The following is a 72,089-nucleotide window of genomic DNA, read 5'->3' on the forward strand; positions in this document are numbered from 1 at the left end:
CTAGCGCTTCGTGTTAATGTCTATATTCTACAGGGGGAATGAATCATAGAGATATATGCCCAGATCCACGTCAATGGCACTTTTATTTCTTCTTTAAGCCTTGGTAAAGATAAAAGGGAGAGTCGATAGGAGAGCTAGAGCACTGCTTGACTAATTAAATTCAAGCTTTGGTTACCTCAGGTGACCTAACTGGAAAAGAGTCCTCAAAGAAAAGAACCTGCTTTGTGTAGCGTGTATTTTCTTTTTAAAGCAATGTTTTCTTAAACTCTGAATGGATGTAACAATATCTCCCCAACAACAATTTTCTAGGAGGTGATATTTATACTAACTAATTATGCAAGACCCTTGTAGCAAAATGCCATAACAGCACTGATTCACCCACACTTCTCACACTTCATCAATGTAATACCCCATATTAATAAAGGACAAAAATCATATTATGACCTCAACAGATGCATAAAAAGCATTTGACAAAATCCAACATCCCTTCATGATAAAAACTCTCAAGAAACTGGAAGTAGAAGGGAATTTTCTCAACCTGATAAAGGACATCTACAAAAAATCCACAGCTATAATCATACTTAACGGTGTTATGTTAGAAAATGACATTACAGTAAAAAGACTAAATACTTTCTCCCAAAGAACAAGAAAAGGATCTCCACTTTCGCCCCTTCTTTTCAACATTGTATTAGAATTTCTAGCCAGGGAAATTGGGCAAGAAAATTATATAAAAGGCATCCAGATTGAAAAGGAAAAAGTAAAACTTTCTCTATGTGCAGATGACATGATCTTATATATAGCAAATCTTAAGAAATCTATAAAACTATTAGAACTAATAAATGAGTTTAGCAAAGTTACAGGATGTAAGAACCATATACAAAAATCAATTGTGTTTCTATATAGTAACAGTAAACAAACTGAAATGATATTAAGAAAACAATGCTATTTACAATAACATCAAAAATAATAAAATACCTAGGAATAAGTTTAACAAAAGAAGTACAATAAGTTTAACAAAAGAAGATTTATACTCTGAAAACTACAAAACATTCTTAAAAAAATGAAAGACCCAAATAAGCAGAAGGACATCCCATGTAAGATAATATGTAAAGCTGGCAATATACCCCAAATTGATCTGCAAATTCAGCTCAACCCCCATTAAAATCTCAGTTGGCTTCTTTGAAGAAATTGATAAGCTCTTTCTAAAATTCCTATTGAAATGAGAGAATAGCCAAAACAATCTTGCAGAAGAAGAACAAAGTTGGAGTACTCACACTTTTTTATTTCAAAAGTTACTACAAAGCTACAATAGTCAGAACAGTGTAGTACTGGCGTAAGGACAGGCTTACAGGTGAATGGAATAGAATTGAGAGTTTAGAAATAAACCCATAAATCTATAGTCAACTGGTTTTCAACAAGGGTGCCAAGACCATTCAATGGAGAAAAGGAGAAAGAATAGTCTTTTCAACAAATAGTACTGAGAACTATATATCCATATGCAAAGAACAAAAAAAACCAAAAACAAACAAAAAATTGAACCCCTACCTCATATCACATTGAAAAATCAACTCAAAATGTATCAGAGGCCACTGTAACAATTAAAACTATAAAAGTCTTAGAAGAAAACATAGGTGTAAATTTCATGACCTTGGGTTAGGCAATATTTTCTCCGATATGAACCTCAAAGCACAAACAGCAAAAGAACAAGTAGATAAACTGGATTTTATAAAAATTAAAACATTTGCACTTCAGAGGACACCATGAAAAAAAATGAAAGGACAACCCACAAAATGGGGGAAACTATTTTCAAACCATATATCTGATAACAAATTGTATCCAGAATACATAAACAGACTCATAACTCAATGATAAAAGACAAAATTACTCAAATAAAATATGCACAGAAGATTTGAATAGACATCTCCCAAGAAAATGTACAACAGGGCTATAAGTACATGAAAAGATGCTCGACGTCACTAACATTAAGAAAATGCAAAAGGCAGACTCAAAAGGCCACATATCACATGATTCCACTTATATGAAGTGTCCAGAATAGGCAAATTTATAGAAACAGAAAGTAGATTCATAGTTGCTTGGGGTGTGGGTGAGGGGTTGTTGGAGGGAGATAGGAATAACTTGTAATTGGTACAGTTTTTCTTTCTGGAGTGATGAATATGTTCTGGAATTAGTGGTGATGTCGGCACAATTTTGTGAATACACTAAAAAATCACTAAATTTTAGTCTTTCAATAAGTGAACTGTGTGGTATTTAAATTATATTTCAATAATGCTTGTTGTGGGGTGGTTGGGTTTTTTCTGTTTGTTTGTTTTATGAAAGACAGACAAGCCTGTTTCTTCCATGGAGAGCTTATTGACTAAAACAAGTTAAAAGCCGTACAGATAAAATCAATCGTATGAGGCAGTCACCATGGTTTGGATGTTAGGGGCTTTTGGTTTCACAGCTAAAAGCCACCATTTGAGAAAAGCCCAGCCAGTGGAGTGTTTGTTGCAATTTTCAGTAGCAAGAATTGATTTGGACTTGTACGTGCAAACTTCAGCCCCAATTCAGAAATCCTGTCTCTTTCCATTTTTATACCCAAATTCTTGATTTTTATTCAGCCTGAAATACTGCACTCTTCACCAGGGTGTCTCAGCCTTGCAGCCTCCCCACCGACACACACAGCAGGGCTGCCCTGTCTGCTGTCCTTGATCTCCTCCTCGTTCCTTATCTGCCACCCTCCCTGCCCAGCCTGTCCTGGGTCCCGGCCAGCTCCCTACCTGGCCCACCTGCCTCTCTAGGGAAAGCCACCTTCTAGTTCTTCCAAGTTCTGTCTCTAAAACCCACAGTCACCTGTTTAGCTTCCTTCCTGCACAGTAATTATACTGTATTCATAGCCTGATTTGACATTTCCATAGAAAAATGCAATTATAGCAACCCGAAAGGCGGAAATAACCTGCTGATGATATTTGAGGGGAAAAAAAATCAGTTTTGAGATGTGCTTCAGCTAAATCTCTCAGAACAGTGTTCCCAAATGCTGTTGGGTGCCTATTTTCTTCACCTAAACATTAAACCTTGCACAATTTTGAGCATTAAGTTTTTAAAACTCTTTTTAGGAGAACTCACACTGATCCACTTAGAACCTTACAAAGAAGAGTGTTTCATTGGAGGTAAAAGATGAGAAGACGCCTATGAAAGCTCTTATAAACTCATTCATGCAAAAAAAAACACGAAGTGCTGATTAGTAGACTATGATTTACATTTTCCACATTTTAAATTAGTAACAGAGGGAACAGAATGTCCTGTTGATTCATTTCCATTTGCCATCCCCTGCTGGCTAGAAACTTTTCAGAATTTCAATAATGATCTTCTACTATACCTACCTACCAACAGATACTATTTTTTGAGTATTTAATAAGTGTCAGCATTGTGCTAAGTGCTTAATACCCATTTTCAAGTCATACGGGCCTGGGTTCAAATTGTGATTTCACAACCTGCTAGTTGTATGACTTTGATCTTCAAGCCCAGGTTCTTCATCATTTCTAAACAACAAAATGCTCTATGAATTTGAAATATTATTATAACTTTGCTTTACCATGAGGCTTTCGCATCTGCTTTGCTTGACAGATATGAAATCTTCCTGTGTTTACAAGAGACCGTTAGACAACAGGGTGTTATCCTTAAAGGTTTTACGTGAACTTGAGGTTCTGAGTCCTTGGGTGCCAGACTGGGGCCCCAGAATCTTCAACGGACTAGATGCACCAATGCTATTTCCCCTAGAAGCCCTTCCAAACATTCTTCTTCCTCACCAGGACTTTTGTTTTTCTCTAGCCAATCATCACTTTGGATGCAGCTCAGTCCAAGGACAGCTTTAATTAATGAGCCAGGTTTCTGGCGTTGATAAGAATTTCTAGGTGACAGTCGAGTGTGGAGGGCAGTTTTCATTAAATACACTAAATATAGTTGCAATTTAAAATGATATTGTCTATCTCTTGCTGAGCTGCCATTTTATTGCAAGAGAAGTGACGGCCTTCCAAATTCAGAAGCAACAGTAAAAAGTCTACATGGGGAGAGATGTTTACTTGTATCCCAACTGTTAAAATTGAACAATGCCTCTGCTTGTTTACCAAGGTAAAACCAAGTGACATCCCTGTGGGTGCTCTGCTAAAGGACCCCTCTAAACCTCCGTGTCCCTGATGCTCATTCTGGGACTCCTGATCTGTCCTCATGACAACTGGGTATCAGACATTTTGGGTGATGCTCCACAATCTATAAAAACCTAAAATAGAATCATAACAGCATTAAAAATTTTCTTTACTATTATTTCTAGTTCCATGTATTTATGTTTATTATGTTTATTATTTGAATTATTTATATTATTTTCACAGCATTTTTAGTGTTACATAGAGCTTCTATTGTCTTACAAAGGTTAATATTTTAGAGCTTTTATAGGTTTTTTGTTTTTTTTTCTCGCCTATCAACATCTCACACCAGAGTGGTATGTTTGTTATAATCTACATTACACATCATCACCACCCAGAGTCTGTAGTTTACATCAGGGCTCACTGTTGATGTTGTACATCCTATGGGCTATGGACAAATGTATAATGACACATATCTACCATTATAAAATCATACAGCATAGTTTCTCTGACCTAAGAATCCTTTGTCCTCTGTCCATTTATCCCTCCCACCTCCACCCCGTCAACTCCTGGCAACCACACTGATCTTTTTACTGTCACCATAGTTTTGCCTTTTCAAGAACGTCATATAGTTGGAATCATACAGTATGTAGCTTTTCAGATTGGTTTCTTTCTCTTAGTAATATGCATTTAAGGTTCCTCTGTGTCTTTTTATGGCTTGAAAGCTCATTCCTTTTTAGTGCTGAATAATAAACTGTGGATGGACCACAGTTTACTTATACATTCACCAACTGAAGGACACCTTTGGTTGCTTCCAATTTTGGCAATTATGAATAAAGCTGCTATAAACATCTGTGTGGAGGTTTTTGTGTGGACATACATTTACAACCCCTTTGGGTAAATACCAAGGAGCACAACTGCTGTATTGTGTGGTAAAAATGTGTTTAGTTTTGTGAGAAATTTCCAAACTGTCTTCCAAAGTGGCTGTGTCATTTTGCATTCCCACCAGCAATGAATGAGAGCTCCTGTCGTCCCAAATCCTCACCAGCATTTAGTGTTATCACTGTTCTGGATGTGTTCATTCTAACAGGCGTGTAGTGATATCTCACTGTTACCTTAATTTGCAATTCCTTAATGATATATGATGTGGAGCATCTTTTTGTGTGTGTGTGTGGTACACAGGCCTCTCACTGTTGTGGCCTCTCCTGTTGCAGAGCAACAGGCTCCGGACGCGCAGGCTTAGTGTCCATGGCTCACGGGCCCAGCCGCTCTGTGGCACGTGGGATCTTCCCGGACTGGGGCACGAACCTATGTCCCCTGCAACGGCAGGCAGACTCTCAACCACTGCGCCACAAGGGAAGCCCAGCATCTTTTCATATACTTCTTTATCATCTATATATCTTCTTTGGAAGGAGCATATTCTTTTCTATTTCTATTTATTTAATTACAATATTTGACAAGTGATTTATTTACACATATTTAAATATTTACAACTTAAAATCCCAAGGAGTGAAACCATAGGCACCAAATGAGTGAATTGCTGGAGAGATTATCATATCTTTTAACAGAAGGACGAGCAGTCCATAAACACGGGAACCAAACTTCAACATTAGCACTAAATACTGGTACTCCTGAGTCAGTTATAAGATACTGAATTTAAAAAGCAATAGACAGAACGAAAGCAGAATTGTGATTGTGACAAGACACTCTTCGTTACAGCAAAAATACTTAGGGTTTGCTCCCCCCAGACTTGCCACAATACGCAAGCAAAGAATCTCAGTGCACCAGCATGAAACCACAGCATGCCTCGGGCATGTGGAGGAGAAAGGCAGTTATGATGGGGGCTTTTGACCAGGTGGTCTCAGTGCTGAAGGTCACCGTTTTGGTCCAGTCCTAAGCCAAAGGATGGCTTAGTGAGAGCAGGTCTTGTATCTAAGGGGATGCAGCTATCCCTGCCAGGTCTGACTTGAAGGGAAAACCTTGTTGTCCCCTTCCGGCCCAGCCAGAGGCACATGGCATTCCTACTCCTATTTGTTAAAAGCAGAAGTTTTCAAAGGAGTAGTGCAGCCACCAACTCCATCACCAGCTACAGGTGAGGGAGGTCCTAACCTTCCTGATCCTTCAGCTTTTTTTTTTTTTTTTTTTTTTTTTTGCGGTACGCGGGCCTCTCACTGTTGTGGCCTCTCCCGTTGCGGAGCACAGGCTCCGGACGCGCAGGCTCAGCGGCCATGGCTCACAGGCGAACCTGATCCTTCATCTTTGAATAACCTACTCAAGTCTCAAAGTCCCATCAGGAGCACCCCGTTGGCTGGATGGCCCTAAGCCCTATGCTCAGCGCTGGCTGCTAAGATGATGAGAGAGCCAATATCACCCACATTTTTTTTCTTTCTTAGTGAAAAATGGGCTCTGCCTCTTGTTGATGGGAGGTTCCCCCCAAATTAAGAAATAGGCTCAGAGCAAGGCAGACTACAAATGACAAACATATTGACCCTACCTTCCTTTCCTTCCTTGAAAAATGCCAGTTCTATCCCCTTTCCAGGATCTTTGCTCTTGGAATCCCCTCTGCCAGCTGCTCTTCCCCATTTTAATGTGGCTGGTTTCTTCCCATGCTTCGGGTTGCAGCTCCTCTGACCACATCGAACACTCATTCTCCCTGAAGCCACTGTGAAGTACTTCTCCCTTTCCTTCCTAACTCTCACCACGCTGTGAGGATTATCCTGGACACCATGTTTCCCTGTGTATCGTGTTCTTTTTGCTCCACTAGGATGTCATCCATGAGAACAGAGATGCTGGCTGTCCACTGCTCAGTCCTTTCCCCAGTTGTAGGCCCACCATGACCACAACTGAATAGATGTTCGGGAAGCGCGAATAGACTTAAGGGCCTCCAGATTCTACCCTAATATTCTTTTGCCCCCGTTTAGTACACATACCTCTGCTTCCATTTTTCAGCACCTGCATTCCAGTTTAACAGCCTGACTTAAACTGGATCTGGCTCCAGCCACCAGCTGGATATTCCAGCTGTTTTCTTGGTCTTCTCCATCCATCATTCCTTTTGCGTGATTCCCCACTCCAGCCACCAGCCCTGAGACACCAGCCCCAACTCTTTCAAGCACTTCTCCTGTCCATTTTCATCTCAGTTTTGAGAGGTGGGGCGGGGTGGGGGGGGTGGAGGTGAGGAGGGAGGCAAGAGGGTCATTTGGACATAAGACGTGATACCGAGGAGGCGGAAAATTTCCCCTCTACCCCCGACTTCTTGTGGCTGGTTTAACAACGAAATTGACGCAAGATGATGAACAGGAGAAAAAGAAACCAATTTGATTCGTGTACACGGAGGTCTCAGAGAAATGGGACCTAAGAGGTGGCCAAAGTACTCAGCTTTTATACTTTGTAGACAAAGAAACAGTAAATTTGTGAAGGATCGACAGGACAAAGAAACGTGGGCTTTGAGTGCTTAATTAGTGAACAATCTAAACAGAGTTTGGGCTTGGGGTAGTCAATTAAAGAAGAATTCTCTGCCCGAATTCCCTGTCTCCAGATGCCTGAGGGCACCTTTGACAAAGAGGAGGGTCAGAGTGTCCGTCTTGCATCAGCCATTTCTTAAGGAACTTTAACTCAGAAGAATCAATATGCCATTGAGGCCAATTTTGGGGTGGCGTGCCCTGGGCCCCAACAGAGACTAGCTTCGAGAAAAGGACAAATTTGTGAGTAGGACAATTTAGTTGATTCACTAGGGAATGGAGATATAGAAGAGCATTGGACATTTCATGGGGATTGGAGCAGGGCCCTCCAAGAAGCAGAACAGGAGGAGAACCGTAAATGGGGGATCAAGAGATTCTGGAAATTACTCTTGCCTTCTGGAGTTTGATCCCAGGGCAGATAGGTGGGATTTGGAATTCAAAATACAATGCAGTAAATATTTTTAAACTTCTGTTTACCTAACACCAGCATTGTGCTAGGCCCGTGAGCCACAACTACTGAGCCGCGCGTCTGGAGCTTGTGCTCCGCAACAGGAGAGGCCGCGATAGTGAGAGGCCCACACACCTGTGCTGGCCACCGCAGGGGTCTGAACGTAAAGACAACAGCTCCCTCCTCCAGAGTCCACTCAAGACTCCTGATTACAGCATCTCCCGCGGCACTCAGGGCAAGCAGCTCTGTGCGTTCTGCGGTGCACCAAGGTGTTCCATACATTTGGGCTAAAGTTAATGTAACGGGAAAAAAGCAACACAACATGACATGCCCTTTCTTGCCTGTGGCTGAAATGATAATAGCTCAGATTCACTGAGCCCTTAAAGAGCATTGATCTAAACACTTTTCATGCATCATTTCATCGAATTCTCATAAACCATTTGAAGTTATTGTTATTAGCAGCATTTACAGATGAGGAGACTAAACTTTGGGCATGTTCCAAAGGTCGCACAGCTGGCAAGGGGTGAAGCGGGGGTAGTTCCTCTTCAGTGCCCTCGTGTCCAATACCTGCCCGTCTTTCTCCACCTCCCTTTCTCTTTTTATCAAAATCGTGCTGATTCTTCGAGGCTCTGCTCATAAAAGACTGCCCTTCTATACCAACTCCCTTCTACCACAGTTTAGCCTATAGCTAATGCTGCTTTTTATAATTAGTTAGTTCATTGAGTAGTTAGTTACATGCAGGAGCCATGCAATCATGGGTTCAAGTCCCACTCCATCCCTTACAAACTATGTGGCCATTACTTACAAGGTGTCCTGGGAAAACACACCAACATGCAATACCCCAGAAGATGCACATCTCCCCATGATACCTAGATCTGTTTTCTAAGTTTCCACGTGCTGCCACGGTCAGGAGTGTCTCCAAATGAGTGAACATGGAGAAAATTGGGGAGGTGGGGACTGGAAAAGCCAGGTTTGCCCTTGACCCCCCTTGGAAGTTATACAACCTCACTTAGTGAGCAGACGCTTCACACAAGCTGGCTGGAAATACATTTTAAGCCAAACCCCTTGTTATACGTACTTAGATGAAAAGAAAGCTTTAATTACAAGATTTAAAGCCAATTTTTAAAAATATCAAGCCATATGCTAACCTGCAGGAAAAGCAATTCGGCATAGAGAGAAGCAGAATGAACACAGGAAATAAGGAAGGAATCAGATCATTGTGAATGGGATGCAAGGCACATGTTTATAAAAGAAAGATGAACAGCACGTGTAAACAGTCCCAGCCTGGAGGGAATGGTCTTCACACTTATCTTCTCTCAAAACCAAGACCAAGTTTGCTAGTTTGTGTTTTCTTTCCTACTAGCTCTGAAGTCTTAAAAGAATTGGGCCGCCGGGCTTCCCTGGTGGCGCAGTGGTTGAGAATCTGCCTGCTAATGCAGGGGACACAGGTTTGAGCCCTGGTCCGGGAGGATCCCACATGCCGTGGAGCAACTAGGCCCGTGAGCCACAACTACTGAGCCTGCGCGTCTGGAGCTTGTGCTCCGCAACAAGAGAGGCCGCGGTAATGAGAGGCCCGCGCACTGCGATGAAGAGTGGCCCCTGCTTGCCACAACTAGAGAAAGCCCTCACACAGAAACGAAGACCCAACACAGCAAAAATAAATAAATAAATTACTAAAACTCCTACCCCCAACATCTAAAAAAAAAAAAGCGCTGTATATTTATAAAAAAAAAAAAGAATTGGGCCGTGTTCTTGTGTTGCAACAACTTTCCTATCTATCCCAACTGAAGGAGAAGAGGATCGTGTTTCCAGCTTATATGGAATTTATGCATTTCAAAAACCGTGCTTACGTTCTGCTCCCGTTCTTTAGCTTTATTTTTTTAAGCTAATTTTTTTTGGCAGGAATCCAGGCTGAGCTGTATTCTTGCCTCCACTCCTTTATACCTTCTGCCCAAAATGCAAGGTCAAGAGGCAGCCTTTAAAGACGCCATCCCACACAGTCTATTTTGGGGCTCTCTTCCCTGATGATATATAGTTTCAGCCAACACAACTTGGAGATATTCACCTGGTACCCTTGATAAGGTGGCAAATGTCACGAGAACTGAGAAACTGTCTCTTCTATGTGATCCCAAGATCTCCAGCTATTCTTTATCTCCCAGAAGAGTGCCAAGAACCAGCTTCTTCAAATGCAAATAAGAACTTCCGTTGGTCAGTCTGGAAAGATGAGTTTTTGTAAACACTCCGACCTCACTGCCAAGGACAACACAAAGAAGGAAGAACTTCAGCTGGGATTATTGCGGGATTTAGGCTATAGGCTGGGCAAAGCTTCAGTGAGTAAATTCCATTGGCCAGCTGAAGACTGAACCAAAGCAAAGGTCAGACCAGGGTCTCTGGCAGAAAGAGAGAATGGTACCCACCAAATTCAGTTGAGACAAAGTCAGTGTCGGTTGCCAAGAGCCTTCTGCTTGGTAGCCAAAGTCAAGAGTATCAGTGACAAAGGGGCTGAAGGAGAAAACACGGGGAGCAGAGGGTGGGCGGGTGGGAGGAGACACTCTAGCTCGCCCTCCACAGGGCCCCCATACTTTTCTGACACTTCCTCCATCACTTTTCATCTTCCCTCCACACCCATCACTCCTAGAAACACCAATTCAAGATGAGAACATTTTGATATTCCCAAGGGAAAATCCTAGGGAGGAAAACAGATCAAAACCACAACCCTACAATGCTCCAGCTAAAGGGAAGTCTTGGAGAATAGAAATGTCCATGAAGATTTTAAGTCCTTTGCCTTGGAGTGTGGAACAGAACCCCACTCACAACCCAATTCTCGTATTAATTATTTAGTAAAATCTATTAGGCCACTGCTGCTTTTGTGAGAATAGATCTTCCAGGGAGATTCAAAGGTGTAATGAGATATGGACCCAGAGAATATATTGATACAAACAGCACCGTGGACAGCCAACCTCAGGGTGCGCACCGCTAAGGCGATTAAGAGAGTTACTCTCATTAAAGGCAGCTCACAAAGTAAAAATAGAAGCCACCTGCTTCTCCTGCGGGCCGACACCTCCTTCCAAGGCTCCTCTTTCTCTCTTTTCCTCTTTCCCTCCCTCCCTCCCTCTCTCCTGCTTCCAGGCTCATAATACCAAGAGGCAAAAGAACAGATTCTTGAAATCAATCACACAGGTGAATTGCCCATCGGGGCAGCCATCCAAATCAGAGGGCTTGATTTTCTAACTCAAAGTTAAATCACCTCGCACATCCCTTAGGGTTGAAGTCGCTATAGAGACAGAACGTTGCTGAAGTTGAGCCTGACAGTGTCAGAGGGTCAGACTCATTGCTTCATCCTCTGAGCCCCTGCGAGAGAAGGCAGGCAGCTGGAAGAAACTGGCAGGATGATCTCACTGAGCGATGTAATAAAAGCTGAAGGGGCAGGGTTGCTTTATAAGCCTTTTGATTAAATTCAGTGGTGCTAAACGGACTGAGGCACTTTCATAGGCAAAGCCATTTATGAGTAAGAACTGCCTTTCCTGAATTTGGTTCCTAAAAACCCAAAATCCCCGTCTTGGACTAAGCCTGTATATTAAAGCAGACTCACATCACATCTATTGTGGCATTTGATCCTCATGAGATCCTGCCCTTTTTCTCTGTCTTGCACCAGAAAGTGATTCTTCCACACCAAGAAATTGCAGGAGAGTGGAGGGGAAAACAGCCCAAGTTATCAGTGGGATCGTCTACAGTGATAGAACTTCTGAGTCAATGTTCAGTTCCCTGCTACAAGTTACCAGTGAGACCCAGTCTGTCTTTAAACAGTTTTTAGATCAATTTTATTTTGTTATGGTCTTATTTTCAACCATCAGCGATGGTTGCAATGGAAGAGACTACTTGTACAGTTGATTTCATTTGGTTATTTGCAGTGGTTTTGAAGTAATCGTTCTCCCTTTGTTCACACTGGAATCGTATAGAGAGATTTAAAAAATACTGATGCTTGGCTCTCACTTCTAGAGATTTTGATTTAATTGGTCTGGGGTATGTCTTGGGCATGGGGAGTTTTTAAATCTCTCCGGGTGGTTCTAATGTGCAGCGAAGGTTAAAATCCCCTGGGGTAAAGCAATAGCAATGGTTCTCGAATTCAGCACGCCTCAGACTCATCTATAGCAGGATTGATAAAGCACAGACTGCAGGGCTGCACCCCAGGGCTTCTGATTCAAAGGGGCAGGTGAGGCCTCTGTTCTAACTAGTTCCTCGGCAGTATTGATGCTCTGACCTGATGACCATCCTTTGTGAACCACTGGCTTAAAGCATTAGTACAAACACTTTTCCCATCACATTGATCTGGCCCCGAGGAGATGCCCCAGGAAGCCACCATCCAATAGCGACAACATCCACTGGAAAGAGAAGCTTTCTGTTGCTTAGACCCCATGGAAGTTCCTGGGTTCTGAGCCTCGTTCTTATATAATCCAAGAGAATAGACGAGACTTTGGCAACGAGTATCTAGTAGAGTGGAACTAGGTATAGCGTCTGCTGTAGTTTCTGGCCTTGCTTCTCTCATTTAAGTGTCCTGCTAACTCCTGGAAGGCACCTGAATAAGTGTACCTGTTCTCCAAGCTCATGGGGAAGCCTGACTCTGGCTTAAGCAAGACCCAGGCTGAAAGCCCCTCTAGACTCTGCAACCTGGTAGTTTGAGCGAGCGAGCGAGTGAGAGAGAGAGAGAGAGAGAGAGAGAGAGAGAGAGAGAGAGAGAGAGAGTGTGTGTGTGTGTGTGTGTGTGTGTGTGTGTGTGTGTGTGTGTGTGTGTGTATGAAAGTACAGTGTCTTTGGGGCCCAAGAAGAGGACAACTCTAGAACCTGTCAAGACTGGCAAAAACATCACCAAGTAAAGAGTGTCCCCTGGGCTGCCCAGATCCACCCGCGTAGTAGAAGAGGCAGGATGAGCCACAGTCCCCACTGATCACCTTAAAGATGCTCTGAGCATCAGCACCTGGAAGCAGGTCTGATGCTTTAAGTTCCCGAGGAATAAACCCTAGGAGATTTACAACTCCTAGGGAAACTGGGGGTGGCAGAGGCCCAGTGAGGAATTCCTATATTCCTATATATTCCTTGCTACTGTGGGCATGCCAGGGCTTCAAACAATTAATTTATACAATCAAAAGGATGTGATTATTAACTTGCCTTTTTCCCGAGCTGAGGAAGGTAGCCCTGCCAGCTGCGTGTACATGAGACAAGAGCAAGTCTTTCATTAACATTCTTCCTCCTGAATGATCATTAAACACTAGCAAACCACACCTGTGAAATCTCATTGACCAACTTAGAACAGCAAGGTAGCTGATTGAGTTGATGCAAATCCTGTCGTACATTTAGAATAAGGAAGAAAAGACTCAGAGAGGTCACACGATTAACTTAGTGCTGGAGCTAGGGCAGAAGTTCCTGGTTCCCACTCCATGTTGAGGGGTAGAGGGGGTTGGGGGGGGATCTCAAGGGGCTGCCTTGGAGGCCAGAGCCAGGTGGATGTACAAAGCCCTTCCCCCACTCTAGCCTAAGAATTCTCTTTAGGTCTGTCTATACTCCACGTTTCTAAGATTTTATTTCAAAGATTTCTGACGGAACAACCCAAACCCCATACCTTGCAAACTGCATGTCACCTCTCCAGAGCTCATCCTCTGAAGATGGGGCTCGTATTCTGAAGTTGGTATTAAAGCGGCTCCTCCAAGATGGTGTCTCACAGGCCCCGTTTCATTTGACAAATCTGGTGAATCAAACGTCAGTGTGTATCAGACTCCCCTGCAGGGCTTGTTAAAACACAGGCTGTGGGGTCTCATCTCCAGGGTTTCTGATTCAGTAGGTCTGGGGCAGAGCCTGGGAATGTGCATTTCTAACAAGTTCCTAGGTGAGGCTGCTACTGCTGTGGGTCCGAGGACCACTCTCTGAGAACCGCTACAATAAGACGGTGGTTCTCAGCCCTGCTTGTGTATCAGAATCACCTGAGAGTCTTTTAACTATAGATACCAGGATCACCCAGACCAATGAAATCAGCCTCTCTGCAGGGGAAGCCTGAATATTCTTGTTTTTGAAGTTGTCCCCAGGAGCAGCTAGGGTTGAGAACCTCTGCAGTAAAGGAAACCCTATGTTAAAGGACAAGGTATCCAAGCTCTAGGTTAGGAGGTCTTAAAACGTGGTCCTGAATCAGCAGTATCAGCATCGCCGTCAGCACCACCTGGCAACTTGTTAGCACGACATATACTTAGACCCATCCCAGACCTACAGAATCAGAAACCCTGGGGGTGGGGGGCCCAGAGATCTGTTTTAACAAACTCTCCAGGGAAATCTGGGGTTCGCTCAAGTTTGAGAACTACTACTCTAAGCCCTTGGCTTCCCCCCAGATGACCCCCTGGAAGCTGGACTCGAGAGCAGTAACTGAGGCAGGGTCCACAGCCAGCCGCAGGCACTGCTGCTCAGATAGTAGCTGGGCTGGTGGAGGGACAAGGAAGGAGACCATTGATCAGGCTGTCAGTGAGGTGCCCTGGCGTGCTGTTAACATCCTTTCAGGGACATCTGGCTTCTAAGCTCAGTGAGATAAGTTCTGCAAGTGACTTTGTAATGGGTCCCACCCTTGAACGCACAGATGCAGGCCCAGCTTTAGGCAGAACTGGGAGGTAGCTAAAGCCAAGCTTGGATCTTCCCTTTTTGCATTCCTGCCCCCTTCTCCCACGTTTCATCCACTACCCCCACTTCTCCGATGAGGTTGCTGCCATGGCCTTCATTGCTATTAAGTGACAACTCAAAGTGACTAATTACTCTTGAAAGTGTCACAGCCTTCCAAGGGTATACTCATTTCAACAGGGACAACTGGGATGGGCAATGCTTAACACAGCAGAATGTGTCTTCAAGGGTGGAATATTGGGAACTTGACTCCTAGTAGGGAAATAGATCGTATTATTCAGACGTTTACCTCTAGAGGTCATTATCTCTGCCCGCTCTTGTTCTCCGTATCCTAAGTAGAAGCAATATGGTATACTAGTGGAGGCTACTTTGCACCTCGAATCTGGGCTGGGCTTGTGACTTGCTTTAGCTAATGGGACGTGAGAAACCATGATGCAGAGACTTGAATAGCGCTTGAGCATGGGGGCTTGCTTTCTTGCTGAGACAACTGTGTAAATGAGCCCAAGATGGTGGCTTGAGAACGAGAGGCCGTGTGGAGGGGAACCAATGTACTCCAGCCGTGAGTGAGGCCATCCTAGATCATCCAACCAGCCGATTTGCCAAATGACCGCAGAGGAGCAAAGCCCAGCAGAAATCAGCCAAGTGGATCCAGAGAGAAGAATCACCCACCTGACCCCCGAATGGTGAACTAAGTAAACTGTTGTTCAGAACCACTAATATTTCGGTTGTTGGTTTTTTGTGTTTTTTTTGCGGTACGCAGGCCTTTCACTGTTGTGGCCTCTCCCGTTGCAGAGCACAGGCTCCGGACGCGCAGGCTCAGCGGCCATGGCTCACGGGCCCAGCCGCTCCGCGGCATGTGGGATCTTCCCGGACCGGGGCATGAACCCGTGTCCCCTGCAGGCGGACTCTCAACCACTGTGCCACCGGGGAAGCCCTGGGTTGTTTTTTATGCAGCAAAAAACCTCACTGATACTCCTGATTACACTAAAGACTGTCTTCATCACATCTAAAGATTACCTGGAAAGAGAAATCACCTCAGAAGTGTTTCCTCTTCTGCAATGCCTTCCCTGACCATCTCTCCCCACATACCCTCAATTGCTAAGTTGCTAACCCCTCGTATGTTTTCCTACAGAATCGGTATTTATGTCTGCATAATACTTGCCCCTATAATTTCTACTTATGCTTCTCTGCCTGCCCTTGACCCTCGATCTTAGGGGCAGAAACCTTGTCCCAATTGTCTTTGTCTTTCAAGCCCCTAACTCATTTCTTTGTGTTATGCTGAGCTGAACAAAATGAGATACTTGATTAAGAGGGAGCGGGGAGTGAGGTAGAGAAATCTGCCAGGGATGGTTTGCTTTACTCACAGGCTGCAGCCTAGACTCTTCCCCTTGGACAATCCATTCCTACCAGGCTCACAAGATCCAAAAGAACTAATGTTTATCTGGCCCAAGACCCATCAGAACATGGAAGTCTTCGTCGTGTGAGCCAGGGAATATCCACCCCCTTCACTTCATAAGAGTTTACAGGTAAAAAAAGTTTTATTCAAATATTCCAAAGACATCTAGTTTGCATTATTTTCCTCATGTTACCATCCATAATGGGACAGGAAGAGGCCCATAACGATAGCACAAATCCAAGACAACTAATTCGACTCCTTTATCCAAACACCTGTTTCCCTCAGTCACAGGAAAATCTGGACATAACTAATGATAAAAGAAAAAAAGCTTGTTTATCCAACTGCCATTAGGACCCAGCATTATGCTCTGAGCTCTCCATGCATCACTTACAGCTCTTGAAGAAGTTATTATGATATGCATTTAACAGATGAGGCCTCAGAGACTCAGAGATGAAAAGATTGACGCCCAGGTAGAGGACCCAGATTTTCCTGATTCTGAAACGATATTCTTAAAATTATGGTGATGCTGAAATGCATGCTATGAATGCTGTCTAGCTATCATTTGGTATCTTGTTTCCCTCACCCACCCATGTTGCTGACTTGCTTTGCAAAGGAGAAATCATCTCCGGAGTGTTGCTTTGCCAAAGGTCACTCAGCAAGGGATGGTGAGAGTCCCTGGCCAGGCAAGCCTGCATCGTTGTTTGGACCGTTACGAAGATGGGCTGCCTGAAATGGCTTCAGCAAAGCTGCCACCTGAGTACATCATTAGCATAAAGGGTCGATGGGCAGTGGCAGGCAGTCAGACGGGGATGGCAAGGAGGAAGATTAAAATAATTACAGCTCAAAGTGATCAGCTGTGCTCAAGAGGAGATTAAAAGGGAAAAGGCATACTGAAGAAGGCACTCGACATCCGCCCTGGGCCAGATTCCATCTGCCGCTGTAGCCAGACCTCCTCCCCGCCCTCCTGGCCCTCGCTCAGTCCAGCAGCCCACGACGCAGAGCCCGCGCCACAGCCCTGATGAAAGTCACTCTTTGTGGAAGGCATCAGGTCGTGCTCCCATGAAGAACTGCTTTCACGAACAGCAGGGAGGAAGCAGCTCCGAGCAGTAGGTGGTGGCCTCCTGTTGGCAACCCCCCAGCACTGGGCTGCCAACAGCATGTGGAGAATGGGGAAGCAGATGCCAAGAGCCAGGCCGGCCCGGGGCAGGAGACGGGAGCAACAAAGACAAGCCTGTGCCTTGTCATCCGATAACCTCACACCCGCAGACACAGCCTGGGCTCCAAGAGCACCAGCCCTGCTTTCAGCTCGGCACACTTCCTGAATCAGCTTTTGGTTTCTTGTCATTTGGGAGCAGGGCCAGGGAGCAGTTTTGGCTTGTCCCTGGCACTCTTCCGGAGGATCTGGAGAAGAAGGGCAGCAGCAGGGACTGAGGTCAGGGAGGAAATGAGAAGGCACCTTAGCAGCGGCCCCGGCACTTGCCAAGTGCATCTGTTTCCATGGGGCCTGAGTAAGATCAAGAGCAGGAGATGGAAACAGGGGACATGAAGAAACCTCCGGGGTGCCTTTCCCGTGCGCACGGCAGGCAATCACACCTACAGGAAGGAGAGCTGGATGGAATCCTCATACCTTATGTTTGGGCTCACTTCTGACTTGTGACGTGATGCAAAGGAGGACAAGCATCACCAGAGACCTGAGACCTCAAGGTTCACCTTCTATTATAGGAGCTGCTGCAGGAATCTGTGCACGGTTCAAAAGAGGGAATGATGGGTCAGGAGGTCAGGGCAGGGTGGTCATTCACCCACCGTGAGGACTGTGAAAACCGAGGAAAACCAAATCACTCTGTCTCCTCACTGCCAAGGCCAAGCCAGTGCTTCTCAAACTGAAATGTTCATACCAACCACTTGGATTTGAAAGTGTGGACGATGATGCAGACGGCCTGGGGTGGGGCCTGAGCTCCTGTATTTCAGCAAGCTCTCAGGTGATGCTGACACTGCTGGTCCATGGGTCACAGTTTGAATAGCAAAACTCCAAGCTATTTTAGAAACAGAAAACCTTGTGGGATGGAAGCCCTTTTTTTTTTTGATATGATGTGATGAAGATTCTGCTGGCTTCGAAGATGGAATGCAGCTATGAGCCAAGGAATGTGGGCAGCATCTGAAACCTGGAAAAGCAAAGCCCTCTTACTGATGCTAATGTGGGATTGGAGATCACGGCTAGACGTAAGGCTACAGTGGCCTTCATGGCTCTTTCTCCCTTCTCCCCCAACAGCTGAGCTGAGGATAGCTGCACCTTTAGAGCAGAGGCATTCTGACTTGTCTAGGGCCACAGAAGGAGAAAGTGCAAACCACAGAGCTGAGAACTGGCTGGGTCTACCAGAAGCTGACCTTGTGATCAGCTATAGCCATTAGGATAAGGATAGGATAGGATAGGCTGCAGTAACAAAAAATCCACAAGTCTCAGTGGCTTCAGAAATAAATGTTGCTTTCTTACTCACATAAAACCTGCTGTGCATATGAGTGACTCTCCAGGTACCTTCAGGCACCCCCCCACACACACACATCAACCTGAGCTCCCGTGGTCTCCGTGACAAGGGGGAATGCGCTGGAGAGCCAAGCACTGGCCATGAAATGCTCTCATCTGGAAGTGACACAGGTCACTTCTGCCCACATTTCATTGGCCAAAGCAAGTCACATAGGGAAGAGCAGATGAGGAAGAGGAAAGAAGGACGACTGAACTCATTTCCTTCCGGTGGGGAGTGCAGGAGCAACCTTCACTTGCAACCTCCACAGCAGTTTGTTTTGAGGATGAATCATGGTTTTCCAAGAGGCACTCTTTAAAAACGGATGTTATATTTTTACATTTTGCATATTCTAACATGATAGTCTCCTTTGGGGCGACTTAGGAGAGCTTTTGTATTGGGGATTTTTCATATGATTTTATGTTCTAATCAGAGGCGTCCAGGCCAGGAAGCCAGGAGACCTGATTCTTGCTTCCAGCTCATCCTCTTCTCATTCTATGATGTTAGATGATTGATTCATCTTTTTTTTTTTTTCCTGTAAAATTGTACTATATTGAAACCAGGGTTGCTATAAAGATGCACTGACATAACAGATGGGATGTTAAAAATGCAAATGTGCCAGGCTTTCGTTACATGCACAAGTCTGTCACAAGACATCTCTTTGGTCGGTCTCTCACCCTTTCTGTGAGAACACCAGACTGTCCTCGATTATTTTAAAAATAATTCTGGGTTTCCCAGGGATTATCTCCCAAATCTCCTATAGTATCTCCCAAATCTCCTATAGTCTTCAGGCTTCAGCTCTACCATCTTTTTCCTCTCTCCTTCCAGCTCAGGGGTGGAGTAAGAGATGGGTTGCAGGTCACAGGCTGAATGCAACAGGCTGTGCTCATAACCCTGCCACAGCTGAAACTTTGATAACTGATTTTAGGTCCTTTAAAAATGCCCAGGGTTAAAAACGACATGGCAAAATGTCAAAGCGTCATGTTTTCATGCCTTAACCTGATAAAGGATATTTCATAGCAAAATGAAACCATACCCAAAAGCCATCCAACATCATCCTTGATGGTAAAATGATAAATGATTTCCCTTTGAGATGGGAACTCCTCAGAATAAATCTAATAAAAGATGTCTACCCATAAAAGTATGAAATTTTACTGAGAGAAATTAAAGAATACACAAATAGATGGGTTTGTAAGATGATACTGTATAGATGTAAATTCTAAGTTTGAGAAATTAAAGAATACCCAAATCGATGGGTTTATAAGACAATATTGTATAGATGTAAATTCTAAGTTTATGTATGGATTTAATGCAATACCAAACAACATCCCAACTGTCTGTGTTTGTGTCAAAATTTATAAGCTGATTTTAAAACTATTAATATAAACAAATGCAAAGAGCCAAAAACCCAGAACAGTCTTGAACAAAAAGAATAAAGTTGGATGATTTACTTTCCCAGACATAAAAATGTACTATGAGCCTACTGTAAATAAGTACACAAGAACAGATAATACAGCAATGGAGCGTAATAGAGGTGGGGCGCTAACTCATGCATAGATGGACACTTGATTCATGACGAAATTTGAAGAACAGAGCAGGGGAAAAAGAATGGATTTTCCATTAGATGGGGCTGGATAAACTGAATATCCACATGGAAGAAAATGAGGCCTTTAAACAAGTATTAAGGAAACAGTGAAAAATGATGTACAAAAATCAATTCATCAATTGCACAGACTGTAAATCTCAATGAGAAAAGCAAAGTAATAAAGCTGTTCAAAAACCCATAAAAGAATATCTTCCTCAACTTAGAGTAAGCCAAGATTGTTTTAAGAGTGTACAAAAAACACTAATCATAAGGAAGAAATTGTTAAATTGACTATATTAAAATTAGGAACTTTGTTCATCAAAAGACACCATTAAGAAAATGAATTGACAAGTCACAGAGTGGGAGAAGATATTTTCAACACACTCAACTGATCAGGGGTTCACATTCAAGCTATGTAAAGAGCTCCTACAAATCACTAAGTAAAAGACAGATAACGCAATAGAAAAATGGAAAAAATATTTGAGTAGTCACTTAAGGAGGATATTCACACAATTAGTAAATACACGAAGAAGTAGATACCATATTCAATCTCATTAATCAGCAAGAGATGGCAAACTAAAACCACTAAAAGATACCACTACACGCACTCTAGAATGGTTAAAATTTTAAAGACTGATAATACCAAGAATTCAGAAGAATACAGAGAAACCAAAATTGGTAAGAGTGCAAATTGGTACCCTCACTTTGGCAAACTGATTAAAAGTATTCATAAAGTTGAACATATATTTACCCCATGATCCAGTAATTCCACATGGGAAAAAAAAAAGAAAACATGAGCAAGAATGCTCACAGCAGTACTCTTTGTAATAGCATAACTGGTAACAACCCAAATGTCTATAAACAGTGAAATGGATAAGTAACTATGATATATTCATGGAATAAAATACCACATAGCAATAAAAATGAATGATCTACATAACAATATGCGTGAATCTCACAAATATACTGTGTACTGGAAAAAAGCCAACCATAAGAAAAGTACATATCACATTATACGTAATAAAACAGATAGAACAAATCATCATGTTACAATTCTGGATAATAGTTACCTTCAGGGAGAAAGGAGAAGAGAAAGTAACAGGATGGGGTATGAGGGGGCTTCTGCAGTGCTGATCACGTTCCTGGTCTTGGCCTGGGTGTTGGATATGCAAGTGTCATCACTTTGTAATAATTAATTGAGCCAAACATTTATCATTTGTACACTTTCCTGGAAGTATACTTCAATGAAACATTTATTATTAAACATTTTAAATAAATTTTTAAATGTTATGTTCCCTACTGGACATAAGAGTCAGGGAGAATCAATAATCTGTGACCAACATCTTCAAGGAATTTTTTCTAATGAAGGGAGGCCAAATGTACCAAATAATTGGGAGAATAAAATTATTTTTTTCAAAAACAGAAAATATTTTCAAGCTTTTATGACAAATATTATTTGTACAAAGACAATAATTATCCACTGAAAGAAGGTTCCCTGGGCCAAAGAACGGAGTTTGTTATTCTCCAACAAAGAAGATTTAGAGCAGTAAGTGAGCCTCTGGATATTTTTACTTTGGAAAGGTTTATGTGAAGATTCCTCTGGCCTTGAAAAGAGTCAAACAAATGGGATAAGGAATTTGAATCCCCTAGAAGTACATAATTAATTGCTAGATCTCCTGTCTTGTAATTCAGTGTTTCTTAAAAGCATCCTTTTAAGAAACACTGATGATGGATGGATGTCCAGCCATCATCCAGCACACAACTCCTGACATTTATTTGTATTGACCAACTTAAAGAACATCACCAGGCTGTGACCAGGGTGCAATTCCTGTAGAGGAACTGAGCAGGGTCAAGGGGAGAAGCCCTTTGTTCTCCTGTCAGTGTTGGTGTGTCTATGAGTGTTGAGGAAGCAACATGCACACGAGTATGGATCCTGCATTCTCAGTTCCTTGAGTCTCACAGAACATCCTGTGAGGAAACAGGATCAGGGATGATAAATCTGGCAGACCCATTCTTCTCATTACCAGCAAGTTCCCTCTGTCTATAATTTTAATAAATGGAGGTCACAAATAGGAGCCTCTTGACACTGTTTTGAGAATAATAATGCCTACATTTGGAGTGCCATTCCGCTACAGCACTCCACGTGCTCCCCACTTGTTGCTTTCATGAGCGTTCACAGCACTTAGCACTTCAGGTGTCTCAGACACCAACAAGTAAGCACTTCAGAGAAACCACCTTAGGGCAAAAATGATCAGTGTTGTTGCATACACACTTGTCAAACGTTGTCCCACCAGTAACAAAAATGTGCTTTCAAACACTCAACAAAATGAGTTCAACAGCAGACTTCAGTCTAATTGTGTCAGTAAGAAGCCAACCAAAATAGTGCTCTAGAGAGGAGAGCCATCACGTTCCATTTCCACCATGACTGCCTCTCTTAGGGGCCTTGTAGTTCCTCCCATGGACTCTGCAGTAGCCTCCTAGTTCACCCCCAACACCAGAGCTACCCGATAGAACTTTCTGTGATGTTGGCAATGCTCTATGTCTGCACCACCCAATATGGCAGCCATGAGGACTGGAGACAAGATGGTGGAGTAGAAAGACCTTGAGCTCACCTTCTCTCACGAACACACCAAAATCACAATTAACTGCTGAACAACCATCAATAAAAAAGACTGGAACCTACCAAAAAAAGATATTCTACATCCAAAGATATAAAGAAACCACAATATGGCAGCCATGAGCCCCACATGACCAGTGAGCACTAGAAATGTGGTTCGTGTGGCTGAGAAAGTTTTTAAATGTAACTTAATTTTTAAATAGATACAAATGTTCATGACTGCCATATTGAGCAGTACAGCAGTAGCTCCTCCACAGCATTCCTAGTCAATGTCCCCAGCAAGATGGCCCATGGTAGTGACACAAGTGACAAAATGCATGAAAGGTGGGGAGTGAGGGTTGCAAAAAATACCCCAGAGAAATGTGGCCTGGTACTCACAGATCTCCTTTTGCTCCTTCAAGAAAGTTTGAAATTTGGATTATTTTTATAATGTTAAATCTCTGTCATGAAAAAAAATTTATTAAAAAAAAATATCTTGGAATCAAACCAACCCTTCCTGCTGGTCCCATCCAGCCCAAGGGACACCAAATTGCAATTTCTGTACTAGTTAACTTCCTAGGAGTAGATATAACTTTGTTCCAACTCTGCTTCAAAAATCATTCTCCATCACCTATAAATAAAGCCCAAACTGCCAACCTGGCACTTGAGGACTTCCCCGTCGTGGCCTCAACCTTTCCTCCCAGCCTCCCCTGCACCTGGCCATCTATATGTGCTGGATTGATCTGGTGCTTAGTTCTGCACTTCATCCTCTGGAATGGTTTTCCATGTCCCCCACCCCTTAAATAAAACTCATCTCTTCTCCTAGGTTGCTTACAGTCTACCTTGCCATGGAGCCAGGAGTCAGCCCGCTTGCCAGGGAAACCATCCTTGTACAGCTCTGCTGTGAGGGCTTTGCCTGGCCTGAAGCAGCTACTTCATGAATGTCTGTCAAAGTCAGATCGATTGAACAGAGTTTCCTTCTCATAGTATTTTTCTGAGACCTTGGTGTGTTCTAGAACAAACAGGCAATTCAAGTAAAGACAACGAAGCTAACTTAAGCAGGAGCAACTCGCTTGAGTTCTTGGTCACATAATAGCACAGTCCTTGGATTTTCACAGCTCAAAGCAGTCAGGGGCCCAGAAGAAAAGAAATCACACCCTAACCAAAAAAAGATAAAGGGATTCAGTTGATAATGTAACCACCGCAGAAAAGGAATATAACAATGGTAGTTCTTTTTTTAAATATTATTTAAAATTTTATTTATTTTTAATGTTATTTGTTTATTTTTAAGTTTTATTTTTAAAATTTTTATTTTTAAATGTTATTTATTTATTTTTAAATTTTATTTATTATTTATTTTTTTTGGCTGTGTTGGGTCTTCATTGCTCTCCACAGGCTTTCTCTAGTTGCGGCGAGCGGGAGCTACTCTTCATTGTGGTACACAGGCTTATCATTGCGGTGGCTTCTCTTGTTGAGGAGCACTGGTTCTAGGCATGCAGGCTTCAGTAGTTGTGGCATGCGGGCTCAGAAGTTGTGGCTTGCAGGCTCTAGAACGCAGGCTCAGTATTTGTGGCACACGGGCTTAGCTGCTCCGCAGCACATGGGATCTTCCTGGACCAGGGCTCAAATCTGTGTCCCCTGCCTTGGCAGGCGGATTCTTAACCATCGTACCACCAGGGAAGTCTGGTAGTTGTTTTTCTAGAGTAAAGGAATAAAGAATAATTCGAGAGGGAGTTTTATTCTTCCTGCTTCTTAAACATTTTTCATTAAAATGTTATTTCTATTTAAAAAGCAAGCTTGAGGGCTTCCCTGGTGGCACAGTGGTTAAGAATCCACCAGCCAATACAAGGGACATGTGTTGGAGCCCTGGTCCAGGAAGATCCCACATACTGCAGAGCAACTGAGCCCGTGCCCCACAATTACTGAGCCTGTGCTCTAGAACCGGCGAGCTACAACTACTGAGCCCATGTGCCACAACTACTGAAGCCCGTGCACCTACAGCCTGTGTTCCACAACAAGAGAAGCCACTGCAATGAGAAGCCCACACACCACAACGAAGAGTAGCTCCCACTCACAGCAACTAGAGAAAGCCCGTGGGCAGCAACGAAGACCCTATGCAGCCAAAAGTAAATAAATAAAATAAATAAATTTATTTTAAAGAAAAAGCAAGCATGATTATGGAAGAAAAATAACTGGAAAAGAAAATGGTGGAAAAAGGAAAAGACAGTCACTCATAATCTCATTATCCCCCAAATAACAATATGACAATAATGCACACATTAGGCTTTTCTACAGCTTTTTTTTTGCTTTCTGCCGGTATTTGATATTTTGTTTTAAAATCATCATTATAATAGGAAAATTTTTCTTATTATACAAATAAAATTTGCTTTTTATAATACTCCCTCAAGTGAATATACTATGAACCATTCCTCTTTTGTCGGCCATTTAAATTATTTGCAAATTGCATTCCTAGAAATAAAATTTGAGGAATATCACCATGCATACAACTTTTCCCATATTTAGAACTATTGACTTTGAAAATATTTTTAAAAATAGAATGCCTGAGGCAAAGAGTTTGAATATTTTAATGGTTCTTAAACATAGTGCTAAATTCACCACTTTCATGTTGAGATGTCAGATGTGGAAAACAAATTTAGGGAGAGGAGGGGGCAGAGCTGCTAGCCAGCACTCTCTGCTTCAGGTTTCTTCATGACCTGCCTGCAGGGCAAGCCCATCGCATTGTCCAGTGGAAGCGTATTCTCAGGGCTCAGGCCAGTAGAGGTGTGACCCATGAACTGGCAGACCTTCCTTTGCCAATCGCTTCTGACTTATTAAAAAAATAAAAATCTTGCCCCTGTGACCAAGCCAGAATTTGGCCTCTAGCTATGGTTTCAAATAGATTCACAAAGTTCAATACACAAAATCCACATATGTGAGGCTTGTTCTGTCTTCCTTAGTGGGAGGCATAGGAAGTAACACTAGACCAAGCCTTTGGGATGGAGGGGTGGAGCACACATGAGGACATTGTGGGAGCTGGGAGGACGCAGCCCTCACCCCTGCCTCCATCTTCTGGTTTGTTCATCCTCTTCCTCTTTTCATATGATTTAGGAGGACAACAAACAGAAGTGACCTGGAGGACCTACTTTTGTATATTAATAGTCTCTTCAATACTCCTGAGAAAACAGGAAACCATTCTTTCAATCTGGGAACCCAGGATTCTTTTGAATCCATATTTATTCTCATCTTTCTATTAAAAAATGAGGGAGCCGGGCTCTTGGGGTTAAGCTTTTGTCCAGATGACTGTGACTCTTCTTTTCTTTGCCTTTTTCTAATTTTGTAAGCTCTGACCAACCTTTTCTAATTTTGTATGCTATGACCAAACTGTTCTTGACCAACTGAGAGAAAAATTTGAGGAAGGCAGGGCAGCAGCCTTGTCACCTTGCCCTCGAGTCTTCACGTGCCTTCCGAGTATTTGGCAATATGGCCTTTCAGTCCTGGTGGCTTAGAACCACGATCATCATTACTCCAATCCCTAAAAAGCCACTTTTGCTCTAAACTACTTTTTATGTGTGTGTTCTCAGACACCAACAAGAGATCTGTAAAGCATTAAGGGAATTATTAAGCAAGAGAGGATACACTCCTCACCCTGACAGCTGTACCACATTGGATCCAAGCAAAGCTTTCGAGTTGTTCTCACCTGGTAGCCAGAGCTTGTTTTGAAAAGTCTTGAGTCTGATGTGTCCATACCCGTTCTCCCCTGGTACGTTTGCAAGGAGGTAGAACAGATGTTCATCCAACATTAGTAAAGAGAAGGAAGCTTCCCACAACCCACCCACCTCCCCCTCCGGAAAGAAGGCAGCCTCTAAAACATGAAAGAAAAGAAAACATTTTGCTCGTGACATTCGTTTGGAAAACCTTCAGGAAGCATAGACCTGGGGAAAGCACCTTAGAAGTTTGGTAAATCAGAAGTGGAGTCGTCTGAAATGAAAATCAGGAATCCTAGCTTGTCTCTTTGAGACCAGCTCTGTCTTGGAGGACAGGGCCTCCTGCGGTCCACACGGGCGGCAACGTGCTTCTGGCCACTATCTCCTCAATTCCTCTGAACACACCCCTGCTATTCCAGCCAGAGTCCACACTGTTCCTTTCCCACCTCCTGCTTAAATGGCCGCCTTCAGAGCTGGTTTGTGCCTAACACCTCCCTCACCTTGGAGGCTCAGCCGATGTCCCACGATTAGAGGAGCCCTGTTCATCTTCTCCTGCTCTGGACTTCTCTCCACCCACACAGTTCTTTTCCTCCCAGGATTTCCCCTGTGGCCACTCCCCCTCAGTTTCCCAGCTAGACTGGAAGAACCCCCAGGACAAGAACCAGATCTTAATTTAACTATATTTTTACCTTCTGAAAACCTAGCAAAAAGTGGAGGTCATAAGAAGCGCTCAGTAAATGTTCCTACAGGGGGGAGATGAAAACACCAAGAGGCAGAGAGGTTAAAAAGTCCCCCTGAGCACTGGAGTTAATAAATGACAGAACCAGTATTCAAATCCATACTCTCCAGCTCACAAGCCATTGGATTCTTTCCCATATAAAGCAGATTTATTTTAAAAGTTCTCAAAATGGAATGAATTATCACAGTTGGTATAAGCAGTTTGATTAAATAACAATTCCAATAGTTGTCCTTCATGGAATACTTGCTATAGACCCACACTAAGCAAAATCCTTAGGGCCATCGCTTCCATACCTTTTTTCCACCCCAGCTTTACTGAGGTATAATTGACAATTAAAGATTGCATATATTTAAGACGTACAATGTGATTTTTGGATACACAGATATGTTGTGAAATGTTTACTGCAATCAAGGTAATTAACATATCCATCACCTCACATAGTTATCTTGTTTTTTTTTTTTTTTTTTAGTGAGAACAATTAAGATCTACTCTCGGGCTTCCCTGGTGGCGCAGTGGTTGAGAGTCCGCCTGCCGATGCAGGGGACATGGGTTTGTGCCCCGGTCCGGGAGGATTCCACATGCCGCGGAGCGACTGGGCCCGTGAGCCATGGCCGCTGAGCCTGCGCGTCCGGAGCCTGTGCTCCGCAGCGAGAGAGGCCGCAACGGTGAGAGGCCCGCGTACCGCAAAAAAGAAAACAAACAAAACAAACAAACAAACAAAAAAGATCTACTCTCTTAGCAAATTTCAAGTATACAATACAGTATTGTTAGCTATAGTCACCATACTCGACTTTAGATCCCCAGAACTTATTCACCCTCCATATATGAAGCTTTGTACATTTTGACCAACATCTCCCCATTTCCCCCATTCCCCACCCCCTGGTAACCATCATTCTACTCTCTGCTTCTAAGAGTTTGACTTTTTTAGATTCCACATATAAGTGAGATCATGCAGGATTTGTCTTTCTCTGACTTATGTTAGAGCAAAATATCCTCCCATTTCATCCATGCTGTCACATGGATGAAAAAAAATCCTTCTTCTTTAAGGCTGAATAATATTTCGTTGTATATATGTATGTCATATATGTCATTTTCTATATCACTCATCAATAAACACTTTGGTTGTTTCCATATCTTGGCTATTGTGAATAAAGCTGCAATGAACATGGGAGGGCAGATACTTCTTCAAGGCACTGATTGTATTTCCTTTGGATATATACCCAGAAGTAGAATTGCTGGATCACATGGTAGTTCTATTCTTAACTTTTTGAGGGACCACATACTGGTCTCCATAGTGTCTGAACAAATTTACCTTCCCACCAACAGTGCAAAAGGGTTCCCTTTTCTCTACAACCTCGTCGGCACTTGTTATCTTTTGTCTTTTTGATAGTAGCCATTCTAACAGGTATGAGGTGATACCTCATCACGGCTTTGATTTGCATTTCCCTGGTTATTAATGATATTGAGCACTTTTTCACATACCTGTTGGCCATTTGTCTTAAGAACCACAAATCTCACCTGCTCCCGGCATGACGAGCTTAGCCTTCAGTTACACATGGGAGTTCCCCAGGTTACGAAAAGGTTAATGTTCCCAAGAGTTTTGAATTCCTTTTGGGCTTAGCTGTAGTCCACTTTATTATACTTCTTTTAGAGACTATATAAAAACGAGTCAAAACTTTTAGATGACAATCAAGCTAAGGACAGAAACAAGATTAGAAGCAAGAAAGCACGGTAGATAATAAATGCTTAATTGAGTGAATGAATGAATGAACAATGAGTCAATGATGAAAGGATGCCTTAAGAGGAAGGAAATTACACTTCTCAGTTTTCCTGTGAGGGCAGTGTGAATGCATCTTCCACACCCACTGAGAGCAGAATTGAGGAAAATAGACATTTGGGTTAACAACACAGAAGAACCTCTTATTTCAGAAAAGGGATGGCCAGTGACATTCTCCACGATCATCGGAATTTTCTCTGCTCACCAGACTCAGACCAGTGCACATTATAAAGATAAGATGCGGGACTTCCCTGGTGGTGCAGTGGTTGGGAATCCACCTGATCCTCCAGGACCAGGTTCGAGTCCTGGTCCAGGAGGATCCACCACGCGCGGAGCAGCTAAGCCCATGCACCGCAACTGCTGAGCCTGCGCTCTGGAGCCCGCAAGCCACAACTACTGAGCCCACGTGCCGCAGCTGCTGAGGCCCGCGTGTCTGGAACCCACGCTCCACAACAAGAGAAGTCACCGCAATAAGAAGCCCACACACCGCAACGGAGAGTAGCCCCCCACTCAATGCAACTAGAGAAAGCCCACACGCAGCAACAAAGACCCAACGCAGCCAAAAATAAAAATAAATTAATTAAAAAAAAAAAGGTAAGATGCTGTTGACTTAGTTTTACCTGGAGGAAGGAACTGGACCTTATAACCACTGGAAGTATTTCTAGGTCTGCTTAGTGTAAGAGGCAGTAGAACGTAGTGTAAGGGCCATGAGCTCCCTGGGTTAGAATCTCAACCAGTTGTGTGTATCTGAGTGAGTTATTTAACATCCCTGGACAGCTGGTGACTGTCTGTCAGTGGGGAATGAGAACAGTACCTGCTATGTTGTAATGACTGGAGACAAGGCTCATAAAGTGCTGGATTCTTAGCACCTCTCCAACAGCTGGGGGAGGTGCTTGTTCGTACTGCTTGTTAACACTGAAAAGATAAAACGTCATTGTTCCTCAGCCTCTTGCCAAGCCTGGGCAAGACAGAGTTGACTGGACTTGACACATGCGAAGGTTTCCCCTCTCCTGTGGGACTTGTGCTGGTCCCAATGCTCAGAAAATGGACCAGAGCATATAAGAGCTCAGGCTGCCCGCCCACCCCAGAGTGCCCCTGGGAGTGACCCAATCCCAGCGCATTCTCCACTTCCTTTCAGACTCACCGCCCTTTCAGCTGCTGCAAGATCACCTTTTAGAGGGTAAATTCAGTCTCATGTAACTAATCTTAAAATCTCTTCCCCAGTCCTGGGAGGTGATAAAGGACAGAGCCCAACTTTCTAGGCTGAAAATAAAAAATCAAGTTGAACTCATTTACTGAATTGAGCTCATTGACTCTAAATAGCCTCTGTATAACAACCAAACCACCTCTAATTAAGTCTAAAATGATGATCTCCTATGAGCTGTTCTTTACTGACTACACTTGGCTCAGTACTAATCAATCATTATATCTAGGATTTCTGCTGCAAGCTGCAACCGATGAGTGAGGTTTCATAATGCTTCAAGGGATGTGTGTGGGTGCAGACTGTAGGCTGGAAGGTTGACTAAGCCCAGGCTGAGGTTTCTACCAGAGGTCTTTGATGCATTCCTCTGTGTCCCAGTGAGGCCCAGGTTGCTGGGTCAGCACCTGGAGATCAGCTCCAGGTATAAGGACTCCTTGTGTTCCTGGACCCAAGGGTTTTCTCCAAAGACTCAAAGATTCTGTGTATAGAATATCTACAGCTACATAGTAAGCCACTCAAAACTTCATGGCTGAACACAACAACTATTTACTCATGATGCTGTAGGTTGGCAATTTGGGCTGGGCTCAGCTAGCTGGTTCTTCTGCTTGTCTCAGCTGGGCTCACCCATGAAAGTAACATCAGCTGCCAGGCCAGCTGGGAGTTGGTTGATTTAGGACGACCTCTGCTGAGATAGTTCATCTCTTCATGTGTCTCTCATTCTCCAGCAGGCTTGTCCAGGCTTGTTCACATGGCTGCTCAACAAGGCTCCAAGAGCCACAGGAGGGAGCAAGTACTAACACATGAGCTCTTTCCAAGTCTCGGTTTACATCATGTTTGCTTTTGTTCCATTAGCCAAAGCAAGTCACATGGACAAATCCAGACTCAGGGTGGGCATGAGCCCACGTGAGGGCATGACCCACAGGCATGTGGTCAAGGAGGCATGAGCAAATCAGGGTCAATTACTGCAACAGCCAATCACAGTAGATGACCCTGATTCTCTAGCATAGTTTAAATCTACCCATAGTCTCTCATTTCTGCGAATGTTGGGGGGAAAATGACTTGAGTTCCTGACTACCTTCCATTTTCAAAATACTATCTCTTGATCACCTACCATGTACCAAGCATGACTGGAATCATTTTACATGTGTTACACAATCCACACAGTAGTCCTATAGGGCAGGTATGATTGTGTCCACTTCACAGACAAGGGAAGTGAGGCTCAGACAGTGAAGCAATGAGCCCAAGGTTGTCTCTGTTCCATAAACGGCAGAGCTGAGATTTGAACCCAATTTCACTTAAGGCTAAACTTCAGGCTCTTAACTATCAACCATCCCTTCCTATAAGCCCCTAAATATTTATTAAAATGATTTGGCAGCTCCCTTTTTAATGATGAGGCATTGGATAATTAGCAAAAGAGGATGGTGATTACTATGCATACATTGCCACAAGCAGATGTGTCTGCTTCCAGAATGTTCTTCCTCAAAGGCAAAGGAAGCCCAGGAGTGACGACAATAAAAAGGCCCAGCTCTGCCCTCAGGCCTCTTCTGAAATGAGGCAGGTGAGCACTGCGGAGGGAGCCAAGGAGGCAACGTCCTCTGGTAGCATTCAGGGCTGCCGTGGGCCTGCCGGAGGGTATGTCAGGTGCTCCAAAAACAGAAAAGAGAATCATTCTCTCACTTTCCAAGATGTCAAAGCCAGCCTCACGTTTCCTTAAAGTTTCACAGAGAGCTTCGGATAACTGACCATGATTGGCAAAGAGCTTAGAAGGGAAAGGTGCCCTGAGACCCCCTTGGGGGTCTCAGAAGAGAACCATAAAAACGAGAACCTCAGACTAAACTGCCAGGTTCCATCTGCAGAAAGGAAGCCACTGTCACATCAGTGCCTCCCTCTCAAGTGAGCCCTTGGTGTTTACTTTCTTCTCCCTGCCTGTCCCAGCCCTGCGCTAGCAGAGGCCTGCAGAATTACAAGCCACCCATTCAATCTGCAAAACAGACTGGCTGGCTCTGCAGGAAACGAGCAGGGTCTGCCAGCGGAGCAGGTTTGCTGCCCTAATTCATTGCTCCGCAAGGAGACTGATGAGCGCATTGCAGCATGTAATGGAGTTTGACTTACAGCATCTTATTAGACTTTTATTATAGCCCTGGAAGGAAGGCCAAGAAGGGACAACCACCTTGGTTTTGCAGATGAACATGGCACTAAACTCAGTGGGCAATCTGCCCAAGATAACACAAGGATTGTGTGGCTTGGAGAAGAACCACACCCAGGTTTTGGGCATTATGGTTTATTTTGCTTTAAATTTTCTCTTGTGCTTGGCCTTCCTTGGACACACTGGGTTCTTGAATCATTTGAGGAAATGAGTGTTTCTAAGCATGGCCCCATCTGCCTCCCTACTTCAGTTCCAACAGCTACAAATAAGACCCCAGAAACAATTCCTGCCTTGGCTTATGGGGTTGACATGGGATATATTGGATGTATGAGAATCAACACAACAGCAATTACTTGTTTCTGTTTTCAGAGTAGTTTCAATACTTTGGGATCCCCCTCAGAGACTAACTCACTGAGCAAACTGGCCTGAAGAAGAGAGTCAGTAAGAAGTGTTTAGGGTCTCATTGACTGATTCCCAAGGCTCTAAGGTCCTGTGGCTTGAAGCCCTCCAGTTGTCTCCCTGTGCACCAAGGACAACCGCCATGTTCATCAGCTGGTCTACAAGATCTGTCACCATTTTTCTTGCTGTTTTGTTCATTTTCCCTACATCCTCAGCTTTGACCAACTGACTCCCCAAAGGTCTCCCCAGTTCCCCTTTAAATGAGATGGACTTCCCTTTTTAGAACGTACTATATCCTCCTCTTAGGGAAATCCTGTCCATCTGCACAGGACAGCTCAGAACCCACATCCTCCTTCCAGCCTTCCCACACCAGTCAATGGCAATTCTATCGGTCTTGTGATTCAGGCAAACACCCTGCAATCATCCTGGATTCTTTTCTCTCACACGCCGTATTCAGTCCATCAGCAAACCCTGGTGGCTCTCCCTAGGGGGTCTGCCATATTCACCACCCCCCTGCACTGTGGCTGGTCCAAGCATGAAGCCTCCTCAGGGTTGATTATTTGGCATGTTCACATACCATACTTTGTGGTCATTATTTTTACTATTTTGGGTCCTCTTTGAGGACAGAGACCAATATCTCTGTATAATAACCCTACTGTCTCACGTCTGTACCAATTTACAGTCCACAAGCAATTTTATTCTCACATACGGGCCCCCACCATTTCACAGGTGAGGAAAGTGGCTCAGAGACGTGACCTGCTATAGTCAAACGCACAGATCCCCCAGGTGACAGGGCAGGCCTTTGGGTTCCAAGTCCATTGCCTTGTACCCTGGAGCGGGCACTCGTTAAATGGTCACTGAAAGTGTGTCTTTACCTTTTCTAAACAAGAGTAGGGAAAGATGGGAGACTCCATAATGTGAGAAGACTTGAACCCTGCTTCTATTTAGGTATATGTTTTCAAAGTGTTCACCAGGGCAATTTATTAATTTAATTAACATGGTGACCAATCAAGATACTAACCAGAGTTTTGTTTGCCTTTTTATAGACTCCTCAAAAGGAACTGAAGAGTTGTTTTCACCCAGGACTATTCATAATAGCCCCAAACTGAAAACAATGCAAATTTTCATCAACAGGAGAACAGATAAATAAATGATAGTATAGTCACACAGTGGAAACCTACAAAGAAATAATAATAAGTATAAATGAAATACTGCTACATACAACAGCATGGATGAATCATACACACGATGTTGAGTGAAAAAAAAGAGAGACACACAAAGGAATACATACAGTATGATTCCATTTACACCAAGTCCAAGAACAGGAAAAACAAATATTGATGACAGATGTCAAAATAGTGGTTACTTCTGGATGGATGGGGAGGGTTACTCTCAATTATGAAAGGATACAAGGGAGCTCTGTGAGGTGCCGGGAATATCCCATAACAAGATTCAGCAGGCTAAGGCCATGAGCCAAATCTGACCTTCTGCCTGATTTGGTCAATAACGTTTTCTTGGGACATAGCCAAGCCCACTTATTTACATATGGACCTGGCTGCTTGTGCCCTGCAAGGGCAGAGTTGAGTATTGCAAACAACAACTACTTTGCCTGCAAAGTCTAAATTATTACTGCTTGGCCCTCTACAGAAGTCTGCTGACTTCAGTTGCATACCATGATCTGAGTAGTGGTTACATGCATGTTCATGTATGAAAAATGTCATCAAGCTATATACTGTCAATGACTACCCTAAACACTAAAGAAGGAGGAAAGGAAGGGCAGGAAGGAGGGAGAAGGGAAACTTTAAAAATACAGAAATACATTCTGGAGGAAGTCACTTGTAAAGGTCACGCCATGCATCACACTGATGGATGGGAAGAGATACAACCACGTTGTGAGCGAGAGCTGTGTCTCGAGCTGCCAGGAAGGGGGAGTCATGTGATTTTCCAAATGGACTCATTCAAGCAAGGCATCGCAACCTTTTGTGGGATCACAGACACTCTTGTGGTGCAACCTGAACTTGAATCCTTGCCCTCCTACCTTTTTCAATGTGCAACTTTAAACAAGTAACTTACTATCTCCAGCCCTCAATTTCTTCATCTGTAAAATGAATATAATAATAATCCCTACCTCAGTGGGTTATTATGAGAATTAAAGGGCATCAAGGTGTGTTAAGTGCTTAGCACAGTAGCTGGAAAAAAATCTCAGTACTATTGATTAGCAATATCATAAAAACTATGAAGGCTCTCGCCAGAAAAATAAGCTCACTCACATGCGCAGAATAACTGGGGGGTCAGGACTGTCCTGTAAGCCCCCAGTGGTCCTAGTTCTTGCTGTTAAGGCATCACAAAGGCATGGCAGGCCCTGGACTGGATCCAAAGCCCTGAGGATGCTCAGGGCTGGCATAGAGCAGCCCCGCTCTCATCGCAGATGACAATCAACAGCCCTGAGGGGGCCTCTGCCCACCTGGTGGCAAACCGACGTCTAATTGTACCAGCTTCCACGCTAACTTGCCAGGTGATGGGATCCAGGGAGAACTGCAGGGAAAGCAGTGAGTGGCACCTGCAGTGGGACAAAGCCTGTCCTCCACCTGGAGCCGTGCCTGAGTGTATGGAGATGCAGACAGTGGAGCCTGCGGCAGCAAGGCTAAGGCAGAGCAGCTGGGATAATGGCTCGTCAAATTCATTCATCTCCACCACCTTCGGGGACCATCACTCATTTGCTGGAGCACAGCTGGCCTCCCCGGAGGTACCTTGTTTGTAAGAACAGGGGGCAGTCATGTGCCAGACAGCTGGAGAGGCCCCCACTCCACCAGACAGATGTGGTGATGCATTCCTTGGCGTGGGAGCAGAGACTTTCTCTACATCCAGCAGGGGGAAGGTGTGAGCAGGTGCCTGCCGGTGTGATGTTCCCTGGCACCGTGGGGAATCACGTGAGGAGTAGGGCCACCAGCTGCTCCCTGCGGCCAGGACTCTCTGGCATCTGGCTGAGGGCCCTGCATCAGATGCCATGAAAGGACTGAGAATACGACAAACTGCTGTCTAACTGCAGGGAGCACGTAGAGGAAGCTTTGTGATTTGTCTGTGAAGGACAAGAGGGTCTCTTATCATCTGTTTCTCCAGCAGGAAGACAACCTAGATTCCTTAGTGTTTTCTAACACCTTCTTCATATGTGAGCAGTAAGAATCAGACCCCCTTACTATCTCAGAACCTTTATTTCTAAGTAGGGATTACCTTACTTGGTCTATCTGGGTTTGGGGGTTCTCGTAAGAGTCATTGACATCTGATGGATCTGCTTCCAAACCCACTCAAGTTGTCAGAATTTCCTGGCAGCCACACAACAAGGCTGTTGGCCAAAGGCCACCCTCAGCTCCTAGAGGCCTCCTGCAGTTCCTTGTCTCGTGGCCCTTTCCATAGGCTGTGTCATACCACATGGAAACTTGCTCCTTCGAAACCAGCAAAGGAGAAAAGAGCAAGTCTATTAGCAAGGCAGAGTCAATATAATGCAACATCATGGGAGGGACATTCCATCACTTTGCTGTATTCCATTGGTTAGAAGTCAGTTTCTACCCATGTTCAAAGGGAGATGATTATACAAAGGTGTGACTCCTAAGAGGCAGGAATCACAGAGCCACCTGAAAGTCTGCTCAATCCCAGAGAACAAAAAGAGAAGTGCCAATCTGAGGATATAGAGGGATCAAGAGGAAGTGACCAGATGTCAGGGATCTTGAGAACCAGAAGAAGAAAAAATCAATGTATACTGGTATTACTGAACTTCACCTTGAAGCATAGACTAGGAAAAAAAAAGAATATATATATATATATGCATAGAGCTCTTAGAGTTTGCATTACAATCTCATATGTCATTTAACATTCCTGCACATCTTGCAGTGGAACTTCACTGGACAGGAGAAAAAGCTTAGATTCTGAGAGGTTAAGTAACTTTCCCCGGGTCACCAGCGGATAGATGACTAAGCCAGAATTGTTCTGCAGGACTTCTAATCCCAAAGTTGAGAAGGTGGAGGAGCTGAGAGTGACATCAGCAGGAAAGATGGAATAAGGACCTTCAAAAATCCTCTCTTTAGGAAAAGCAGTAAGAACACTGGCAAAAAATAAAAATAAACTTTTAAGAACTCTGAAAATTAATCAAAGTCTTGGAACAATGTAGAGAGTCTTTATTCAATAAAAATGTTTGAATCTTGGTAAGAACAGAGAGCTTTACAGTGTTTTAACTTGTTCTATACCCATCTCCTCTACCCAGCTCCACGGTAGTCTTGGAAACTAACAGTCACAATTACAGGGAAAGCCAGCAACCTAGGGTCCGCTGCAGGACAATACTCCTCAGACTGATCTACAAAATGTAGGTAATCACTGTCAAAATCCCAACTGACTTTTTTGCAAAAATTAACAAACTGATCCTAAAATTCTCATGGAAATGCAAAGCAGCCAGAATAACTAAAACAATCTTGAAGAAGAACAAAGTTGAAGGACCCACACTTCCCAGTTTCAAAACTTACTGTAAAGCTACAGGAATCAAGACGATGTGGTTCTAGCATAAGGATAGACATATAGGTGGAATAGAAGTGAGATTCCAAAAATAATTCCTTATATTTATGATCGATTTTCAACAAGGATGCCAAGACAATCCAATGGGAGAAGAGCAGTCTTTTCAACAAATGGTACTGAGACAAGGGAATATCCACATGCAAAAGAATGAAGTTGGATCTCTACCTCACAACATATAAAAATATTAATGCAAAATGGATCAAAGACCTTAGAGTAAGAGGTAAATCTCTTAAGAAGAAACCTTAAGCATCGATCTTGTGACTTTGGTTTAGGCAACGGTTTCTTAGATACAACCAAAAAAAGCACATACAACAAAAGAAAAAAGATAAATTGAACTCCACCAAAATTAAAAACTTTTGTGCTAGGATACTGTCAAGAAAGTAGAAAGACAACCTACAGAATGGGAGAAAATATTTGTAAATCATATGTCTGAGAAGGGACTTGTATTCATAATATATGACAAACTCAGAACTCAATTATATAAAAACAAAGAACCCAATTTTTTTAAGGGGCAAAGGACTTGAGTAGGCATATAAGCAAGTGGCCAATAAGTACATGAAATGATGCTCAACGCCATTAGTCATTAGGGAAATGCAAATCAAAACCGCAATGAGATACAACTTTGTACCCTCTAGGATAGCTATGATAATATATTTTTTTAAAAAACTAGGTAATAACAAGTTATGGAAAGAATGTGGAGAAACTGGAACCCTCACACACTGCTGTGTTAGACTGTCTGGCAGTTCCTCAAATGGTTAAAGATAAAGTTACCATAAAACCCAACAATTCTACTCTTAGATATATACTCAAGAGAACTGAAAATATATGTCCACACAAAAACTTTTATACAAATGTTTGCAGGAGCATAATAGATAATAGCCCAAAAGTATAAACAAACTAAATATCCATCAGTTGATGAGTGGATGAATAAAACTTGGGATCTTCAGACAATGGAATATTGTTGAGCCATATAAATGAGTGAAGTACTGATACATTCTACAACACGGATGAACCTTGAAAACATTATGCTAAGTGAAAAAAGCCAGACCCCAAAGGCTACATGTTGTATCACTCCATTTATATAAAATGCCCAAGATAGGTGACTCCATAGACATAAAATTAATTAGTAGTTGCCATGGGCTGAGGGAAGGGAAGAATGGAAAGTGACTGCTAATGAGTACAAGCTTTCCTTTGGGATGATGAAAGTGTTCTGGAATCAGGTAGTGATGAAGGTTGCACAGCTTTGGTATTGTACTGAAAACTACCATATTGAGCAGTTTTTAAAGGCTGAATTTTATCGTGTGTCAATTAGATCTCTGGGACTTCCCTGGCGGTCCAGTGGTTAGGACCCCACACTTCCACTGCAGAGGCCAAAGGTTCGATCCCTGGTTGGGGAACTAAGGTCCCGCAGGCCACACGACACAGCCAAAAATAAAATAAGATTAAAAAATGAATTATGTCTCAATTAAAAAAAAAAGATTGTTGAACTAATGAATGGGAAAGAAACCTGAAGTGTGAGAAATACACAATCATACAAATCCACGTGCTCACTATTAATCTTAGGATCTTTTGTGAGATTACTAATTAAATATTTGCCTGGATAGCCTGTAAGCATACACAACCCTATCCACAAATGCTTAGAGCATCTTAAACAGTATGTCTGAATGAGATGGGGGGAAAGACATCTCTAATTTTGAAAAGCTACTCAAGAATCACATACATTTCTACTCTAATTTGAAAAGATACATGTACCCCAATGTTCATAGAAGCACTATTTACAATAGCCAAGACATGGAAGCAACCTAAACGTCCACTGACAGATGAATGAATCAAGCAGATGTGGTACGTATACACAGTGGAATATTACTCAGCCGTAAAAAAAAGAATGAAACAATGCCACTTGCAGCAACATGGATTGATCTAGAGATTATCATACTAAATGAAGTCAAACAGAGAGAGACAAATATGTGATATCAGTTACATGTGGAATCTGAAATATGATACAAATGAGCTTATTACAAAACTGAAACAGACTCATAGACATAGAAAACAAACTTATGGTTGCCAAGGGGGAAAGAGGGGTGAGGATAAATTAGGAATTTGGGATTAACAGATACACGCCACTATATATAAAATAGATAAACAACGAGGACCTACTGTATAGCATAGGAAACTATATTCAATATCTTGTAATAACGTATAATGGAAAAGACTCTGAAAAAGAATATATATATTTAGTGGTATATATATATATATATATATATATATATATATATATAACTGAATCACTTTTCTGTATACCTGAAACACTGTAAATCAACTATACTTCAGTTAAACAAAGAATCCCATACATTTCTGGTTGGAGTATAAAATGGTACAATCACTGTTTTGCAGATTCTTATAAAATTCAACAATTTCATTCTTAAATATTTACCGAAGGGCAATGAAGGGATGTGGCCACAAAAAGACTTGTACAAGAATGTTCATAAAAGCCTTAGAAAAACAACTCCAATCTGGAAGTAATCCAAATATCCATCAACAGGAGAACAGATAAAGACACTGTGGTACAGTCATGCGATGGAACACCATTCAGCAATAAAAAATGAATGTCTCTCACGATAAAATTGAATTTCATCAACATTACATTCAGCAAAAGAAGCCAGACCCAAGATAGGCTACACTGTAGGGGAACAAGCTAAATTAATTTACTGTGAGAGAAGTCAGAAAGTGCTGGTCTCCAGGGGAGAAGAGAATTGACTGGAAAGAAGCATAAGGGTAATGGTCTAGAGTGACAAAGAGGTTCTTTATCTTACTTTGGCTGGTGGTAATGTGACTGGATACAATAAACCCAGCTCATCAACTGAATACTTATGTTTAGTGCATTTTATTATATGTAATTTATATCTCAAAACAAAACTGTTACATGAATTATACATTATATATCATTATATACAGTTAAAATTTTTTTGACTGTATTGTGATGTGCAGTCACATTTAGGGAACCCTGATTTCCTCTAACAGCTCATTTTTCCCTTAAGTTTCAGCAATAGCCTGTAGAGCAATTTCTATTCACCAACATTTCTTGGTCCTTCCAATGCTATAGTGATGGGCTCTCAACAGAATCAGCCTTGACTGCCTAAGGAAGCACTGTTTTGAAGGGTAAGCTGGGATACGGCGAGAGAGTAGAACTGACACATATATACCACCAAATGTAAAATAGATAGCTAGTGGGAAGCAGCCGCATAGCACAGGGAGATCAGCTCGGTGCTTTGTGACCACCTAGAGGGGTGGGATAGGGAGGGTGGGAGGGAGACGCAAGAGGGAAGGGATATGGGGATATAAGTATACATACAGCGGATTCACTTCTTTATACAGCAGAAACTAACACACCATTGTAAAGCGATTATACTCCAATAAAGATGTTTTTAAAAAAAGAATTAAGCTGTACATTAATTTACTTTATGATTACCAATCCAGCTTTCTTCTGAGCTTTTCATTTCAACCATCTGTCTCCTCAGGCCAGAGCCTGGCTAAATTCTGTGCCTATGCTATTTCTCTAAAATTCCTCGTGCAGACGGAATATAGTTGCAAGACGTGATTGATGTTTTAGGGCGTACACTGTCACAGTCTGTTTTCTGACTATTGGAGGTGCACTTGGAGTGGAACATGAGGTTTATGTTTACAAGCTTGGCAAAAGAGATCTTCAAAGTGTCTCAGCTAAAGCTGCCGGTCACAGTTATTTTATGGGGAAGTTGGCGGTACTGTCTGTGTACAGAAAATTCCACCTACATCAGAAAGTCCTACATCTCCTGCAAGAGACACCTTTGCCAGCAGAGGCTCGCAGACAACCTCCCAGCCCTCAGAGCTACCCTGGTAGGGGGAAAGATCAAATAAGCGCTGGAGATAAAACGCATCCCAGAGAGCATGTGGACTCTGCACCCAGAGAATTTAAAACCAGCTCCAGGGCTCAACGTGACACCTTTGACCAAAGAACACTGAACAGCTGGAGTGCAGGACCCCTAAGTCTACAGAAGAAGATTCAACAGTCCCTTGAAATGCGAACTCGGCACTTGCTAACCCCTGAAGCCATCAACCAGGCATACTCACTCTTAGTTTTCCCTATGTTAAAAAAATAAAAATGAAAACAGGATTGAGTATGAGCCCTTGGTACTACAATACAACAGCCTGTGAGCGATGTCCTTGAATACAGTTTGGAAGGATGGTGGTCAACCCGTCATATTTTCTAATAAAAATATTAATAACTTTATTGAGGGCATGCTACATGGCAGGTATTGTTCCGAGAGCTTTAAATACAGGACATCATTTATTTCCTCCAAACAACCCTATGAGTTCAGTATCAACATCATCGACATTCTGGAGTTGAGAAAATTAAGGCCGGCAGTGGAAGTTAGTGATTCCCAAGGTCAGGCAGCTCGTAAGGATCTGAGCTGCGTTTTGAGTGGTGTCGGTCTAACAAATTTGGCTGCAATTTGAAATGACCTGAGAAGCTTTAGAAAATTCCAATGCGGGCTTACCTGGTGGCACAGTGGTTGGGAGTCCGCCTGCCGATGCAGGGGACACGGGTTCGTGCCCCGGTCCGGGAGCATCCCACATGCCGCGGAGTGGCTGGGCCCGTGAGCCATGGCCGCTGAGCCTGCGCATCCGGAGCCTGTGCTCCGCAACGGGAGAGGCCACAACAGTGAGAGGCCCGCGTACCGCCAAAAAAAAAAAAAAAATTCCGAAGCACGGGAACGACTCCCAGAAATTCTGATTTAGCTGGTCGAGGGGGCACCCTAGGCATCTTCATTTTTGGAATCTCGCCATGCAATTCTAATGAACAACCAGGGTCGAGAACCACTGGTCTGGAGACCGCACAGTTTGTGGCTCTGGTCTGCTCCCTTCTCTGAATCATTGACTCAAGTTCTTCTACAGCGTGTCTTCCTAACCCAGGATTTGCAGACACCCAGGCTACAAACGCTTCCAAAATTGGGTATTTGGGCATGTACGATTTTCTCAATAAGATCATTTCATCAGATTCTCTGTAATAACCTTGACTCAAAAACCAGTAAAGAACCATTTCAAAGGAAAGTAAAAATCACAATGTATTGTAGCAGATGCCTCAGTGAATATTTAATTTGTTTGGGTTTTAAAAAAATTTATCTACTCTAGTAGCAGAGGAGCCAGAAAATCACTTAATTTTCAGGAGAAAAATCACAGTAGAAACACAAAAATGTCCTTTTCCCTGAAGAAGGCAATAGAACCGGAGTAGCAATGTGGTCTAGGAAAAGGGGTAAAATGAGAGTTTAGTGTACTTGAGGGAGGAGAAGCCGTCATTCCCGAGAAGTGGCGTCAAGAGGCTACAGGTCGTGGTGGGTTGACAACCAATCCACCTGCTGGCTTCCTAGGGTCCTCGTTATATTTAGAACTGATAAGCTCAGACTTTATTTGTTTTGTTTTTTTTGTTTTATTTTTTGGGGTTTTTTTTTTTTGCGGTACGCAGGCCTCTTACTGCTGTGGCCTCTCCCGTTGCGGAGCACAGGCTCCGGATGTGCAGGCTCAGTGGCCATGGCTCACAGGCCCAGCCGCTCCGCGGCATGTGGGATCTTCCCGGACCGGGGCACGAACCCGTGTCCCCTGCATCAGCAGGCGGACTCTCAACCACTGCGCCACCAGGGAAGCCCAGCTCAGACTTTAAAACCAAAAAAGAGCATGCGTGGTGCAGCTGGCCCTGATAGGGTAGGTGTCCCCACCCAGGTCCCCCTGCAGCTTGAACCAGCATTGTCCCCCAGGCTGAAAAATTCTAAAAAGAGAAATAGTGCCGACCTGGTGTAACGGGGTGTTATCAAAGGATACCAACAGGCAGGATACAGAGACAGAGACCATGAAACACCTCAGGTCTTTTGAAGGGTCCATAAAGAAAATAAAATAGTTTTATTTGCCGATAACTGCCAACTGCCACTTTGCTGGCTGCCTGTCGATCAGCCTCTCACCCAAGGAAAGAGAGACAAAGAGGACGATGAGTTTTCCCGTGAATTTTCTTATTTGTAAGAGAATAAGAATCAAGAGCATCCTTTCAGCATAAGATAAATCCAAAATCAAATATCTTCTCTGCCATTGACAAGTGATGTTGCTTTGAAAAAGATTCTCAGACTCTCTGATTTCTCATCTGGTAAATGGGGATAATAATGTTATTTGCTTCCTAAGGTTGTTAGGAACACAAATGAGGCATGCATCTGAGTGTTGACAGTGTCCAGCACACAGCAAGCCCTCAGCACAGGCTGGCTGTCATTATGGAAAGGTGTCTGATGAGGAACACAGTTGGTACTCAGTAAATGTTGGCTTCCTTTACTCCTTTTCTTTCTTCCCTTCCCTTCCTGCAGTAGATTAAAATGGCTGCAATATCTTTGCAGCTCTTCCCACTAAACGGTGGAGTCTATTCCCTCACAACTTGACTCTAGGCTTGCCTTTGACTTGCTTTGATGTCACGCAACTTCTGAGTTTAAGCCTCCAGTGGTCTTTCGGCATCTGTTCTTGCCACTTGGATGCTGCTGTCATGTGAAGAAAGCTGAGATGGGCTGCTGGAGATGTGTGACCAGCTGCAAGCCAGAACCAGCATGCCCAACATGTTAGGGAGAGCAGCCTACACCGTCCAGCCCCAGATGCGCCTCCAGACGACTGCAGCCACACAGTGACCTCAGCCAAGACCAGCAGAAGAACCACCTGAATGTGCCTAGTCTAGACGGCTGACACGCGGAACCAGGAACAAATATAGTATTTGTTGTTTTAAGCCACTAAATTTGGGGGTGGTTATTTACACAGCCATAGATAACTGATACATTGTCCTCATTTCTTGTTCAATACCAATGAGTCTCCAGATAATTCATTAGAAATAGTTGAAAGCTAAGGGTTAAGGGATGATGGGAGAAGCCAGAATTTTCTAACAGCATTTTCTGACTCAAATGCATTCTTTTTTTTTTTTCTGTACGCGGGCCTCTCACTGTTGTGGCCTCTCCCGTTGCGGAGCACAGGCTCCAGATGCGCAGGCTCAGCGGCCATGGCTCACGGGCCCAGCAGCTCCACGGCATGTGGGATCTTCCCGGACCGGGGCACGAACCCGCGTCCCCTGCATCGGCAGGCGGACTCTCAACCACTGCGCCACCAGGGAAGCCCTCAAATGCTTCTTGGCAGTTGCAATAGGGCTGCTTCCTCTGGAACAATAGATGGATGTGTTTGCTTGGTTGTCTTAAGGAAGCTCAGTAACTTCCACCAATATCTCTGCAATTGCCCATTAGCCCAGTTGAAAAACAAAATGCAGAATTGAATGGAAAAAAATCAATCTAATTGCACTATATAGACGTAACCTATAGATAACAGCAGCAGTTTAAAGAAAAAATACCAAAGTATCTCTTAGCATCATAGAAAATGTGTACTGTGCAATTTTTATGTTAACCAATTAAAAACTCAAGCCCACTTAAGTCTATATCACTCAGTTGCCTGATCAGGAATAAACAGTCTCATTTATCAAGGACTTTGTATCAGGTACTACTTAAATGTTTCATATATGATTAGTCATCCTAACTAACCGTAAGATGGACGTACTGTTTTGTCCATTTCGCAGATTAGAAATGCCTCATTTAACGTACTTCCCAAGCTCTCACAATTAATCACTGGCTTAAGTAGAATACAAACTATCAGATTCTTTAATGAGAGCTTTTGACCTTCTCTAAATGCTTTGACCTTAAGGTTCAGAATTGAGGTTTTGAAGTTACCAAACAATAAATAATAATAATAATAAAAAGATATTCAGCCTATACCCTCCATAGAAGGGCTTGGAGACATACTCAATGGCAACACTTCTATCTCTTTCTGTTAAATATCCAAGCCTAGAGACATCACTATACAAACTTCACTATAGGACAGGTTGCTGGTAAGGTCTCTGCCTCGAACGCTCCTGACCTGCTGGGCTGTGAAGAAAGATTTTCTCACAGAAGAGTCAGCAAGCTCCCAGGAGATCCATTCTCCAAAATGAGTCCCAAATCTACCCAGCTGATGTCCCTGGCAACTCTGAGTAGATGATTTTTCTGGTTCTTTAAGGATTTCAGGGCCTCACTTCCAGAAAAAATATTTCTTGATCTTGACTGAACATTAGAATTACCTGGGGATTCAACTGACTCATTTTTTTCTTGACAATTCCTAATTAACCTTTTCAACTCTCCACTCCTGGTAATGTCCTAGGTCATGGTCAGGCTAAGGCTTGGTTGCCCACTACAGAGAACCCACACTTGGTGTAATAAGCTCTGTCTTTGGACGTGAGGGGGAAATGTGGCAGAAAACATGGCTATTCTTATAGAAATGCTGTGTCTGGGGAAAGATGCACGTTTTCCTTAGGAGTAACTAAGGACTTACCCGGCAGCATGCCGCACAAGACTAAAGAAGATCTATCTCCCTACACCTTGGCCTGCAGCCATATACAACATGTTCCTGGTCTGAAGAACTAGAAAGGCCGCGTTCTGTTAAGGGACCTGGAATTCATGACTCCCACTAAGAAATGATGGCGGTTCTTCAGACTGTATGCAGAAAATTCTGTCGGCATCTGGCTCTAAGTTGATCTCCTGGCATGGATCCTCAACCTACAGGAACACTTTGCTCTAGACCAAACACATGTCCTACATTTAGCCAGTCCCTAGACCAGAAAAGTAAAGCCTCACAGTTGTACAAGCACCCATACAACCGGGAAAGTCTCCAAAGACCTCATACATCTTTATTCATCATACTAGACACCTCAGCTCTAGTTAAGGGACACTAACCTCAGTCAAGACTCACTGCCCTACAGTCACTGTCCTTGTTCAAGACTCTCCATCCGGTGTCCTAACATATCTAATGCCTGAGATTTTGGATGGTACATGGTATTTCATGGCCATTTGCGAAATCATAAACCAGAGTGTTTTCTGTCTGTCGCCCTGTCACGCAGTGCCCACAACAGACTATACACTTCATAAATATTTATGGAAGTAAATACTATTGAATGACCACACCACTGGCCTCTCCACAAGCCACAATTATGCTGCCATCAACAAGGTCCTGAATACAGGCACGGCAATAGCCCCAGATGCTTGGTAGAAGCAGCTGCCTATCAGGCTCAGTCCTCTGCAGATTCCCAGATGAAATTATCTCAGACCGTGAGCCCCTAATTCATATTATAATTTCACAAAACTTTCTATTTTTCAAAGTCCAATACCAACCCCACCTCCCTCTCTTTACAGAGAAAGCGAGAGAATAAATCACACCTTAGAAGTCCCTCCACGAGTATTACCACTCGCCATGGAATAGTCATGCCACCCCCTTGAGACAACCACTTACCAGCTTATACTTTCGGTCCTCCCAATACAGATCAGTCACTTTGTATAGATTTTCCCAGTCTATGAGTTTCCATCTTCTCCACTTTAAAAAGGTATTCAGAGATGCAAAGGACATTTCCCAAGACACCCTGCTGATCTGCAGCAGGATCCAATCTAGAAATAAGGTCTTTTGGCTCCTGGGCCAGTGATACTTTTGCCGACAACATAATTAATGATCGCTTGGAGAGTGATAAAATTTAAGATATTTAAGGGGGCAAAAAGCCACACATAAGGTGGATTCAGTTGCTATTTCCCCTCTATTCTAGAAGAATATTATTAACGATTAGCTCTCCTAACTAGCAAGAAAGTGAACCATCTCATAATTGTGTCTCTTGTATAAAGGAGAAAAGAACGCCAATTCAATATCTAGCTTGAATACAGGAGAATAAACAAGTCCAATATAGATGTGATCCATTTCATCAGGGAGATTCACCATGGACCTTTTTCCTCCTATTTCACTGGCAAATTAAAAGAGCTAATATTTATTGAGTGCCTACGATGTGCCTGTTTTAGATATATGTACTCATTTTATCCAATGAGTTATCCAAAATAACCAATGGAGTGAATGCTATCATTACCTCAATCTCGTATATGAGGAAACTGAGGCATGGTGTAGATTGCTTAACTAACTTAATAAAAGCCATGCTGCAAATCAGTAGTAAAAATTAGATTCAAACTCAGGATATCTGGGTCCAGGGTGGTGTCCTGTGCTGATACTCCCTCATCATGTTATAGGCAACATTAAAGTCAACACAGATGAGTTTGTGGAAACGAGATATATTGTTTCCCCTGCATGCATCATGTTCTGGCAACATAGTGAAATATGAGATTTCCAAAGTCTCATAGCCTTAAGACATGAATCAGAGTGGCTTCCATCTGACAGAGCAGATTGCACTGTCATCCAGAAATATAGTCTATAACAGGTTTCCTGGAGGACAGGATAGAAAGCACAGATGCCCCCATTCTCTTCCTGCTGCCCACTTGGGATAAATTCAGCTGGTGTCATCTTGTCCTGAGAACTTTTCCAGCTTGGACGTGGACCGGATGCCCACTCACAGAACCAGTCCTAGACACTACCAGGCACACACAGGCCTTCCCATTATTCATTCCTTGTCATTTTTTGTTTGTTTTGTTTTTTTGTTTTTGCAGTACGTGGACCTCCCACCGCTGTGGCCTCTCCCGTTGCGGAGCACAGGCTCTGGACGCGCAGGCTCAGCGGCCACGGCCCACGGGCCCAGCCGCTCCGCGGCACATGGGATCCTCCCAGACCTGGGCACGAACCCGCGTCCCCTGCATCGGCAGGCAGACTCTCAACCACTGCGCCACCAGGGAAGCCCCATTCCTTGTCACTTTTAAGCTTCACAGCTAAAGCCATTGTTAGTTCTTTAATTGGTTGTTAAATATATTGGTGACAAAGCCAAGAGAAAAAAGGCATCTTTCCGAAGGGCAATCCTATAGAATAAACTGGGGATTACCTTGAGAAATCATGGTTTAAGCATAGTGCCATAGATCGAAAAAGTGGTCACAATCTTGCAATTCCTCCAATCAAGAGGTGGAGGCTATTTCTCCAGCCCTTTAACCTTGGTTGCCCATGTGACATGTTTTAGAAAATGTGATTAGCAAATTTGCATTAGCATTGCATTAGCAAATGTGATACAAAATGAAGATTAAAGAGTGCAAATTGAGGCTTGTCTTCTCTGGTTGAAACCTTGAGACCATCATGTAAATAAGCCCTAGCTAGCCTGATGAAAATGAAGAATCACACAGAGGAAAACCTAGCCACCCCAGCCAACAGCCACCAAACCATCAGACGTGTGAGTGATGCCAACTTACATCAATCAGCTGTCAGAAGACCCACCAGCTGACCACAGATGCATGATGGCGTCCAGCAGAGACCAGAGCAGCTGGCCCATCCAAAAGAACCTCCTGGCCAACCCACAGAATTAGGAACTAAGTATTGAATAAAATGGTTGATATTCTAAGCCACTAAGTTTTGGGGTGGTTTGTTACGTAGCAAAAGCTGATACACATGGCAAACCATGGGAAGCTGGTTTGAAAAACAAAAGTAAACAGTTCCAATCACATCCTTAAAAAAGACAAGCAAGAAATGAGAAGGTAGTGAATTTTGTTTCTTTACACCTGGAGCTAAAGTACAGGTAATACATTTTCCGAGGAAGAATGGTAAGACATTTTAGAAAACAGAGGTTTGTTTAAAAGAACAAATGGTCTTTACTGGAATAAACAGAGAAATACCCTACATCCATCTTGCAGATTGTCAAAAGGTCACCTAAAACATTCTAGTCAACATTACACAGCAAATGTGACCCACTGGACCTAGTTCATATAAAGTACAGAACAATCCTTTTCTTCTTAATCATTGCATATTCTGTTTCATTGTTTCCACTGTCAAAAAGATTCCACTTTAATTCATACAGTCACTCCACAAATACGTACCAACACATATTGTGTGTCAAAGGGCACTGCTTGATGCTAAAGCAAAACCAGTCATGGTTCCTACCCTAATGGAGCTTAGGTTTTGAAGGGGAAATGGGAGATAGACAGATAGATTGATAGATTGATAGATAGATAGATAAATGTGACAAGTGCCACACAGGTGATTGTGTCAATCCAAAATTAGGGAATTTGATTTCATCAGGGAGGTTGCAGAAGCCTTCCCTTGAAAAAAATGCTTGAGTTGGTATCTCAAGGATGCCTGGCATTACGCACACAGTTTGAGGAGTAAACACTTATTTGGGCAGAAGGATCCACAGATGCAAGGGCCCTACATTGTGAGAGAGGAAGTGAGTAAGAACAAAGGACTGAAAAAAGACCAGGATGCCTGTGTCGGTGAGGGATGAAGACCACAGCTCAACAGAAGCTCAGAGAGCAGTACTGACCTTCAAGGTAGGTAAGAGAGGCCCAGACGTTAGAAGGATCCACCTTTAGAAGATTGGATTAGTCCAGCCCTATTTTTCTCCATGAGGCAAGGAGCTTCTGGGGCTGAAAAGATGTTGCCTTCCCAGATTTCATACTCCTCTCTTTCTAGACCATTCTTCTGGTACAGGATGTACAGAATTCCTTCTCCAAAGAAACCCTCTCCTTGCATCCAAGGCCTGAATGACCCCTTTCTTGGGTCCATACTTCTTAGGGTGGATCATGTTATTGGGAAGGTACCTCTAGTCCTGAAAAATGGCCACAGGACCAGTTGGTGCGACTGTGGACAGATGTTGGATGGGTGGGTGGGGTGTCTATTTGGGCTCAAGACTTCTTTGTTTTTGTGGTACGCGGGCCTCTCACTGTTGTGGCCTCTCCCATTGCGAAGCACAGGCTCTGGACGCGCAGGCTCAGCAGCCATGGCTCACGGGCCCAGCCGCTCCGCGGCATGTGGGATCTTCCCAGACCGGGGCACGAACCCGTGACCCCTGCATTGGCAGGCGGACTCTCAACCACTGCGCTATCAGGGAAGCCCTCAAGACTTCTTTGGTATATTACAGTATGGGACTACAAAGAGTCCAGGAATTCTAAAGGAAACCCAACCTTCTAGATTGTGATGAAGGTGTATTTGTCAATAGAGAAGGATAGAAAATATTTTCTTTAACAGCTAGTTTGATTTTGTATTTTTAAATATTTAGGCATTGGAAATATGGGCTTATGGGCCCCCATTTCTACTATTCCTCAGGGACCCACAAATATTAGGCAGGTTTACTGGGTAGGTAGGTAGTGGCCAAAGAACACAAAACCTTGCAGGTCAGTGCCTCTTAAGCATTAATGTACTTGTGAATTACCTGGGGAATCCTGTGAAAATGTAGGCACTGATTCTGCATTTCTAACAGGAGTAGGGACCACACTTTATGTAGCAAGGTTGCAGAACATGTTAAGAAGTTTTGGTTTTGTTTCTGTTTTGTGGTCTTTTTTTATCCAAAGAGCCATTCTTTGGCTCCTTTTAGCTCTTAAGGGATTTCACGCAACAGATATTCATTCTGAAAAGAGGACAATAGCTGGGATGTGAAGAACGAATTAAAGGGCAGAGAAATGTGCTGACTACATTGGGCAGGAAAGAAAGTAACAACACTTAGAGATATTTAGAAGATCTGCAAGACTCGTTGAATTGGATAAGAGAGGGAGAAAGCAATGTGAGAGGGGAAAGACAAAGTTCAAAAAAGTGAATGAGTAAATAAATGCATTAATGAATTGCCCGTCATTCTCTTTTTTTTTTTTTTTTTTGCGGTACGCGGGCCTCACTGTTGTGGCCTCTACCGTTGCAGAGCACAGGCTCCGGACACGCAGGCTCAGCGGTACAGCCACTCCATGGCATGTGGGATCTTCCCAGACTGGGGCACGAACCTGTGTCCCCTGCATCGGCAGGCGGACTCTCAACCACTGCACCACCAGGGAAGCCCTGCCTGTCATTCTCTTAACAAGAGTTTCAAAACAGCAGGACTTAGGATAGTCTTGGTTGTGTGTGATTTCAGAAAATTGAGAGGCATTTTTCTGTCCCCTTGTAAATAGCTGGAAGCCATCTTCACCAAAATTATCTTTAACCTTCCTGGTGTTTTGTTTTGTTTTGTTTTTTGCCCAGAGAATTAAAATAATAGAAGTGAGAGCAGTTATAACCATAACCATCTTCAGTCATCTGCATTCCTTCTGCATTTAGTAAGGTCCTGTGAGCAGTTTCTTCCTTTAACTAAGTGGTTATAAATGGCATATGCTCTTCTCTAAGTGATTTCTCCATTGCCCAAGTGACTGAACATAGAACACTTCTCACTCTACCCTTTCTTGGAGCGATACTCCGGACCCTGAGAGCCCAAGCATCCTTTGGGAAGATGCTCTCTCCCTGGGGGCTGCCGTCTCAAGAGACGCCTGCTTGCATCCAGGTTGGGCTCTTGGGAATGTTTCCTAACTTCAGAGGAGCTTCACTTTCTTTGGCACGTGGGAACAGGACTCAGGGTCCTCCTGGGTTAATCACTCAGCTGTACCACCTGCAGAAGCACGCGGCTCCAGCAGAGCCAGTGCCTCGAGGGAACTGGTTATCTCCAGCAGCACATGGCACACTGGGATATGATGCCGACAATGGTTTACTGCTCTGCTAATCCCAGTCCCACCTTCCCTTTCTCCAGTTTTCTGCTATGACTCACAGAAGGCATAAGAGGTATACCTGGAGGAACTTCCAGCCTAAATTCAGGGACAGTGTCTTAGCTTTCTCATAAATACCCAAGGAAAAATTTAAACTCAATTCACAGTGCTCTCAGCCTCACGCATCACTTATTTCCCATTCTCATCCTGTAATGGTCCCTCCCAAAGATGGCTGGCTTGACTTGCATACATTTCAAGAACATATTTATCTCTATTTATTGTCCTCTCCCTGTCCTACTTGCTGCTTTAGAACTCTGTATCAAATATTTATGTGTGTTTACTTCCTGGCTTTAACCCACTTCATCATTCCCTTCCACAGAGCTCTACACTTCATGAAATCCACTGCCTTCCCTCAATGCCCAGGAATAGCCCCGGCTTCCTCCCCCACAGTCACCATGTGAAGCTGCCAGACGCCAGTTTCATTCATGGGGGTCCTGGTTTCTCCCTCACTCTATAGTATCCTCAGAAGAAGGCATCTAGGAGATGTGCCCCATCCTCAGTATTTCCTTTGCCTGGTCATGATGACTCCCGGGCAAGGCCAGGTTCCTGGTGCTCATGGCCTCTCAAACATTGTGGAGCCTATGGGGCTGGGGCACCAAGAATGACACAGGCCTGGCAGTGTAGTAAGGAGTGCTGAGGCTTGTGGCGAGCTGGAGAGCACAGACCCCACTGAAAGGAGACAGCCTCTGCTCAGGCCCAGTGAACAACGGCACGTGAGAAGTTATCCCCATATTCCGCAGTTTTTCCAGCAGAAACTGGAAATCCAATTGTAATTTGAAATGTTCAGATTTTTGTCTTCTGGCTCAACTAAATAAAAATAACGAAAGAGCACATCTTCAGACCTGCAGTGTACGCCCTCTGTTCTGTAGTTGCCTTGACTTAAAGCACCCCATAAACCCCTTCCCACTCACAGGTATTTGGTAGTACGTTGTATTAGCTCACCTGGCACTTTTGACCCACAGTGCCTTGGGCATCAAAAAGAAAATTAGTTAAAAGAGCTCAAAATGTTAGCCTACATCTCCCCGTGTGTCTTCTATCAGATTGTAAGCTGAATATATAACTGGGCAAGCTTGAGGTTTCTCTTTGCTTGCCAATGCATCTAAGAACAATAAAATCTGCCTTTAGAAGCTTGGAGAATAACATTTGCCTTTATTCTAGATTTCTTTAATGGGGTGGCATTACCAAGGGCATGGAATTCCTCTTAAAACTAATCTTTAGGTAGCTTTTTTTTTTTTTTTTCTGCCCAGAGTCCCATGCAGCAGCTACCAAGCATCTCCCCATCTCTCCTCCTGCCTGTATATAAACCCCAAACAGTCATTTCCCCATTTTAGTAGCCCTGTGCTCAGCATGTGACTCTCCCACTTGGGGAAGAATACATTGCTTTTTTTCCCTCAATCAAATCAGCCCTCCTGACCTGGAATTGTGGCAAGAAAAAAATCATACACCTAGAATGTAAGAGTCATCCTCATTATTTGGATATTCTGCCGCACAAGCAAATGATCTCTGAAGAGTTTGTCACCATCATGCAACCATCACTCCCAATTCCCAGAGCATTAGCCATGATCACTCATAGCTCACAGGGAATCATTATGGTCTTGAGCTAATTCTCCTTAAAGCTTATTTGCTTAATGATTAGTCATCTAATGATCAAGTTATCTAATATTTAATTCTGCTCTGAATCCTTTTCAGTATCTATCCTTTTTTGAAATCTATTTGGCTTTTTAATCATTTTTAAACAAACTTGCCTACAGGCACTTCTGAATTACTCTTGTATGTTAAATACCAAATTTGCACTACTCTATAAATGTGCCCTTTGCTATTTTGTATGCAATTTAATATTTTAAGGATATTTTAACCAACTGTCTAATGAACTTATTTGTGTATTTAATACTTTATAATTAATGTCAGACAGTCTGATGAAAGATATCAAAGAAGACACAAATAAATAGAAAGGTATCCTGTGTTCATGGATTGAAAGAATCAATATTGTTAAAATGTCAGTACTACCAAAAGCTATCCATAGATTCAATGCAATCCCTATCAAAATTCTACAGGAGTAGAAAAAGCAATTTTTTTTTTTACAGAAGTAGAAAAAGCAATTTTAAAATTCATATGGAACCACAAAAGACTCCAAATAGCCAAAGAAATCCTGAACAAGAACAGGGCAGGAGGTATCACACTATTTGGTTTCAATCTATACCATAAAGATACAGTCATCAAAACAGTATGTACTGGCATAAAAACAGACAAACAGACCAATGGAAAGAATCAAGAGCCCAGAAATAAATCCAGGCATATACAGTCAACTAATATTTGACAAGGGAGCCAAGAATATTCAATACAGAATAGACAGTCTTTTCAATAAATGGTACTAGGATAATTGGATATTCACATGTAAAAGAATGAAACTGGACCATATCTTACCCCACTCTCAAAAATTAACTCAAAATGGATTAAAGACAAACGTAAGACTTGAAACCATAGAACTCCTAGAAGAAAACATAGGAATAAAGCTCCTTGACTTGGGTCTTGGTAATGATTTTTTTTGGGTTTGACACCAAGTACAAGTAACAAAATAAAAAATAAACAAGTGAGACTACATCAAACTAAAAAACTCTGCACAGCAAAAGAAATCACTAACAAAGTGAAAAGACAACCAATGGAATGTGAAAAAATATTTGCAAATCATGTATCTGATAAAGGGTTAATATTCAAAATATATAAAGAACCCATGCAACTCAATCGCAAAAAACAACTCAATTTAAAAATGGGCAAATCACCTGAATAAATATTTCTCCAAAGAAGATATACAAAAGGCCAACAGGGACATGAAAAGATGCTCAACATCACTAGTCATTTAGGGAAGTGCAAATTAAAACCACAATCACATATAACCTCATGCTTCTTAGAATGACCAACATCAAAAAGATAAGAGATAACAAATGCTGACATGAATATGGAGAAAAGGGACCCTTGTGCACTGTTGGCAGGATTGTAAATTGGTACAGCCACTATGGAAAATCTTGTGGAGGATCTTACGGAGGATAAGTATGGAGGATCTTCAAAAAATTAAAATAGAACTACCATATGATCCAGGAATTCCACTTCTGGGAATACATCTGAAGGAAATGAACACAGTAACTTGCAAAGATGTCCAAACTATGTTCATAGCGGCCTTATTTACAATAGCCAAGATGTAGAAACAACCTAAGTGTCCACTGATAGAAGAGTGGACAAAGAAGTTGTGTGTATATATTCAGTGGAATATTATTCAGCCATCAGAAGAGGAAACCCTACCATTTGCAGCAACATGGATGGAACTCGAGGGCATTTTGCTAACTGAAATAAGTCAGACAGAGAAAAACAAATGCTGTACGATATTCTAGAGAGACGTGGGCCCTGTCATCTGCATCACCCAAAGTTCTTCCTGGGAAACGTGACATGTGTTCTGGGCAGCCTAGCACTAACTACCCAAAGAAGCCAGTTTCCCTGCCCCAGGATATAAGATCCCCCTATACAGCATGGATTTGATACCCACCTCAGTAAGTTAGTAGCTGTTGGCTTTGGCAAAGTACCTAACCTCTAGCAATCTCTAGTCTAGAGTCTCCTTCATCTTTAAATCAAACGAATCATAACTACCCTCACAAAGTTCTTGTAAAAACTGGAAAAAAACATATCCATGAAGTTCCAGACACATGGGAGGCATCCACTGCGGGAGGAAGAGGAACGAGGAGGGAGGTATCATTATTTTCTACGGAAAAGAGCATCTGAAACAGAACTGGCAGAAGGACACTGTCTAAGAATTAGGGAAAACTGTTCATATCCAATGGGCCTATAACCTTATGAAAAAAACAGTCTTTGACATCTTTTCTGAAAATAGCCAAAAAAGGCTATGAAAGCAATCTGTAAAACATTACTTCCAGCTGAACTAAAATTGTGGAAAGAAAATCAACCTTTAGTCCTGTCCATTGTAGCAGTGTAACTCTTTGCTCCATGGCTAATGACCTTGGAAATATTTCTGGCCGTGGTCTCGTCCAGGAAACCCTCTGAATTACCGAGTCCAGGTTGTGAGTGTTTGCACTTTGCTGGCTCCTTCAGCCCACCTCCTCTCTAACCCCCTCACTCAAGTCTCGTATTTCCATCCGCACCTGCCTTAGGCAACCCCTCTTTATTAAAAGATTAACAGGTGATAAAAGAAGGTATGAAAGGCCAGAAACACCTATGAGGCTTTTGCCCTATTGGGATGGAACTTGAAAATAAAAATAGAAAATACTGATGGCAAAACATTTGACTCGTGTACTCTGTTTTCAGGGCTCTGTAGAAAACCTGTCTCATATTCCAAAGGGAAAATATGTCAGGTGCCTTTCTGAGCACCAGTGCCATCTGGTCCCCTAAAAGCTTTAGAAACGGAATGTCCAAAGTGTGGGGCTCCTTCTCCCCACTCCAAGCCATCTCTATAGCTGGATGTTCTCATTTTCCCTTTAACCAAGGAAGCTCACTGTCGTTCAACTCGTTTCCATTCTTCACTCTCAAGTTCAGCTTCTTACAGCATAAAATTGCCATCAGTCATTAGATGTGACCCATGACTGCTAAGTTTATCACAACATCCAGTCCGATGTCCATAAAATCACTCTCTGCTTGCACCAGCCAGAAGAGTCCTCAATAGCCACAAGGCCCCAGGCAAGACGCACGCTGGGAGTGGAAATGTCCTCCTCGCAGTGCGCCGGCGCAGGCAGCCACTGTTGCTCTCAGTTCACAGCCATGGCAGCAGGTGGGGGAGAATCCAGCCAGCCAGAGACTAAGAGCCCTGTGCTACCTGCCAGCCCTGTCGCTTACTAGCCGTTTGGCCTTGCACAAGCCACTCCCCATCCGACTTCCTCTTCCCCAGAGCCAGGGCTTGAGGATGACAATTCCTAGGCCCTTTCCAGCGTCACAGGGCCTCTCAGTCTGCCCAACCACCCAAGCTCCCCAGGCTCCAGAATGCCAGCTCTGCGCACACATGTGCAGAAACAATAGCGGAACCCAAAACATTTTGTGGTCCTTTTGAAATTAATGCAGATGTTTTCCATCTTTCCAAGCTTCTCCTTCCTCCTGATTGCTTTCCTTATTACAAAAGAAGCATGTGCTTATTGTAAAAATATTCATGCACACCGATAAGCGGAAGAGAAGAGAAGTCGTCCACAACGTCAGATTCTTACAGTCTATGATGCATAGGTAGAGGTTCAACATGCTATCTGCAGCATTTTTCTATTTAATAATACATTGACACACTTCTCCTTAGCTTTTTATATCATTTGAAAACATAATTTTAATGGCCACAGTTGCTGTCTTATAAGATTGTGCCATGAATCAATTTGCCAGTTTATGTAGTTTTTCTTTTGTTGATGTTTGTTCGTGCCGTCCTGTCCTCTCTTCTTTGAATACGCCTAGTTGCTCTAAAGGATATTAATATGTATATGAAGTGCTCAGTTTTCTTTAAAGCCTGTAAATTTCTTGAAACTCCTCCAGTTGAGAGGTAGACTATAATTCCACTTCTCTTTAATCTGGATTGGATTTATGACTCATTTGTCACTAAGAGAACAACAAGGCAGAAATGATGCTGTGTGACTACTAAGGCTGGATCAGAAGAGGCCATTCAGCTCCCACTAACTGTCTTAAAAGACTTGCTCTTAAACTGTTTGCTCTCAACATACATTTTCTGGGAACCCAGCTGCCATGCTGTGAGGAAGCCCACGCCACACGGAGAGGCCATGTGTAGGCGTGCTGGTCGACAGCCTGTCCTTCACCCGAGCATCAGACATGCAAGTAAGGAAATCAATGTGGAAGCTAGCCAACCCCCAGCCCGCAGATGTTCAAGTCACCCCCAGCCAGTCAGGTCTCCCCAGCTGAGTGCTCAGTCATCATGGAGCAGGGAAGAGTCCTCTACTTTGCCGTGCTCAAATTCCTGGCCCACAGAATCTGTGAGCAAATAAGAGTTTTTGATTTATGCCACCAAGTTCAGGTGGCTTGAGCCAGCAATAGTTTTCAGAGTGCCATAGACTAAAACCCATATGATTAAGAGGCATGATGGAAAACACATTCTAAAAGACAGAGTTAGAATAGGAAAGTGGCTAAATGAATTTATTAACCTTCAGGGGAAATAAAAAGACTACAATTCTTAGACAATTCTGTGTGTCTCCTATATAAATTTGTCAGCTGCGTTCTGTTTTATGTTCGCAACAGCCAATCATGAATGCTTAAAATATAACTGAAGTTCTTAGGAAAAAAGAAGCTTACAACGAAAACAATTACAATGAGTTTAGATACAAAATAATTTCAGCATCTTGGTTTGGAAGGGGGATCATGGCTTACTCTGAAAGGGGCAATACTGAAAAACTGTTCAGAGCAAAAGTTTTGGAATCAGATTCACCTGGGTTTAAATTATAGCCCTACTGTCACCTTACCAATCCTCTCATCTCTAAGACAGAAAGAAGATCTCACTCCCAAGCTTGCTGTGAGGATTAACAGATGTAATGGACATCATATAGTCGGCATAGTGCCTGGCAGAGGTGTGCAGGGTCAACAGTCGCTGTTTTTACTGGTGTTCCTGTTACTGCGACTATTAGAGTTGTTCCAGCCCAGCAGAGGAGGAAGGATGATTGTTTTGGTTGGAGACAGAGAAAACACAAAAAAGAATATATTATTGCATTTTATGATTCTGGTCATTGCAGTAGGGAGAGTTTATGGAGGAGAGGAGGAGAGATCGTGGGATGGCTGGATGGAAAAAGGGAGAGGAATGATGCTCAGACCATGTGGGATCCTAGGGTAGAGCCCTAAGAGATTTACATTCAAGTCAGAAATGTACCAGAGGACTTGAGTATATTCCCTTTCTTTACTGCGTTGGTGAGGCTTAAAATTCATGTGCTCAACCACTCATCCGGTTAGAAGATACTTGTTAAGTATCCTTATATGCTGGGATCCCTGGAAGGCAGTGAAGACACAGAAAAATTAATAATAAACAGGACCCAGTCCTCTTTAAACCCTCCTCATTCATGGACAAGTTCTGTAGCTCACGTGTACTGTGATGTAAGATTCTAACAGTTACAAAGTGCCCTGGAGGAAAAAAGAAAGAGAGAAAAAAAAAAAACCTATAAAAGTTCTAATAGTCTCTGATACTTTACAAAGCCCTATTCACATTTACCATCTCAATGAGTCTTCCAAACAACCCTGAAAATAGATGATATTATTATTATTATATTCACTTTATAGGTGAGAAAACCAAGACAAAGAGGCTAAGGAAAGTATCCGAGGTCACAGGGCAAGTAAGTGACAGAGCTGGACCTCTGCCTCCTCCACCTGTGCTGGGTCGGCATGTGTGTTGCATCCACCAGCCACCCAGCTTTGTGGCACTGAGGCAAAGACACTAAGCTCTAACCAAAGGCTACCTGTGCTTTGAAGCCTCTCTTGTAGTCAGTTTGGGCCACGTGACTAGGATTTTGCGCTAAAGCAACACGAGTACTCCTGGGCTAAGGCAGTTAAGTGCCAGTGTCCCTCTTCCATGGCTCTCTTCCTCTTGGGAAGGTACCATGGAGACCATGTGTTGAAATGGAGCCTCTAGGGCAAGGAGCCTGGACACCTGAGTGTCTGCTTTGAGGAGAGCCTCTGCTAGTACATCAGACCTTGCACAAGAGAGAAACTACTCCTTGCTGTGTGAAGCCTCTGAGATTTCAGGGCTTGTTACCCAGCAGAGTCTCTCCTACCTGGCGAATACCAAACCCTATTATTCTGCACCCAGCATCATGCAGGGTACTGAGTGTAACTGGAATTGGAAGACAGTCTCTGCCTTTAAGGAACTGACGAAGTGATTGAGCTATATGCAAAGGACAGGGTTTTCTGAACAGATGGCCAGGCTGAGCCAGCAACTTAAGACCCGTAAATACCATTGACAGGCCCTGTCATCACGTTTTGCAAGAGTTGTTACGTAGGCGCTGTTAGGTGGTGGCTGCCATTTTTAAGATGCTATTGCAGGGTGAGTTGGAAGGTCAGCACTGAATCTGGACTCTTAGAGTCAACCCAAGTTGCCTGACTCTCCTCCTGGAGCTCCCGTATCTATCTTTGCTCATTCATGGTTTTGCTTCATTTCAGGTATGTGATGGTGGCATCTCTCTCAGCACCTTTTGTCCAGACACCTTTGTCAAGGCCACCATGTCTCTACATTTCCCTGTTTCATACTTGCCTCCTGTCTTGGAGTCAAAGTTTGCCCATGATGCCTGGTTTCAATCATGCTGTAACCCCTCTCTGGGCAGCCAGTGTAAGCACCATGGTCCACACCCTGTTGGCTAAATAGCTGGTCACCTCAGTCGGGAGAAACGGTCTCCACCTCAGCCAGTGCGTTGGGTATCACCTATAACAAACCACTCGGTCTGCTCACCTGAAGTCAGATAGGATGCACACCAAGGTGTCTCCCATTGAAAAAAATAATTTTCATGGTCACATAACTAGTCAGTGCCAGAGAAGGGATTAGAACCCCACGTTGGGCCCATTGCCCTATTCCATCTGACACATGGTGGGGCTCAATGATTACTTTTCATTTGATATGTGGAAATTTCTTAGGATGGCCACCCAAAAGCTCAGGACAATCCTTATTACTTCCATAAATAGCGTTTTGAAATACTGATCACTGGTTGACAAGGCATATCCTCATGGCCTTGCATTTTATCAACCCTGTCTCTTGCCGCTTTCTCTCTACTCTGTAGAATAAAGGAGAGTTGGCTCCATCATTCAGTCACTTAATAAACATTTATTGAGTATCAATACTCTTCCAATGCTGTGCTAGAGCTGGAGATACCAAAATAAAGCGTGAGCCCTGCTTGAAGGACCAAAGCCTTTTTTTCAGAATATAGGCCCATGTTCAGGGGCATCATGAGAGTAATAATACTGGGCCCCTACTTCAGAGTCACTCACATAGGGGTCTTGGAGTGTAGCCTTGAAGCATAAGTAAGAATTCACCAACTCTCATCGCCTTGTGAACCTTTTACCCAATTTACTGTTTAAGGGCAAACTCTCAGGTCTTCTAAGGAGAACAAACAAACAGCATATTTACTTTCCTTTTCAACAGCCTGGATTTTTCACTTGACTTTTGAGATCCTTGTCTCATCATAGACTCAATAGCATCTATTTAGAATCTCCAAAGCTAAGAATTCAACTTTTATCTTACTCTGAGTAGTTTTGTATCTTTCTTTCTCTGGGACAATCAAACCCAGCTTCTCTAGTTCTAGAAATGCAAGCCCGGTAGGGAAAATGATTTCTAAAAAGAATAATTGCACAGGACAATATGTCAAACTATTACCCCGTGACAGAGAATAGTCCCAAATATCCACGAGGTAGCAACGTGGTCTTTTACTGAGTCAAGGAATCCAGTTCCACGTGCTCTGGAACTGCTGCAAGGCCAAAAATTTGCATCCTACTTATGGCGAGCGTGTTAGGCATGGAAAAGTCGCTTCATGAGAGAGGCAAGGCCAGGACTCCAGCATGTCACCAAGATGTCACCAGTGACTTTGTGCTTCTCTCCTCCTCATATAAGCACTAATCCTCACTAAGGGTCTGAAGAAACGATTTACATTTTCAGTAATTTACTGACTTCTCTCACCCCCCTGACCCTCTCACCCACAGCACCAAACACTCCTCTGCGAGAGTGGATGCTGTTGTGATTCCTCCACTCTTAATTCCTTTATCAGAGGGAACTTAGACATTTTTACTCACTATTGCACCCTCAGGTTTAGGAGAACAGTGACTGGAACTCAAAAAACTATTTTTCAAGTGGATTGCAAATAGAAGGATTTATAAAATCTTTAAGGGAAATCTAGAGTTCGCCCTCCCCCTGGGCCTGCCCCTGGATTCTATCCTTGGGGAAACACTCAGAAGCAAAAATGCAAATATGTTTTTCGAGAGGATTAAGAGATGAAGCTAAAACCCATCAAACCCAAGGCATTATAGCAAATACCTAAGACAGTCTAGACCCTAAATGAACCCCAAAGAGTCGAGGAGCATAAGGGATCTCACGCATAAGGAAACGCAGCGATGGGCTGGGTAATACCCAAGGGGCAATGGGTCTCCATGGTTCTGGAGATGGGAACAAGGACCCTCACTCAAGACAAAGGGAAGAGGGATGGAGTAAGGCAAAGAGGAGGAGTAAGTCGGAAACAAGTGCTAGAGAGCCAACATGGGGAAAGTCAGGAAGGTTGTTAAATCCCAGGGTAGGAGTCCAGAGTTGTGTACCAAAGTCTGGACATGAATCCACAAGTCAGAATCTGGGAGATGAGATCAATCCAAAGAAGACTGAGTTGTGTGAGAGTGGGTGGGTCTGCGAGAGGAAGAAGAGAGCTATCAAGAGCATTACCAGTGGTGACACCCTTACACCAAGACAACAGGGGCTGCTGCCCTGGGAGCTATGCTTTAGAGCTGCAGGGTCTAAGAAAGTTACAAATGCAAACCATGCAGATCATGAAGTTTTCTATAACCACATTTTTTTAAAGGGCAAAAGAAACAACTGTAATATATTTAATGAGATATGTTACATTCTTTTTTTCCTTGTACTACGTCTTCAAAATCCAATACACACTTTCTAATCAACCTGTTCAGCAGATCTCCATTTGGACTAGCCACATTGCAAGTGCTCAAAACCACATGTGGTTAGCGGCTACCATACTGGATAGCACAGCCTTAGGAGGATCCACTCTGCTCCTCTTCTGGCTACACCCCTCATCATGGGGGCAAGGAATCTGTGAGGCCAAGGGTACCTACCTACCTAGATCCCCACACCTCCTTCTAGATTATTCACCAGATATCTGAGATTTTCAAATTCCCTACCCAAAGGGTCCACAGTCCACTTCCAGGATTTGCACGGATCCTTTCTCTGAATCCATCACAGGGAAGGGGCCATCCTTCTGAGGGTGAACTATGCTGCTTCTCTGTGCACTCCTAGACTTGAGGAGGTCCAAAGAGATGCCTGCTTGTGGGAGAGATAGAAACAGAGCACGGACAAGTGGATTGAGATTCCTGTGCAGGACAGAGCTGGGGCCGGGAAGAGAAGACAGACAGGTCAGGTACTGGCCCGGGGAACCCGGGCATCCCTCTCCACACCACCACATGCCAGGAGAGAACTCTGAGGTGTCTAAGAATTCTACACTTGAAACTATAATTGACAAGGTAGGAAAATAGAACATATTTTATTATTTAAGAGTTTGTCAGCCTAATTTATAACTTTAAACATTCAGCCGTAGCACGTAAGCCTCCATTTTTACTCCTGTCCTTGACCCTACAAATGCTGGACGCAAACCTGATCCTCAGTTTTTATGATTGACTGTAATATGTTATTTAGTTATTTAATTTCTTATTTGTCTTTAGGGAAAGTGTGAGGACATTGGCCCATCTTAAAACATCAGGGGTACAATGAACTCTGTGTAATGCAAGAGAAAAAACAAATTATTTGGCATATGGGTTCAAGGCTCAATTTTATTGAAGGAGATGAAGTTATATTCCTTCCACTGTGGAAATTACCCCAATTCTAATTAGCATAATTAATCACAGCTTTGTTCCCACAGAGCACTTTATTCAAAATTTCTTTTTTGTAGAAAATATTATGTGTCTTTGTTTTCTTCTGAGACATTTGTTATTTATTTTGGGAAATCACAGATCCTTTAAAGCAGGGGTCCCTGACCCCCGGGCCATGGACCACTACCGGTCCGTGGCCTGTTAGGAACCGGGCTGCACAGCAGGAGGTGAGCGGCGGGGGAGCGAGCGAAGCTTCCTCTGTATTTATAGCTGCTCCCCATCGCTCACAATACCACCAACTGAGCTCCACCTCCTGTCAGCATTATGGTGAGTTGTATAATTATTTCATTACATATTACAATGTAATAATAGAAATAAAGTGCACAATAATTGTAATGCACTTGGATCATCCTGAAACCATCCCTGCCCTACCGCCTTCCATGGAAAAATTGTCTTCCGTGAAACTGGTTCTTGGTGCCAAAAAGGTTGGGGACTGCTGCTTTTAGTATACTGAAAGCCAAGAGTCCTCTCCCCAGGAAAAAATACAACATATGCACAATGGGTAATACAATGTCAAGGAGTTCATGGATTTGAGGTTAAAACCCGAGTCTGACTGGGCTACATGAGGGAAGGCACTGATTCCATTCTGTCCCATCTGAAATACAGTAAGTGTCCAAGTCAGAGGGGATGAATAAGCGGGATGTTTCAGGTATCTATTGCTGTTTAACAAACCATCCCCAAACTTAGTGGCTTGAAAGAACAGTGACCATTTATTGGTCAGGATTCTACTGTTCAGGCAAGGCACAGTAGGGATGGCTCTGCTCCATGTGCTATTGGCTGGGGCAGCTTGATTGGAGAACAGAGGAGCCAAGATGGCTTTGCTCACTTTTCTGGTACCTTGGCTAGAACCTCTGGGGGCTGGCTGGACTTCTCTCTGTCTCTCTTTCACTTCCCCTATAGTCTCACTGCCTCCAGGGCATCTCTCCACATGAACCCTCCAGCAGGATAGTCCAACTTCTTTCATGGTGGTCCAAGCCTTCAAGAGGGAGTTTCTAAGAAATTCTGCAATATGTAACAACATGGATGAATCTTGAGGACATCATACTAAGTGAAATAAGCTAGTCACAGAAAAACAAATACTGCAGATTTCGCTTATATCAGGTATCTAAAAAAGTTAAATTCACATAATTAAAGAGTAGAATGGTGGTTGCCTGGGGCTGGTGGCAGGGGAAAATGGGGAGTTACTAATCAACAGGCATAAAGTTTCAGTTACGCAAGATGAATAAGCTCTAGAGATCTGTTACTCTATATAGTACCTAGAGTCAATGGTAACGCACTGTACACATAAAATTTTATTAAGTTGTTAGATCTCATGTTAAGTGTTCATACCACAATAAAATAAAACTTAAAAAGAAAAAGAAAACAAAAAGAGGGAGTTTCTGCTGGTGTCATGCTTGCTAACATCCCACTGGCCAAGACAAGACCAAGTCCAGAGTCAGTGTGAGAAGGGATCGCACAAGAGTACGAATACCGGGATACATGGTTTACTGGGGGGCACCAGTAAACCATGGTGCCCCCCAGTAAACACAGCCTTCTCGGAAAAAAAAGGGTAATTATTGAAAGAGCAAATAATCCCTTAACAATATATTTCTTGACAATGGTGGGGTGTCTATTTAAAATTCCTCCCATTAGACCAAAAGCCTCTTTCTCAGGGCATCTGATTAGATCACATCTTCTGGTTAGGCATTACCCAAGAACCCATGCCTTTCTTCCTAGATACATATCATAGCTTGTAATGATGTATTAGTATGAACATCTGATTTCCTATTACCCAAACTAAATGATGTGCTCTTTGAGGGCAGGGAACATGACTGCTTTGCTTACCACTGTATCCCAGTTCTGGGCACAAGGTCAGGCACATGGTAGACTTTCATAAATATTTGAGGAAGGAAGGAAAAAAAAAAAAGAAAGAAAAGGATAAAGGAGGAATGAAGAGAAGGAAAAGGAAATTCCGTACCGTATAAGTTACAGGAATTCAAGATATGATTTGATTAACAGTAACATTCATTGGATAGTAGTATGTGCCAGCTATGAGGCTAACATCTCATTTAATCTACAACAACCCTACGAGAGAGTTAGTATTACCCCCTCCATTTTATGGATGCGGAGACGATGTTTACAGTAGTTATGTGATCTGCCCAAGACTGAAGAGCTGGCATTTGACCTCAGAGCCCACACTCTTCATCACTCTTAACCGTGATATCACCTCTAAGGACAAATTAATGTTTAGAAGCAAAGGAGACTATGTAACAATGCAAACTAACCTGAGCGTCCTCGCAAGGACATTCTGAAAAAGGATGAAGGCAAACTGGAAAGAAAATGAAAGAAATGCTTGTGGCTTTGGTGGGGCGGGACGGGGGTGGGGGGAGTGGGGGAAGAGGTTTCAAAAGAATGTGGAGATTAAGCAGGAAAATGGCCTGAAAAGTGAAAGCATCAGGAAGATAATGAGGCAGCAAAGACCGACAGGGAAGGACTCTTGAGTGGGTGGACCCACATTTTCATTAGAAAGGGGGTGATGCAGACACCTCCCAGGAGGTGGGAAGGAGGATTAGCTAGTTAAAGTATTCAAATTGGCTTAGCAAAAGGCAGCTCCCAAGATGAGTCGCAATTTCAAAGGATTATGGACAAAAAGTGTGCAAAATAGAAAATTTTACAGCAGGTACAAATTTTTATTAATCACAAAACTGTCATATGAGACTTCTGGTTTTCTGCTACAAATAGAGATAAAATACATAAATCTTTCTCTACGGAAAAGTTTAAAAGGCCTATAACCCACACCCATCAGAATAGCTAAAATGAAAAAGAGATGAAGAAAACCAAGCATCAGTGAGGACATAGAAACAATGGAAGACTCATACCCTGTTGGCAGGAGTGTGATCCATTGCACCCACTGGGGAAGCCTGAAAGCATCTATAGAAACTGAACACACATGCATATTCTATGACCCAACAATGTTGCTCCTGAGTATCTATCTAACAGAAATACATCCATGTATTCATCCAAAGATGTACTAGAATGCTCACAGCAGCACCATCCGGAATGGACTCCAACTAGTAGCCACTCAACTGCCCATCACCAGTAGAGCAGATAAATCAATCAATCATGGTCCTTCACGCACTGGAATACTACACGGTAATGAGCATGAACAATGCACAATTACGTACAAAACTATGGACAAACCTCGCAAACATGAACACTTAAAGTTAAAAAAAAAAGGCAAACTACACTGTAGGAAGTCAAGATAGTGATTACTCTGGTGGGGAGAGTGAGTTGTACATGAGGGAGACTTCTCGGGCCATATGTACACTTCTCTGTATGGATATTCTACTTCCATAAACATTTTCAAAGACGTTGTAGCCATGTTCAAAAACAAGATAAACATCATCAAGAACCCCAGACTAAAGGGAGACACAAAGAAATAAGAAGAGTAAATGGAGTGGGCAGGAAAAAGTCAACAGAAGTCATGTAGCATCTCTTAGTCACAACCTGTTAGGGAACATGGGGGGATTGCTCTGGAGGTTCCAGGAGGAATACTTAGGGTGGAGATCTTGGGAGAGTTCACATCCCTCTCTTGCAATGTCCTTGTTTTAACAGAGAGTACCTTTCTGTTTTTCAACTCTAAGAAACAGAAAGATACTCTCATCTTTCTTTCCCTAGCTCCATGCATTGTGCCTTACACATGGTGGGTTCAGAGTAAACATATGGTAAATGAGAGATGAATACACAGAACTAAGCATCTCTTTTCTAAAGGTTGTGTTTTCGGTTGATTCCTCTAGCAGCAGTCCCTGACACAAGGAATGTATGAGGTTGTGAAGGTGATGACCCCAGGAAGCACCTATAGCAGAGCAGGGAAGTGAGACAGAGAAGGGAAGGAGTCGATACAATGTGAGTTAATGGATAGATTCCCACTCTGGCCAACTGGGGCTCAATCCCACTGGGGAGCTCACAGTATGAAACAGAGTGGTCCCACCCAAGGTGGAAGCTGGGGTATTGATCCTCCAGCTTGCATTTGTCCTTGGTAAAACTGTGCCCAGAACGCCCTGGCATGTCTTGAGAGTCACGGTGGTTTCATTTAGGATATCTTGGAATGAGAGATGCTGAAGGGAAGAGGGAAGGGCATCAAAAGCATTACTAAAGGGGGCCGTGAAAAATATTCACTGGGAACATAATGTTTTCCTCCAGTGATGGACATGGGCCATGACTGAGGACCAGAAAGATAGAACTGAGGTTCAAGAGCTAAAAGTAGAAATCATAAAAATCTTAGTAGGAAACAACTTTAGAACGCTCTTCCCTGGTCACTCTTTGATGTTTAAATCCTTCCTCATGCTATCCACTCAATGAACACGCAGGAAGTAACTTACCTGAGAAGAGCTAAGGAAAACAGCAGCTGAATTCCAAATGTTCCATGTCCTTCCTTGCATCTGTCCACCCCACACTTTTAAATAGTTCACTCTGAGAACGGACATGGCCTATTTGGTCCCTATTCTCATGCAACGTACAACAAAAACTACTACAGTTTTCAACGATGAGGCATTGTGCAAATTGGCTGTCTTCTGGTTCTGTTCCAGGATCAGTTAAAGCTTGAAAGAAGGCAAGATTCATTTTGAAATCTCCAGAAAAGTCATTCAGATGCCAAATTTTAAGATCGGTGTTTAGAAGGTCTAAGGTCAGCTACTTTGGAAGCAGAGACATTCCCACCCTGCTCCCACCCAACACCATCAATCTCATTAGAGTTCTCCCCACCCGTGACTGTTAATACTAACTCCATAATACAGTAAAGCACTGATGTAAAATTTAACAGTTTCTCAGTTAATCATCAAAATTAGCCTATCATGGTAAAGAAGGGATCTTCCACTGTTTCAGTGCCATGTAATTTCAGATAATAAGTGAGACGATGAAAGAGGATTTTTAACATGTTATAACCCCATAACTGCTTGCATAGAAGTTTTGAAGTACCAGACAGGGAGAAAAAAATTTTTTAATAAACAGTTCCAAGCGAAGTCCATTTGGACACAATTTCCAGAGGGGAAGGCATCCAGAGCTTGAAGATCTGGCGAGGAAAGTTTATTTAGAGATGCTCTTTCATAACCACTCCTTGGAAAATAAACCAAAGTCCGTGAACGACCTTTTGGTTTGTGATATGGTGAGAACTGAGAGCTACCAAAGCTGAGACCAAGTCTGTACATTGAAAAGATTTATGACTGGTTATGAATCTTAAAAAACCTACATTACAAGGGATACCTGCACAATAAGAGTTACTATCAGCTTCTTAAGGGGGCTGACCATACCTAAGTAACAAGTATTATTGTTCATTAATCTTCGATGGTGTCCATCCCAGTAGGGGGTACATAATAGGTTCTCAATAAACTACTGATTAAAATAAATATTTTAAGGTGTTTTGCATGGAGCCACATTTTTAAAACTTTACCTGGAAATAATTTTCAAACTTATAAAATTTTCAAAATGAGCTGCATCTTTTAGAAAATTGAAATAGTCTGGTAAACCTGGGAGACTGTAGTGACAGCTGCAAAATCCAGAAGCACATTTGTAAAGGTGCTGGTAAGAGCTGCTTTCTCGTCCTGGAGCAGGAGCACCTTGTGATGGAAAGGAAATGGTTCCGAACATGTGACTTGCCCTGACAGCTTACTTCTGTTTCTCTGCCTTCATGCCCCATCTTGTGGGAAACTATAAATGAAAGCATTTCAACTGTTAGCAGCATCCCCCTTCTCTCATTTTTCTTTTGTACTTAGCTTTTGCACTAGTTGAGCGTCATTTCCTTAGCATCTGTAACCCCAGGGTTTCTAGGAGCTTCATAGACAGTAAATGAGTTCCACATAAAAAGATTTGAAAAATACATGAGATAATGATGTGTACAAGGTGGTTTGATCTGGGTGACCCTCCCAGCTTCCTTCCTCCTCCTGGGAGTAGAAGGCAAAGCTATTCTGTTCAATGGTTTTGTTTTGTTTGGTTTGGTTTGGTTTTGTTGTTGGTTTTCTCTTACACCAGCATTCTCCCAGACTTCTGAATTTCCTTGTCTCTTAAACAGATCAGGGCTACTGAGTGAACAGCTTAGATCCCTTTGGTTTTAGACAACTTTTTCATCTTTGCCCCTGGCAGTCATGTTGGTTGCTTGGGTTTTACTTTGCTTTGTGACTGACTTGTTGTAGCTGGATACTGATGGAAGCAGGTAGTGGGAGAAGGGAAGGACTCACATGATAACACTGTGTCAATTCTATTAAAGCCAAGGAAACATGGGCCCAAATATAGATCTTGGGTCAAGTCAGAGATTTTGTCTTTGGCCATCTGTGGCTGAGGTACTTCTAAAGATAGCTGCAATGATATCTCACACCCTCTGCTTTTCTTATAACTATGACACCCCTCCCATTGAGATGTGGTGTCTGTCCCCTCTCCCCCTGAGTTGGGGCTTGTGACTATGGCAGAAGTAATGCTATGTGACTTCTGAGCATAGGTTATAAAAGGACAGTGTTCTGCTGGGACACCGGCTTGGAGTCCTAAGCTGCCCTGTAAGCAGCCTGACTGTTCTGAGGCAGCCATGCTGTGAGGAAGCCCAACATAGCTCATGCAGAGACCATGTGAGAAGCTCTGAGACCACACAATGGGAGAGAGACATCTGACAGCCACCAGCTGTGTCAATTCTGTTGTTCCTGCTGTAGCCACCTTCCACATGCAACCTCTGGACACCTGAGCCACAACCACCCAGCCAGGCCCTTCCTGAATTCCTGACTCTCAGAAACTATGATGACAAAACGATTGTTGTTGTTTCAAGTCACTAAATTTCTATACCCAGCAATAGACATCTGGAACACCACCCATATCTTTAAAAGTTTAACAATTCTAAATTGAGGAGGAAATAGTAATTAGATGAGACCCCATTAATATTATATTATTTTCTTAGTGATAATGAGTGTAATACTTTTTTGAAAAGCTGCATATGGTTCATCAACCATGTGATTTTCATTCTTCTCAACTAACTTATTTCCAAAGCTTTGAGTTACAAGACCATTTTAGGAAAATAAACCTAATACATCTAAATCAGGCAAACCCAACAAGCCAAGCTATGATCTTGGTGTGTAGGGAGGAAATTACTTTAATTCAACCTGTCAGACATCCACAAACATGGTGACATGTTATATAATTGGTTTTCAAACAGGAATTATCCCCAGTTTTGACAGTCTGATCTTACAAAAGGCTAACTCAGTAGGGACTTGGTTTACTTGAGTCAGATGCACTTGATTGGCCTTGATCTGTACTGTGCAAGGTGAAAGAACTGAGCTGACATGTGTACTGAATGATGATTCAATGTCAAAGGGGGCCTTAGTGATGTCACTGATAAAAACATATGTCTTGAATGGAGAGGAGCTAACTTTTTGGAAGCCAAGTCCTTCAGCACATGGATTTTCAATGATTCAGGAACTTCTTGGCTTAAAGTGTACCCCATTCAGGTAAGTTGCCACATGCTTTGAGAATAAAGGTGTATATCAGTTAGCTTTGGCTGTGTAACAAAACACCCCAAATTTTAATGGCCTAAAACAACCATTTTATGAATGATTCTATGGGTCATTTGGGCAATTCTTCTGGTGCAGGTTGGCTCAGTTTACCTCTATTGGAGTAAACAGAGGTAAACTGCTGGACTCTCTTGTGTGACTATGGTCATTTGGCAGGTTGACCAGAGGCTGGGTAATCTAGAATGGCCTCACTCACATGCTTGGCAGTTAAGAGGCTGTCAGGCAACTGGGGGTACTTTGGTTCTCCTCATGGCCTCTCATCCTCTGAAAGGCTAGCTTAGGCCAGGTAACATTAAGGGTCTCAAGATTCCAGATGCAGCAAGAGAGAGCAAACCCCAAAGTACAAGTACCCTTCAAGCCTCTGCTAACATCCCATTTATCAAAACAAATCATGTGTCTAAGCCCAGATGCAAGGTGTGGAGTAGAGACTCTACTCCTGATAAAGAGAATGGCAAAGTCACATTGCAAAGAGGTGTCCATTCAGGGAAGGGAGGAATTTGGGGCCATTTTTGCAATCTGCCATCGGGAGCTGCTCATGACCTTACTCTAAACCTACAGCAAAAACTTCTGAGAACCGCAGCTTTCATTCATTCACCAGTTGCTGCCAAGAAAGCACAAGAGGCAGCAAACAATCCCACCACCCTGGAAAGCTCTCTAACACCTTGTCATATCCCCAAAAGGGGCCAGCATATTCAGTTCTGGACAGTTAGCTCTGAGACACAGAGCATAATATTTTTTTAAACACATAATGATCCTGATTCAATATAACAGCTATGAAAAGATCGTAAAAGAAGAAGTTAGGGAAAGTCCCATCAGAAATAAGATTAGAGATGATATTTTAGCTCTGCAGATTTCACTGGGCCCCAGGAAGAGAAACACAGGAAAAAAAGGTTAGTTAATTTTCTCCCTCCTAATGAACATTATGAGGACAAATATTCTGTCCACATGGACCCTTTTGGCAGCCCGGTTAATTTGTTAAGCCCAACTGGACACATAAAGAGAGCCCTTTATCTTCATTAAACCCAATGAGAATGAATGGCAAACTGCAGCATCATTAATCTGGCCTGATGGGTTCTATCAAAAGACCTGGAAAGCTCTTGAAAACCCAGATGACTT

Source organism: Stenella coeruleoalba, assembly GCF_951394435.1.
Source record: "Stenella coeruleoalba genome assembly, chromosome: 15".
In the NCBI taxonomy this organism is placed as follows: domain Eukaryota; kingdom Metazoa; phylum Chordata; class Mammalia; order Artiodactyla; family Delphinidae; genus Stenella; species Stenella coeruleoalba.